This window comes from Chelonus insularis, unplaced genomic scaffold, assembly GCF_013357705.1.
Source record: "Chelonus insularis isolate UGA/USDA-ARS -01 unplaced genomic scaffold, ASM1335770v1 contig_71_pilon, whole genome shotgun sequence".
Classification (NCBI taxonomy): Eukaryota; Metazoa; Arthropoda; class Insecta; order Hymenoptera; family Braconidae; genus Chelonus; species Chelonus insularis.
In genome coordinates this window covers 38,490-110,578 of record NW_023276721.1, presented here as the reverse complement: position 1 = coordinate 110,578, position 72,089 = coordinate 38,490, and the positions used below count along the sequence as shown (strand labels likewise).

Sequence of the window (72,089 nt, the reverse complement as noted above, 5' to 3'; positions counted from 1 at the left end):
CCGCCGGTTACCACAGGGGCCCCCGGCTTCCTCTGACTTGGCTCAGCCTTCGCTCCGGCTGTGCTAGCCCCGGATTTCTCCAGTTCCAGCAACTTAGCCTTCTTCGTTGCCCCGCAAAGTTTTTTCTTATTGGGGCGTAACGGTGGATCAGGTTTATCGAGATTCTTTCCCTGATACTCCTTGCCGGTAGCAGGTCGTTCCTTACAAGGCAGCTCGGTTTGCATCTCGCGTCCTCGCTGGTTCGTCCCGCCTCGGCTTCTCCAAGTCCTATCTCTGCGTTAAAAGAAATAGGACCCCCACTACTCCGAATGTTGCTAAAGTCATTCATTCGAGTCCCACGAGTGATGAGGAAATAAAGGTCCACCTGTGCAGAGCTTCTTGCACAGGTAAGGCTAGCTACAATAGGGGGGTCGCCTGGTACCCCAAGAGCATCGTTTGCGACACAGTGTCCCAGTGCCATTCAGTCTTTAGCAGGATGGCTTACACCTTGACTTGGGGAGTTGGTCCACAGTGCCTCTTAAAGTGTGTACACACCCAAGCTGCACTTGCCAGCGGCTTCCCTCGTGTTCGCACTCGGTACGCCTCGCGGCCCCCGGGGCCTCTACTCGGTACTACCCGGACAATGCTCCTATTCGCCACCTGGAGACGCGCCCGGTAGGTGCTCAACCTATGTTCCACTCACTCGTTTATAGAGATCGCGGAACCCGGGGGTCACTCGTGTTAAACTGCAAAAAAATGTTCGTAAAAACAAATAAAATATCAGTTAAAAAAAAAATAATTTTCAGGGAATAATTGATTTGATATCTACTCCCACCACTTTAATTTGTTTATAACAGCCTGTAATTGTTATACATAATGAAAAAACGTCAATAATTGTTGGATTTCAGTTTTTCCAGTGGAATTTGTTCAATATCGACTAGATGAGGTCTCTGATGACTCTATATATACTCTCGTAAAATTTATTTGTTCATAACAGCCTGTAATTTAATTTTTAAGAAAATCGTCAAATCGACAAATATAGTTAGTATAGAAACATATCTGTGCACTTATTTAAATATATATTTTAAAAATCAACCTCATTTTTGAAAAACCCATAACAACCCCTAAAAGATTAATCAATGTAAAAACGTAAATGCACTCTTCAAACGTCCCTACAAAAATAGTCTTCATTCTTGAGACTTTTCACAGCGACTGAAGAGAAAACATAAAATTTGGATGGATTAAACGAAAAAATGTTCTGCCGATAGAAAATAGTTAATATATGACAGGAACCTGTCAATGGTAATTAGATAAACAAGAAAAGAAATCAAATCCACGAAACGCTAATTTTTTTATTAATTCTATTCACCATACACTTACTTTAAAAAGAATAGAATAAACTGTGTTAAAAACTAGATAGACAGCTTGTAATAATGCAGCAATCAAGTAAATGAAAAAAACTCATATAACTGGAAAAATCTCAAATCCAACGCAAATTGACTGTTTTTAATTATTCATAACAATTGCGGACTGTTATAAACAAATTATAGTGGCGAGAGTGGATATCTCATGAAAAACAGCCCCCCCCCCTTTTGGTTGTTATGTTTAGTGTCATAAAACGTACTATTTTTTTTCAAAAAAAAAAGTAGCCAAAGAAAAATATACTCAAAGTATTGTTGATTCTTAAATTTAACAACTTAGCGTACAATGAATTTAGGACTTTTTGTTGTTCCATCATTATCATTGTTTATGATTGGCACACATTTTCGTATAGCCTAAAAAGAGGGAGCTGTTTTTGATGAGATTTCACGATTTTTTGTGCATATCAACCAAAAGAGATTATTAAAAATGAACAGATTCCTGTGACTTCATTCGTGAAAAAGCCATATCCAAAAACCTGTTGCTGTATGATAAGATAAAAAAAAATATGTATGCGTAAATATTTATAATGACAGAAAATTATTCGAAATCTATTGTAAAACTCAATTTCTGATTCTTTAGAACAAATTATATGTTGCCAACATAAAAAGTCAGTTGAAACTTATTTTACACAGTGAGCAACTTTGTTTCAGTAGAGAAAAAGATTTCCCATTAAATGAACTAGAACACGATGCCTAGATCCCATTTTCAATTGTTTATAATTAATTAGATGAATATTAACAAAAAAAATAGGTTCTCATTTGTTAGACACGGTCAGTAACTTCATTCTAGTAGAAGAAAAAATTTTCTATTGGAAGAGCACAAATATATCAATGACTACCCATTACCTGTTGTTTATGATAAACTCAATTGCTATTAACAGAAAAAGTATGCTTCCAGACATTTTATATAGTTTGTATCTTAATTCTAGGAGAAGAAAAAATTTTCCATTAGAAGAGTTTAAATACATTAAAATGATCCTGTTTTCTATTATTTATATCAGATTCAATTTATATGAACAAAAAAAATATGCTTACATACATTTAACATGGTTTGTAACTTAATTTCAATATAACAATTACAGGCTGTTATAAACTAATTTTTTTACTAGGAAATAACGGGAATTTAACTTAAATTTAACCGAGTTTTAATGATTTTTCAACCTTTGAATTGCAGTTCCTAGAAACTGCGAGGGTAATTAATGACAAAACAGTTATTAAAAAATCTTGGTCATCACAACGTTATGGAATGACCATTCCTGATTTTGGTGCAAAGTAAAAAAATTTACTTGCAGCGTGCAAGTAATTTGAAAAATATTTACCTCATTGATTGCAATTTTATGCTTATGACACCGTGGCTAAGTGAATCATGGTCAATTAAAAGTTTTTAGCTAACTAACGTTGTTGGTAAGATAAATTTTTTGTTAAATACACATCTTCGAAACATGACAATGGTCTTCGTAATGTTGATATTAATTTGAATCAATTAGCTAATTTTATCGCTAATAATTTCACAACACTAATTATTATAGACATTTATCGTGAAACTGTTCATCTGTACAATGATCCAAGAGATTTTATTCATATAATTATGAGCGTTACTATAGAAGGAGATGAAACCGTACAATTGTTAATGACAACAAAATTTTAATAAATGGTATGCAACAAAAATTAAGAACACGACTAATTAAAACAAAGCTATGTAAGATCGTTACATTATTTTTTGTGAAACAGAAAGGCTTTATCTCTTGAGGTATACCATCTAATTGACATTGTCAATGTTTTTGTTTCACAAATAAATTTTTTAACATCAATTTTAACTCAATTATTAATTTAGTTAATTGTTGAGCTATAAAATCATTAAATTCATTGCAATGTAATACCTATTTGAGTACTGACAGCAGATTTCACAGAATTAGTTATTTCCCCTTCTACAATCGTACCAACATATCATTAATAATTTCGTGAATACAAAAATTAGAAATGTAAAATAATAATATTCATATATTGATAAATTTTTTTTTTGTAAGAAACAACATGTAGATGTATACTATTAAATATTTTAAAATTTATCGAATTAGTTGAGTTTCGGGAATAGTATTTTTCGGAGGAAAAATGTTGTCATGAATGTCATGGAATTAGATTGATTTAGCATGATTTTTTTTTACCAACAGGGAGACCGCTGTTGGAAAATGACATAATTTGAAACATAATTGATTTATAATTTTTAACTTCTGCAGATCTTTAATGAAATTTCCAATACAATTTTAAAGAATCAATACATATATTGTATACTATCATTAAGTGATATTCAATGACTTGTTTGAATTCATATTCGTTTTATATTTTTTATGCATAGCAAGTCAACATATGAAATTTATTTTACTGACTGCCACACTTTTATACCAACTATCGCCAATTTATCAACATTTTTATTTTTGGTTCAAATGTAATTTTTAACAGAATTTTTAGCTGAACATTTTATTGAGTTCTTCGAATGCATTTATCATGTATTCATGATTCAACATGATGTTGTATGAAAATTTATTGGATCATATAGTCATTGTATTGAATTAAGGCTCGAATTGAGGCGACTGATTCCCTCTATCCAAAAACATGGGATCGGAATATTTTTAATTTCTTCACCAATTTAGAATTATTTCTATAAATTAAAGTACCAAATTACAGAGGAATTAATGCTGGATTGACGTAAACTAAAATTCTCTGTATATAATGAATATTTTTATAAAAAAAATCAAAAATAAAATTTCTGTGCTCTGCAGTGGTCTGGGTGCGACCCGTAAGGTCCACACGATCAACTTCCTAGTGGAAAAAATGAAAAAACAATTCGAATAGAACCCGTTCCCATTTTTTATAACAAATGGAATTGTTATAAACAAAATGAGTGGGTTTTAATTAATTTGATATGGTTAGTTCCTTCATTTCAGTAAAAGAAAAAATTGTGCGTTAGAAGAATTCGAATATACCTCATAGATCCTTTTATCCATTATTTACAACAAATTTCATTGTTATACACGAAAAAAGTATGTTTTCATTTATCTGATACGGTTGGTAATATTTTTTTAGTAAAAGAAAAGATTATGCGATTGAAGTACTCATATACATAGAAAGGGTCTCTATTTTTATTATTTATAACAATTTAAAACTTTTTATTTAAATATTGCTATGACCAATAATCACTTGTTAGTAACAATGCTCAATTGTTATGGACACAATTACATATTATTGACAATTATTATTGACTATTATATTGTCTTCAATGCTATTTTTACTATTTCAACACAAGTTTAAAATTTTTTTATCGCTGATTCTGTTTTTAAAAAATTTTTTTCTATGAAATATCGTTATCATTTTCCTGTACAATTATTACAAACATTTAATATTCATATTTTCCAAAAGATCTCGTCATTTTGTCTAAAAAATGATATAATTTATAAATTTTAAAATTCAGGTAGTTCACCATTTCTCCAGTTTTTTGATGAAATATTGTCATCATATTTTCATGCAAGTATTCTAATTATTTAATATTCATATTTTTTAAAAGATTTTAAAATTTTGTCTAAAAAATGGTGTAATTTATAAATTGAGAAATTAAGGTCATTTTCCATTTTTGATAGTTTTTTGGTTCTGCAAAAAAAATGGCTAGACCAATTTTGTCAAAAACCTAATCAGTTCTAAGTTGCGCAATTACGTTTTGAATGCAGTTGGTTTCACGTCGATATCATCTTTCGTTCTCGAGATATTTGAGGCGAAAAATTATTCCGAACGCACAAACGCACATACGTACATACACACATAGACGTCTACTGGAAAACGATCGTATCCGACTCTGGGGACCTTAAAACGTGGAGATATGTCGAAATTCGGGATTCGCGAAATCGGACCCATTACTATAACTTCCCACTGGGAAGTTAGAATCAAAAAAATGAAAAAAAAAGAAAATAAATAGGAACAATTAGGTACTCACCGTAGAAGCCGCTGGGTTACTCATAGTGATATAAGGAGCAAACTGTCCCAAAACGGAAGGAAAATAAAAGACAACCAATGTCACGGGAGTAAATGGCAGTGGACGTTTATTAGAAATTTCGGGAAATCACCAAAATTACTTTAAAGTCCAATAACACTTTGTTGCTTAAAATGGTGATCCCTTTTGGTGCTAGTGAAGTGGGGGTGGGTGGATCCTCCTTGAATATATAGCCCGACTGCAAGAGTCCTTTGTCATGGTCCTTGATGATCCGGCGCAAATAAACAAATACATTGATATTTTAACGAATATTAATTTTTAATTCATGAAAAAATTAAACAACTGCAACACAAAAACGCAATAAGCATTGATGAACTCATTTTAATAAATTAGCGGATTTTTTAAAGCGTGTAATTTTGCCCCCTCGTTCCGCTTCACCTTTCCTTCTAATGCGCTGATCCATTCAATTATTTACGTATACTTTGTACAAGGTTCTAACCATTTATTTGCATTATTCATATCAGTTAATATGATTCTTTCTCTTAAAATATTTTCTTTTAGTCATGAGCATGCAGACCTATTCCAAATATTTACCTTTTTGCAATTACTCCATATTTTTATTTTTGTAATTTATACCCGTGCAATTTATTCGTCACTTACACTTTGCAACTATCCTTTTATTTTATTCACATCGATTACTATAATTATTTTCTACTCAGTATTTCAACAACTTTTAGCTATGAAATATACAACGCATTGGTTGCAAAATAACAACTCTTATGTTTATCATAAGTTGGTATAAAGGGAGAAGCAAAAAATTAATTTAATTGACAAATGATAGATTCTTATCGCGATATCTTCGAAACTTATTACAATTATTAGAACGTGTGATGATTACAAGTAATTGAACAAACGTAAAGAAAAAAATTATTATAAAACATATTTTTTTAAATTTTTATAATATTGTGTAATGAATTGGACGTACATCACTGCAAAACAGAAGAGCGGTTCATAAATATAATTTATTCATCACCGGAGTTGATGTACGTTAGGACAATTGATTAAATATAAAAACAAATTATTCAATCAATTTATAAGCTCCGAAACATTACTGAGCAATATTAGCAATTTTTCAACAATTGTTTAAAAATAGAAGGTTTTTTATTCTGTGTTATGTAATTTTGCTCTTTGAAGGTGTCAATATGTAAACCATATGCTTAGCCTTAGAGACTTTAAGTTCCTCTTTTTAGTCCTAGCCTTTCGACCAATAGACAGGGATGAGGGGATCTTCGATAGAGAGAGTAAAAAAGTGTGATTTATATAAAAACAATAACAAAATTTTATTGAATAAAAATTATTGAAAAATTATAATAACAATTTAAACGTTATCAACAGATGATTTCTTTTACCCTCGTCGGGATGAATTACAATTAATTGATTCTTAGTCGATGCTCCAGTCAGCGCAATTATTTACTTTTACTCGAAATTCAATTTAAATATCAATTTGAAAATAATTTGACAATCAAATAAACTTCATATAAAAATTTACAAACTTTGAAATATTATCAGTACAATACTCAAAACAAAACGAGACTTACGATTTCAAGAGATGTTCCACGACGATCTGATCTCGATCTTAATTTTTCGACAACTGACTGATGCATCAAACCTTACGTATTTATTTAGTCGAATGTGACATAATTAGAAGTCCCTTGCTTCAGGCTCGCACAAGTCCCTTCGCATGGTCTTTCCCTTTTTCGAAAGCTAACGCTCTTCTTACGTCCCGTACTCTTTTCTTAAAATTTTATTGCTTTTCGCTACGTGGGTTTTCCAAAAGCAATAAAATATCTAAAAAATGACTTCCTCAACTATTCTTCGAAATCCTTTCTATTTTAACGAAATCTTAGGAAAACTCAAGAAATAACTTGAGTAATAATCGTTAACCTCAATCCTCAAGTTCATTGCTATTCATTTTTAGCTTTTCTTCAAATATATTATAAATCATTATGTGAAATAACTAAAAAACATTCAGACATTACATCTGTTTTTGTTTATATAATTCGATCTATCCAGTTACCTTGAAAAAAATGCAAAGAAAAAAATTGACGTTAAATAAAAAAGATGTACTTATTTTCTATTGACTTCTTTGGTTCTGTTCGGAATCTGGCTCTTTCATTTTACTTCTTTCGTATCGGTTTTTCTTCATCTATACGTTATGTAATTATTTTCGTTCCATATTATTGAGTAATTGTAAAAATATGTACATATACATCTGTTAAAATCATATTAGTAGGACCACTCGAAAACTTTATAACGTGTGCAGTTCAGATCAATGATCTCATGTACGAATTAAACACCCGAAAAAAGACAATTGACTTTTGTTCCAAAGCTTACTTCGCGTTAAATGCTATATACCAAATGGAATGTGTGAATTTTCATAAAAGAGCTATTCATGTAATGATTGTAACAAAAGCTAAATATGTCGATATTAATAAGCTTATGTCTGAAATTAATGCTGTGCGTAGTAATAAGTTCAAATACTATACATGAAGCTTTCTTGGAAATTTTTTTTATATTTATTATGTATTTGTTTTTAGATAATGAAATGCTTCAAATGAGATTTTGGTTTTACATCATCTAATTATTTGATGCCGTATTTAACACATTGTCATACACTGAAAAAAGGAGAACATTATATATGTATTAGTGGAGATTGTCAAAGACATTACAGCATATTACATTCATGTTGAAAACATTTGAATAGTGTTCATCAAGATGTAAGGAACACTTCTGAATGTAGTAAAATTAATATAAATGATGATACATTACAAAATAATGAAAATATTAGTGATACCAATTTACCTTAAATAATGAGTTTCAATAATAATACTAAGAAACAAGCACTTTCAGAATTTTCTATTAAAACATTACAAAATTCTAACGTTGTTAATATAGAGTGTTAAAAATCTGTAATTTTATCTTTTATTGTAACTGTGTACAATGATTCGCTAACATGTCGCAACACTGTTAAGTTAGTTATTTAAGATGTTCCTACATTATTTAATAAATATTTCCTTTAAGCATATCTGAAAAGCTTCGTAGTAATCTTTAATTAGTGGCAAATGATAAAGATAATGTTATTTTCTAGATTAATTTCAACCTAAAAGGTATTAGTAATTCTTTTGATAGTTATTTGACTGACTGTAAAAGATTATAATGTTTGAAATCATACAAATTGTACAGTCTTTCAAGAAGTTATAATATTGTTGAAGCTAAAGCAAAAAAAAATGAAAAATGAAATAGTAAATGCATTAATATATAGATGACACTGCACGATATATATCTTTAAAAAATATTTTTCCGCTTTTATTTTGGAATTACAAAAGAGTTAGATCATATTTATAGTATTTATTATCTAAAAATATGACAGTAAATACTGCTTGTTTCTTAATAATTTTAACTGTTCTCTTTTTATAAAGTATAAAACATTTTAGTCATATAAGAGTATTTGTATAGTACTAACATTTCTCAAAATTAAACACTGAAATGAATATTTTAAATAACATAACACACTGGAATGGGATGCTCAATGGTATTTCGTTTTGAGGGGTTGATTTTATCTGGGAGGAGAAGAATGGAGAGGGATGAGAAGGCAAGAAAAGATGGGAATATCGTCCAATCCTAAACTGTTACCAAGTCAAACTTCATAATTATGTGATGCTCTTTTCTGTCTTGTTTTGGTTTTCTCAGAAAGATATAAAAATGGATGGTCGTATCTGTTACGAAATACATGCAGTAATGATATCAAAAAAATTTTCCGATAGTTTTTAACTACTCAGAGAAAACAGGCTAAACAAATGTACTAAAACATTAAATGCTTCATACATTTCACTAATAAATATGAAACAATGATAAAAATGATTGAAGAATGATAGATTTACAGAAAAATTTTGTAGAATTTAATTTTTGTAGAATGAGTTTATTATTTTTCATAGTAGAATATTATAAAAAGAATATTTCTATCTACAAAAGAAGAAGAATGAGGGAGATAATTGAATTTTATGTTGGCACTTTCATCAATAAAAACTATTGAAATAACGTTTTCTTGTAAGCAAAATTAATTTTTTCTACATTTGATGTATAAATCAATAAAAATCAAAAATTTATTCGATGGCCAAATGATTTCTGATAGATATTTTATTTCGCTTTTTTCCGTGTACGTTTATATTCGCAATGTATTTATTGCATTGATAATATCAACGTGTTGTAGCCACCCTAATATCTATGAATGTCAAAGAAGTATTTCAATGAATAAAAAATATGATCTTCGGCTGTCATAAATTATGTTAGTATCAATCTTGTTCTTTAGAATTGAAAAAATGTTATGAACTGAATTGAATGATTTAATTACTGCGTATATTAATTTGTCAATATAAATTGATCTTGAATTGTCAAGATTTGATAAGAATTGTTTAAAACTTTCAAAAACACTCTGTAAAATTTCTCAATGAGAATGAGGACTATGCCAGGTCTCAAGAATAAGTTAGAAACAATTAGCGAGTACGTTTGTACTGAACAATTTTATTTTAAACAATTACTTAACACTATGTACACATTAATACCACAGAAATAAACGATAGATGGGTGTCTCTACACGTTTAGTACTGTAAGTAGTGATGATTAGGTCAGCTCGCCACAGGTTGTAACGCTGTGGTGGTGATCTGATCTCACACGGTGCTTTTGATGGTTGGAGATTACTGATGGCACTCTACCCTTGATTTGGTTCACAACAATGAGTTGCTGAACTCTCGCTGATCAAAACTGACTAATACAAAACTTCTTGAACAGTGATTAGGTTTCAAAAAAAAACCTCGGAGACCTACGACGTCTGGCAGCGTAGAATATATGATCGTACTGGAATTTTTCTACCAAGAATCCAATACCTCTGTCTGATATGGTCCAAAGTTGATTGAGTTCCACCATGAAGAGTTCCTGATGTGCATCTGCTATGATTAGGGCTGTAAATGGTGAATATCTGGGCAAAATTGCTGGATGAATAGCCTCTCGTTCCAACTGTAAATGTTCTAGTCTTCCTCCAACTCGAATAACACCATGAGTGTCAATGAATGCTGTTAATCGAGAGAAGACGTGTGACGGTAGTAGTTGATTTGCTCGTAGTTGCTAGATCTCTTCCTCAAAGTACACTGCTTGTGTTGATTGAACCCAATAGATGTTCGCTTTCTGTAAGTCTTGTGGATTGACTGGGCACTCTAACGATAACCGTGGGACTCTCTTGATGATCTGATATACTCTGAAACAAATTGCGGTGATTCTGAGTAATGTACTTAAGGATGAGTACCTCTTGATGATCTCCCATTGATTATTCTCGTGTTTTGTCACCACAGAAAATGATTGACCCGGTCTTTCTTCTATTATTTCTTGACCATCAGCTATTTGGTCTTGATCTGGCCACGATTCTTGCTCTGAAGATAATCATTGTGGACCTCTCCACCACAATGATTGCCTCAAGAGTTGGGAGATAGTCAATCCTCTCGATGCACAATCCGCTGGATTGTCCTTGCCCGGTACATGTCTCCACACGCAGTCTGGAGTCAGGTCTTGAATCTGTGACACTCTATTACGGACGAAGTCTTTCTATCTTGACAGATGTGATTTGATCCATGATAGTGTGACTCGTAAATCACGGCACAAGGTAAGTGTAAATCTAAGTTTCTTTGTACATAAAAATACCTCAATAATGTATAATATTAGGAAAAAAAATTATTGCAGGAGGCAACAACGTTGAAAAACTGTTGGAGGTGAAGAAGGATAAAGATAAAAAAAAGCAGATGCAGCAATGTATTAAAACGCAGCTCAACATCCTACACCTCGGTTATTGGTATATCAAACAGAGACGGCTTATCTATATGCACCAGATATGAACATACCAATGCCACAACAATATGGGCCACAATATAGTCTTGGCGTTCTACCTTCGGTATATCCAGCCCCTATGCAGCTATATCTAGTAGCAAGTACTGAATAAATAATTTTATATATCTTTTTTGTTGTTTCGTAATAGATCTAAGAAACACATTGTTTGCAGATATATTATTATGATATTGGCAATCCGGAAAGACGAAGAAGGCGAACATGGCGTCCAAGGCGTTATTATGGCTGTCAATATTGAGTATTGGCTTACATAACGAAAATAATTATCAGTAGACCCTGTAATTGAAATGTATCAGAAACGAATGTCGTGCTATACATGTAATCATTGAAAAAAATAAAGTTTGAAGTGAATTAAATAAAAAAAACATTAAATTTCATTAAGAATATATTTCTTTATCAAAATATAAAAAAAAAATATTATCTTGTAATTATTCAGATGGTATCGATAATGACTATTTTTGTTTATAACAGTCATCACTATTGTTGTAATTATTAAATTTATTCTTAATTTGTTTACAATTGTATTATACTATATATTAATATGTGTACAATAATTACGGATATTACAATGTATTCTTTATTTCTATTCATTAATTGATCCATTCGCTTATTCTTTTCATCAGTTTCGCAAAAACATATTCATCAAATAATAAGTGTAATTGACAAAATTTCTTATCTACATAATATTTTATATATAACATAAGGATTAATTAGATTTCTTCTATAATTACTACTGCATTGTTATAATTTACTCTGTATATAGTGGAACTGTATCCTAAATATGCACACTTAATGGTGCTGAAGCATATTGTAATTTTTTTACTCATGTAAAACGATCGTCATAATTTATGTTAGTACATAAGATAATATTTCAATAGCTAATAATGATTAATTATTTGTATAATAATATTACATTATTCTACAAATTGTAAGACTCATAGTACATTATGGATGGTGCATGTACAGACGTGTTATGTAATTTTGCTCTTTGAAGGTGTCAATATGTAAACCATATGCTTAGCCTTAGAGACTTTAAGTTCCTCTTTTTAGTCCTAGCTTTTCGACCAATAGACAGGGATGAGGGGATCTTCGATAGAGAGAGTAAAAAAGTGTGATTTATATAAAAACAATAACAAAATTTTATTGAATAAAAATTATTGAAAAATTATAATAACAATTTAAACGTTATCAACAGATGATTTCTTTTACCCTCGTCGGGATGAATTACAATTAATTGATTCTTAGTCGATGCTCCAGTCAGCGCAATTATTTACTTTTACTCGAAATTCAATTTGAAAATAATTTGACAATCAAATAAACTTCATACAAAAATTTACAAACTTTGAAATATTATCAGTACAATACTCAAAACAAAACGAGACTTACGATTTCAAGAGATGTTCCACGACGATCTGATCTCGATCTTAATTTTTCGACAACTGACTGATGCATCAAACCTTACGTATTTATTTAGTCGAATGTGACATAATTAGAAGTCCCTTGCTTCAGGCTCGCACAAGTCCCTTCGCATGGTCTTTCCCTTTTTCGAAAGCTAACGCTCTTCTTACGTCACGTACTCTTTTCTTAAAATTTCATTGCTTTTTGTAATATCATCTTTTTCTGACTTTCAAACTATGACAATAAAGTCGAAAAGTAAATTTATCATCAACATCATCACACGAATTATTTATTTAGCTTACTTAAAGGTCATTAAAAATTGTCCATGAGTTTAATGTATATCTAATGTGAACAGATTCCTGAAAATCAAGATTTCCGACACGGACAGTTCCTTTGATGCACATCGTTACTAAATCCTGTATTATCACATTTGCTAAACAAGCTTGATGGTTTCTTACAGTACATAAAAGAGTTAGAAGTCCTCCTAGTTGCTGAAATAGTGGGACCAACATCTCATCGGGTTTAATGTTATTATCATTAGACATTGTAAAAGAGTCTCAAATTAATGTAGAGAGTGATTGTCGTAAATGTTTTGACATCAGCAGGATCTAAACCAAAAACATTAGCAATAGTAGAGTACTCAGAGAATTTTTGCCTGTCTTAATAGATGAACACCTTCTAACTCTTTGTGGTTGATGTTCTTTGTTTTTTCTCTACTATTCTCTTCTTTTCTGTAATTATCTCTTTTTCATTATTCTGTTCAGTTATTTTACTGTCGTCATCTTGTATTTTTGTTATGTTGTGTTTTTGGTTAATCGTATTATTAACAATTAATTTCTTGACATTACCAGATCAATCACAAGATGTAACAGAAATTTTTTGACATAACTGTGATACGTTGATTTTATTATTATCGAAATGTCCATCAATTTTAATGTTTCATTTATTTTTTATTATATTTTAAAGTCCATTTATTGGCAATTGTTGTAAAGGACATCCAATCACACGTGCTACAGAAGTATTACTATATGATGAATTATCATCGTCCGTCAAATCAGTTCCTAAGCCATCAGATGTTCAAGGCCATTTTTCAGTTTTTTATTTTTTCACAAACAATTACTTTCAGCATCAACTGCTTGATTCGGTGGAGCTGGAGTAATATCTAATATAGGTGTTGATGTATCATTATCATTAAGTTGTGAATCTGAGAATATATATTCTTATTGTAGATCATTACTCTTGACTTCGGCATTTTTTTATTCACGGTACAGTGTTAGATGTCGTGATGATTAGCATTGAAGAGCTTTGAGTGATTAGCAAATAGAGTTGTCATCTCTGCAGTACTTACAACTTGATCTAAGAGCTTATACCTTCTTCATCACCATTAACATTTGAAACAGTAATAGTAGAATCATTGACATTAATAGAAATAGATTCTGCATGATATAATCATGTTAATCGATAATAAAGACGTGTACCAAATACCTCTGCACAATACCGGCAACTAGCAGGGAACATAAAACCAAGTAATCCACGAGCAAAGGGCCCAATTCAATAACCATCTGCAAGAAAATCTGAACTACTCATTCTATCATTTTCTTCTTCAATCAAGACAGTAATCTCGCCTAATGTTATTACAAATGATTCGGTTATCTAGATATAAAAATAAATAAATAATTAAATAATAATATCGATACGTCGTGAATTTTGAATATATCATCATAAAATAGAGAGATTCAATAGCTTACTATTTTGTTTTGTTACATGTCAACAAAAGTTTAAAATTATGAATTTTAGTCGATAGAAATCGATCCAATCCAATGTTTAGGAAAATTCTTTATTCGTTTATTGTCAATTTATCATTAATTATTATAAATATCTCAAGAAAATAAATACATATTCAATGTCTTCGTCTACTGAGATCTCCAATCACACCCTTGTCAGGTAATTGAGAGTCTCGATATATTGACGATTGACTAATGGTGTGTTAAGAATCTTTCTGTGTCGGTAAAATGTTATAAATAGCTGTGGTTATTCGAACTGGGTATTTAGCGAGTTATTTAATAGGTAATTACTTTATTTTAAGATTAACAGGTCATACTTGCAACACCGCCCTCGTACTGCTGTTGTGCCAGTGGCCAGAGGATGGAGTGCCGATAAAAGAATTCAAATGTACTCAGTAACTGACAAATATAGGATTTTCCTAATTATTAGGTTGGAGTGGGTGTGTTCGATTGAGGTAGCTTTGTTTATAAACCAAAATAAATTTATTTATAAAATGAGCTAGCTCTATTAGACCTAAATTACAAGTTTCGACTCTCTGAGACCTTCTTCAAGACGCGACAATATAATACGTTTTCTCCAGCTGTCTCAATCTATTGAATTTCATCAAAATTAGCCCGGATCACTGATGCTACCAGATCCGAGTCTGGGTAATTTCTCTGACTTACACCGAGACGTCGAATCAATGATTATCTTCAAAATATGTGCTGAATAATTGATATCTTAGGTACATATACTAATGTAATTCTTCAATAACTAAAAAATAATTTACTTATGGAATTACTAGATGTACTTTCTTTTAGTATCTAGTTTCTATTAGACAACATTCGGCTCTTTCTGGCCAGTCGAAACGAGCTTAAACAGAGTGACGCTTTAACATGAACAATCTGTTTCCAATAAATGTCTATACTCAGTCTTTACGACGGCTCTGACTGAAATCTGGTATCTCTTGATCATACCCCGATTAACAATAAAATGAGCGGCACTCACCGACGCACATAGATAGAAAACTCTCGAGCTTACTCGGCTAGGATGCCCGGTCCCTCGTAGATACGATCCGCCGTCCTCCAGCAACCGGTTGCTCTAATATCGTTAGACTCCTTATCCTGCCGGCTCCCTACAGCGTTAGGGCTCACTCCTGATGCTCTTCTAGTTTCGTATCAATGGTGCTGTCTTTGCAGGAAGTGCTCCACAATGTCGTCGTCTCCCCTATTGCAGTTAGGGCAGGTTGGGACTTTTTCGGTGGCATATCGTGCACAATATGCCATATCCTGTGAATATTGGCGTTATCAGGTTGTTCAGGCGTATCCAATTATTATCAAGTCTATCTGCTATGTTTATGAAGAAGTGGTATGTTTTGCGACCTGTCTCGGACGCATCCCATTCTGCTTGTCATATTTTGAGTGTTTGTAACCTGAGTTGTAACCTGTACCATCGATAATGACAATTAAATCGTCCGCGTATGTTGCAGAGCATCTTCCATGTTCGGATTGATCAAGTGTTTTCAACAGATCATCGAACATAATGTTCCAGCACAGTGGACCAAGCACAGAACCCTAAGGGCGACTGAGCCAGTTTCCCAAGATAGGCTAACTGTACTATCTGTAAAGTAATTTTGCGTCACTTTGAAGATATTTTTAGGGCAGTCTCGTGACTATAGTCCTTCGAGAACCAAAGGCTACTATACATTCTCAAACGCGCCTGAAATGTTGGAGAGAAATGCACTCGCGTTACGTTCTGTGAACTCTTGAACTGCCCTTCGCACTGTCAGTATTGCATCTACCGTTAATCGCCTTTCCATGAATCTATATTGGCGATCTGAGATATTTCTTTGTTTAAAGACGTAGTTCGGATCTTTGTCCGGACTCTTTAGGAGCATACGAATTGTTCCCTCCTTCCAAGCCGAAAAAAAGACGCCTTGGGACAAGCATTCGTCCTGAATCTTTTCCATTTTAAAGAGTTTGGAGGACTTGCTTAAGTTCTTCTTTTTTAAATAGTTCTGCATCATCTGTGCTGGGTAGGTTAAGAGCGTTTATTCACTATTGTCTTCTTTCTCATTTAATCAGAAAGCAAAATACGTAGCGATCAAAGTACGCCATAATATTTGTCGAATTTTTCTGACTTTTCTCCTACTTTTATACTATGTTTTACTATATGACCGTAAAATATGTCATTACCCATTAGAAATGCACAGAACTAACCTGAGACAGGATTTAATGCAGTGTTGGGAAAGATGCGAGCCCAGACCTTAGGCTATGCCAGGCGCCTGCATACTCTGTGGTGCAAAATGCACCCAGAGCTACAACAGCTAACGCAGGCGGCGCTCGCTTCACAGGTGCGGTATACTCAGTCTCGAAAGCGGATAGAAGAAGAGTCAGACTCTGACTCTCCAATATCAGACGCTTCAAAGACTCAGGACAAAGTCCCACTGACACCCGAGACAGCCGCACCAAGGTGGAGCATACTCCCGTTCCGCCCTTCTCTCACTGCAGAATTCCCATCTTCTCCCCCTGAGGGCACCAATCAACAGGACTTCACCAGCAGAGAGGGTGATTTTCTCCGGAAAATTACGCTTGACAAGGTGCATCTCGTATTCAAAGTGTAATGGATCACTTAAATACTCACAGGCTTTATACGCTAAGGATTCGGCGTATCGTGGCAAGTATTAGACGTGAACATCACACTTTAAATACGGCCGTGTTACTGATCCTAAAGGAATGGTACACAGGAAAAATGAGATCGCCAATGGCCATTAAAAAGTCATCAGCATAGCGGTACAAGCGGCGAAGGGACAACAGATTGTTCCAATTTGACCCTTCGCGCTTTCTTATGCCGCAAGCCCCTGTCACTTATGAGCCTCCGAGTCTAGAAAGAGTTGAAACCTACTGGACCGAAATATATGGTCGCGCTAGTGCGCTAGATGTAGACACTCCAGCCCTTCAACTGTTCACAGAATTCTGTGACGAACATCTATCACGAATTCCTGAAGAGTTTCAACGAGTCAGCATGGATGAGATCAGGAATGCTCTAAGGGGCACAAAGAACTGGGCTGCCCCTGGGCCAGATGCAATCCCCACCTTCTGGTGGAAGAAATTGACGTCATCCCACCAGCATCTGACTCGTATCTTCTCAGAATATCTTAGAGGAGATACACATATTCCTAAATGGCTCGTTAAAGGGCGTACTGTGCTGATCCCCAAAAGTGGTGATTTGTCTACCCCCAAAAACTACAGGCCTATTGCATGTCTGCATAATCTCTACAAATTGTTTACGAAGATCTTGAATGAGAGGATTTTGACTGCAATAAAACCTGTATGGAGACAAATAAACGAACAACGTGGCAGCAAGCGTGACTTGACAGGTTGCAAGGAGAACTTGCTAGTAGAGCGATACGTCACAATGGACGCATACTACTACAAACGCAACTTGTCAATGGCCTGGGTGGATTACAGGAAGGCATTTGATACGACATCGCACGAGCTTCTTCTCTACTTGCTCGAATGCCTTTCAGTACCCCCACGAATAGTGAGATGTATCGAACATCTAATGCCGCTCTGGAGGACACGTTTCACCGTAACATCTAGTGAAACGAAAGTGTCTACCAGAGCAGTGCCATTTAGGGGAGGCGTATACCAGGGAGATATCCTGAGTCCTCTTCTATTTTGCATCTTACTGCTGCCATTATCTGTTACTCTACGCCGAACGCCTGGATATGAAGCCGGACGAGTCTCCAACCGCGTATATAAAGTCCCACATCTATTCTATATCGATGACTTGAAAGTGTACGCGGCAAGTCCTGAGAGACTCCAAGCAGCCCTAGAGGTTGTGTCCGAGTATACTAGTGCAATCAGCATGAAGTTTGGGTTAGACAAGTGCGCAGTTGCCGACTTAGTAAAAGGATGATCGCCGAACTAGAGTATCATAAAACATCTGGATGCTGAAGAGTCATACCGATATCTTGGACAGGCACAATCTCCTTTACAGGACGTGTCTGCCATCAAAGATACTCTCCACAGTGAGTACAAGTGGCGACTTAAGAAAATATGGGGCTCTGAATTATCAGTCCCTAATGAAGTCAAAGCCACGAATATGCTCGTTGTCCCAGTCTTGCTATACTCATTCGGAGTTTTTCAATGGCTCCGAAAAGAGCTCGAAGATCTGAACATTATCACGAGGAAAGTGATGACATTATATCGAAGTCATCACCCACGATTTTCTGTCTAACGCCTATACTTTCCCCGTGATCTGGGAGGGCGTGGACTAGTAAGTTTGGAGTGTCTACATAACACGTTAGTGATAGGCCTGGCTTATGACATCTCTGAGAACTCTGATCCTCTTCTCAAGTTTAAATAAAATAGTACTTTTTTGTAAATTGTTCAAATTATTTTTTTAAATGTTTAAATTATTATCAAAATAATACTGCGTTTTCATAATAATTTTATAAATATTATTTATATGGCTGAAACAATCCACTTTAAAAACATTTTTTTGCTTCATATATTCTAAACGAAGTACACTACTTGGAATCGCAGCTCGATCATTTATCATTTCTGGCGAATTAATTGTGGAATGATAGAGTTTTAAGATAAACTTTAACATCGGATTTGTTGATGATTGTGAATAATTTTTGTATGTATTGTTGAGTAAAGCAGCAGTACTCGAAATCTGTAAAATAGAATCAACTTTACATGTATGAACAACAAAAATTGAGTTACTATTCACTATAACAGGATTGCATCGAAATCCATTCTTCAATAATGATACTTTTTCATCGATTAATGAATTTTTATTCATATCTTTGATTTGAGGATAATTTTTAAAGTAAAGACCTTGTTTTTTATCATTTTTCTCATCAAAATTAGTGATGTTATTTGGAAAATTATAATTATTATAAGTCGTATCATTTGTACTATAATTTTTATCAACATTATTATCACTATTATTATTATTGGCATAGCATTCCTTAGAATATCTATAATCATGACTAATGTCATGAATATTTGGTTCATGTTGAATTTCTTCTCCTAATCCTCTCCAATTTTCATAAGAAAATTTATGATAAATTTTATCTGTTACAATCAATGCGTGATTTTTAAAGGTGATATTTGGTTGTGGACAATGATGCCTATTCAATATCGACCATATATTAGGTTTGACGTATGTAATGCAGAATCCTATTGAGGTTTGATTAATGATTTGAAAAATTTCTAAGTCGTATTTCCTTATTGAGAATTATTTATCTCCTATTGGATGTTAAAGATGGCGAACCTATTGGATAATACACAATCCTATTGAGGTTTGATTAATCATTTGAAAAATTCCTAAGTCACATTATTCTATCCAATTACTTAGTTTCTTATTTAAATATCTTTTGATATTTCTCATAGTAACTCTCCGTTTTCTATAGACCTGTGAACTACCTTTTAGAATCATCATAATTCTATTCAGTTGTGTGAATAGGAAAGTTCGGAATCCTATAGGTTTTACGATCACCATTTTTATACCTATTCATATTTGTCTCATCCTATTAGACTTTTTGCGGATGGCGAAAATTTCTTAACTTTTCCCATTTAAATATGATGTTCCCTATCTAAATTCTGAAAAGCCTATAGGATTTAATCGTTGTCAATAGGAATGTTTAAGCAGGGTATTTTTTTACGCTCTCCACCATTCAATGGTCTTTTAATACTTATTTGTTCTTTTTTTTTTTGAGTTTCTAGTTTTAATTTCAACAATAATAGTATCGTTGTCACCAGTTTCTTCTTCGATAACACCTTTTAAAGTATTTTTACATTTTTCTAAGTCTCTACAATAACCTGTTATTGTTAAATAATAAGGTGTTTTCATCGAGTAACTGATGTATGCATAATTAAATACGAAAGCACATGGTAAAGAATATTGAGAGTAGAAAGCATTTGCTATAAGATTACTCGGAACTTTCTTTTTTGACCTGTTTGGATTATTTTTGTCAGGTTATACGACTCAATTCTTCTGCTGATAATGACACTTTAAAAGTATTATAATTGGAAGATTCACTACTGTCTGAAAATGATTCATCAGAAGTCGTGTGATTAAACGAACTTATATCATCATATTCTTTATCAATAATGGTTTGCCTATTTAGTGATCATTCGATAAATATGTTTTTATTTTGACGAGCTATGGTTACGATATTACGTCTATTTTCCCGGACATTGGTATAAACTGCAGATGGTTTCCAAAGATTCTTCAACTCTTTACTTATTTCAACCCATACTGAGGAACTATATCCTGGAAACTGATCAGTTGTAAAGTGTTTAATGAAGTTGTCAATTACATTTACAGCATTGTCTACGGATACTGATGCTGGACGAGGCATTGTTAGAATAAAACTTGTAATTTCGAGTCTTTATAATACGAAAACAACTTTGAACTACAGTTTGAAGAAAGAAGCAAAAAAAAAAAAGCAAACGCAAAGAAATATTAACTTCAGTATAAACAGTTGTTTTCAGGTTGACCATATGATAATGTACATACATTCTTGGAGCTAGAGTTGAACCAGAAGTAGTTGTTATTGAAGATCTTAATAGACATTTAATAATTATTGATTATTAACTATTAAAATTAATGATAAATAGATAATAAATGAATAAAGAACTTCCCTAGATATTGGATTGGTTCAATTTTCCCGCCATTCAGACGACCAACTAGCCCGAGCATACACACTACAATGACGGATGTAAGGTCCAACTATTCTCCTTTTTTTAATTATAAACAACTAATCAACAAACGTAATTGCAATGTAACATGTGTTCAACAAACAATTTTCTATCGATTAGATAAAAAAAATAAGAAAATAATAAAGTAAGAATTTTTTTCGCAAACTTCACTGATTTTAAATTCTTAATAACAAAAAAAAAAAAATAATCAATAAATAACACAATTAGATCAAGAACAATTAACAAATCGTCGGATTCATATTTATCTGGTTGCAATTGCAAACGTTGCATTAAATCATCAATTCTTTTTCATGCTCATCCAAATTTTTTCGCGAAAACTACAATATCATCTAAATAAACAAACATCGATATACCTTGCAACCCAATTAAAACCGTATCCATCAATCTTTGGAAGTTGCTGGTGAGTTTTTTAACCCGAACGGCATACTTCAAACTTCCAATGTCCTTGTTGAGTTGAAAACGCTGTCTTATGACTATCCTCTGGATTTATCTTAATCCGATGATATTCAGAAGCCAAATCAAACACAGAGAAATACATTAAACCTCCTAATTGATCAAGAATATCAGTAATATTTGGTAATGGATAAGCGTCAGTACTAGTTCTTTTATTTAATTTTCTGTAATCTATAACGACTCGCCATCTTTTATTACCTTGCGAATGTGGTTTCCTAGGCACGATCCAAACGGGACTATTATAAGGAGACTCAGAAGGCTCAATAATGCCTGTGTCGAGTTCCTCTTTAAATTGCTTTTCAATTTCTGTCTTTAAAAACTGAGGCGTACGATATTGTTTCACTGTTATAGGAATATCTGAAGTAGTAGGTATTTTATTATTGTGTACATCTGTTGACCCTAGTGGTTCACCTGGAATATGAAACCGATCTGCATATTTTTTCAAAATTTTTCGACATGTTTTCTTTCTTCTTCTCCTGAATGGCTTAATGGCAATAACTTTATAATTTTCTTAAATCTTTTATCGCTTTCAAAATTTTCAACAATTGACAAAATTTTTTCCGTATTGAAATCTTTAAAATTTAGTTTATTAAAATCTGATTGAGGTTCAATTTTACAATCTCTATTCAAACATTCTTCTTGATCAATTTTCAGATCATGTATATTCTCTACTGACTGTATAAATAAAGTAGGAATTTTCAATCCCACTTCATTCTCAGTCGTATCAAAAACCTGCATATAAGCACGATCATCAACATGTACTAAACAGTCTCCTAAAAATACGCCTTCACACGCTTTTAATTTTTGGACATAACCTTCGACAATATTTTTATTTTTAACTTTTACGAAAAAGGTCGACTCACTACGAGGGGGAATATACATTACTCCATTCTCGATTCTATGAGCTTTTTTGAATGGGTGTTTAACATTGTCTATTTTCATTACTTTATTTTTATCATCAATTTTTACCCCATGAGTTGCAAAAAATCAAGATCCTACAAGATCTGCATGCGGAATACCTGCATTTTACACAACTTTTACACTCCCGAGTGTCTTTATTGGTACATTTGCAATACCGTGCAATTTAACAATTTTACTTTCATTAATTGTCATGAGATCATTCACATAGCTAAATTTGTTAAAATCTATCATCATAATTACATCTTCATTTTTATTTGTTTTGCCTACAATAATATACGGTAGATCGTCTAAATTTTCTAATTTCACGCTCATAATTAGTACTCGTTTTCGGTTTCCTCTTCGAAAGTCAATGTCACTGGACGCTTTTGAAGTGCCTTTGACCCCGCGCCCATCTGGCGAGACACATTCGAGTTCTCCTCGATTACTTTCGTTCGAATTATCAATTTATCGACACGTTTTAGCAATATAACCATCTTTTCCTCAAATTTGACATATTACGTTTGATGGAACTCTATTTGGATTTTTAAAACAATTTTTAGCAGTATGTCCAGTTTTATTACAAAGCTGACAATTGGCTTGTGAATTATTATTTTTTTTTCTCGACAATGTTTCTCTATATGACCACGTTTATTACACGAATGACAAATAACCTTTCGTTTTTCTAGACTATTATTATATAAACTTTTATCTTTATCGTTATTTAGTTTATTAATTACAAATTTAATGTGTTAATTTTTATCTTCATTTTTATTTTCTTTAATTTTTGTACTATTTGGGTCTTTACGAATTTCTTTTCGCACCATTGATCGTCTTTCTATTTCTATTGCCTTTTCTAATGCCTCAGTAACGTTGTCACATCGAGACATTCGTTGATCTATTTCATTTCTTGAATTTTGAACAAAACATTGAGCTACGGCTTTATCAGTATTATCTTTATCGATTTGAATTTCATTCGCAGTGGTAGTCGGATTATTTAATTTAGAACATTCTACTATTTGTTTTGCTTTTTTTCGTAATCTATCAACAAAGATTATTACTAGTTTATCATCTTTCTGAAACATTCTTCCTAGTTCACCATGCAACTAAAAAGGTGTTTTAGAAGGAATATAAACTTTTTCAAGGTCTCTTATAAGTTTATTTACAGTGTTATATGCTATTTTATTTAATGCATCTTTAACTAAAGGAGATAATTTACTACCAAAAATTAATTTAGTGAGATTTGATTCTACTTGCTCTAGCATCATACATTTTGCTTCCTCACAACAATTTGGAAAATCAATTAATTCTTCTGGTTTGGCCGTAAATATAGGAATGCATATTAACGCATCTTTGAAAGATATATTTTGATTGTCGGACATTTTCCGTTGTTCCGTCACATTTATATCTAAATTTACCGTCTCTACGTGAGCTTGAGTTTGATTTATCGTTTTGTCACTATTATCACTTTTGTCAGATGTAACGAGTTTACTCGATTCTGATATATTTATTGAATCACCGATACCCGAATCAGCAAACTTGAAACTTTCGGTCTCGTGGGCGGAGCTAAACCTTCAGGATATGTTGGTTCATCGGTACTTCTTGACGAATAACCTTTTTCATTATTATCAGATGATCCAGAAGTATCAGACATTTAAACTATTTCTCCATAGAGGATCATTACAATCCCGGATGAGCCCCCAAAAATTGTTATGTATTTTTGCTCTTTAAAGGTGTCAATATGTAATCCATATGCTTAACTTTAGAGACTTTGAGTTCCTCTTTTTAGTCCTAGCTTGGGCCCCCGGGGTTGCATAGATGTCTCTGCTCTTAAGATATGTCGCACAACAACGGGGGTAGATTAGACTACAATCCGTCGTACCCCACTTTCGTACTGCCCTATATGGCAGTCTGAATGGGGGTACGTCGAACACGCCGAGCGCGAGACGCGTTAGCGACCGCCGACCAAAGCGGAGAAAGTTGGTACTACGGGAGGCCAAATTCCAAGCCCTGTGCCTGAGGCTGCAAAGTCAAAATATGACATGTAGGACTAAGTACAACTGGCCAATTGAGGTCGGACTCGTAGTGGTATGTCGAAAGGCCTCGGGCTTGTTGCGTGTATCCCTGTGCCTATTTCAAGGTGCAGGTATACGCGTCCCGGAAAATGCCATCGCGAAGAGAGTAGTTATAATTTCCCAGAGTTATGTTCTAGTAGGCGAGGTACTCAATTTCCGTCCTTCGGACGGGGGAAGCAAGGCTTTTAGTTCTAGCCTTTCGACCAATAGACAGGGATGAGAGGATCTTCGATAGAGACAGTGGAAATGTGTGATTTATATAAAACCAATAACAAAATTTATTGAAAGAAAATTATTAACAATTATAAGAACAATTTAAACGTTACCAACAGATGATTCCTTTTATTCTGGTCGAGGTGATTTATAATTAATTGGTTCTTAAGTCCACTTTAGTTGAACAGAAATTGTTTTACAAGGGTGAAATTGATAGGTAGCAGAAAGTTGAAGCGTTTTTCAGCAGGTTGGCGCGTAGCAAGCTGAGATGCTGCCTGAAGATACTCGGCTAGGCTCCCTGGTTGGTTGAATTACAGCCGCTTGTGTTCTCTCGCCGTGTAGCACCTCTCTCTCTCTCTTTCTCGTAGACTTTGATTTCGCTCGTTCGCTCACCTTATATAATGCTCAAGGATCTCTCTTTACTAAATCTTTCCCGACGAATTGAAACATTCTTTTTATTATTTTAAAAGGAAAAAAAATTTCTTCGGTCGATTCGAGTTAAAAAAAAACGTAAATTTACATGAGCATATAGAAGAATTATTTTCTTCAAGAAGAAAATCCTAAAAGAATTGTTTCTCTTGAATAATTATAAATTAAAGGAAAATTTTAGAGTTACTGAGAATAAATTCCCCTCCAAAAATCAAATATGAGTTTAAAATATGAAGTAGACTGGAGCTCAAAAAATTGTACCAAGCCCGACAAAAATTCAGCAGAGACTAAAGTTCTTTGGGAAAATCTGGACTATTTATCCACGGTTCCGAGCCCTCTGAAAAGCTGGAGGTGGTAGTTTTAATGTCCTTTCTGCCAATCCGGTGAATTTGAATATCCAAATTTTCTTTGCCCAGGCTATCTACGTGCGGGTTTCTTAAACTGCCTTTACGCATGCTTTCTCTTCCTTCTTTTACCTGTCTGTCCACCTTGCGTGCTTGGGTTTTCCCTCGGTGCCTTTAGGTCTGACATCACTTATTGATTTTTCTTTACCTGACTTTTCTCAGCATACTGTCTTTTTCCAAAAGCAATGAAATATCTAAAAGATTATTTCCTCAACTATTTTTCGAAACTCTTTCTATTCTAACGAAATTTTAGGAAAACTCAAAGAAAAATAACTTGAGTAATAATCGTTAACCTCAATCCTTAAGTTTTATTGCTGTTCATTTTTAGCTCCTCTCAAAATATATTTGAAATAATTATGTAAAATAATTACAATGCATTCAGACATTACAGGTGAAATGAAAATTTTTGCTCACTTAACATAAATGGCAAGTTCGACCATGGTTCATTAAGTAATCGGTCGATTAACTAGTGTTATCAATTTTTAAAAAATTAAACAAGTAATGAGGGAAATTTACTGTTACACCATCTATTCAGCAACACTGAACTATCACTCGCGCGGGAATACCGATATAATAGCTCTTCGCTAAACATATTGCACATTCAATACACTTCAATCTTAAATCAATACGGGTTTTCATCTTGTTAACAAATTATTGGCAGAATTCTACATTTATTAAATGTAAGTGATATTATTTTTTTTACTCCTTTTAAATTATTTTTTTATAAACTAACAATACAAAAATTACTGATTTTTCATTAATGTAACGTACAATTACTAATCAGGATTTGAAATTTTGGTCAGAAATTTTCACTTATTCATTTGATTTTATTCATAGAGCTTTTAATTGTAAAAAATTAACAATGGCGGATTTGATACAAAAGAAAGAACGAGGCCCAAATTGTACAGTAGAAGAAAAATTAAAATAAATTGCACTGGTGGAAAATCGTAAAAACGTGATAACAACTAAAAGAACTGATGCTGTTCCAGCATCAGTTCTTTTGATAAAATTTGATAATTAATGTAATGTTATAATTGTTGTAGGTGGTGGTTCAGTCAATGTTTCATGTAAACTCAATCTGGTTGATGAAGCTTGTCTCAAAATGATTCGAAATTCTATTGATGGGTTGGAGAATCCAGACGATTCTAATGCTGGACAAATAGAAGAAGATGCTGACCCTAATCAGCAAGATGTTTCTCAGATACGTATATTATGTTATTAAGGAAGCAATAATTATTTTATATTCAACATATTTCACAGTACTTAGTATCGAATAAAAATATCGATAAATGGAACACGTGGTCCTCAAAGAAATTGAAAAAAACACTGAGTCAAACGTTGAATGATGTTGTTGCCGGTACTTCAAAAAAAGTAAGGTGAATGCCAAGTACGTCAAAAATAGGAAATTTCAAGTCAAGTACTTTAAAAGACGTAAAATTGAATACATCAGTCGATCAAAAAAACAATCTTCTACTTTCGAAGATGGAATTGGTCAATTTAATGAAAAAAACTATTGAAAAACGAAATACTATACAAATGGAAATATATAAGACAGAGTTGCAGAAGAAAGAACTTGAATTAGAAATATTAAAAAGAAAGCATTTGAAAAAGAGTCTTCACCACCGATTTCTGGTCAAATAAGATCACTAGAGTTTTCTAAGAATTCGGCTGCTGACGATGATATTTTTAAACAAATTTTTCAAGTAAAATTCTAATGAGTTAATTAATTTTAAGTTAAGTCAATATTATTAATTTGATAAATATCAAAGTAAATAATAATAATGTACTTTTTCATGATTGAATTTTTTTTAAACAAAATGTTTATTCAGAAAACTAATACGGTTTTAACATAATTTGAAAATCTCTCATGTATATTTTCTCAATAAACTTAGATGATTCATTTCATCCTATTCATAAAGCAAAAATAGAATTATAATTATACAAGATAGATTTATAACTACTTTTAATCATTTCGAAAATATCTTCTACAATGCCAAGTTCATAGATAAAGTATAACAAAGATTGTATTAGAAGAGCCAAAAATTCAAGATGCAATTGACACAATAGGACATCTAAACATACTTGATTATTTCAATGTTGAAATTGTAAATAATGTTGTGGATAGATCTATTCAAACTTCATTTTTTTCTAAGAGTACTGTGACGTTTGTGTGTTTTTATCAATTTTGAGAAGTAATTACCAATTATTTCTCCACATTGAATCGTTTTATTAATTATTCTGTTATTATTAAAATATTTTCTGTGTTTGATGATTTTGTAATATTCTTTAAATTGAAAAAAACAAATTTCTCTTAACCTATTAATTATTTACATAGCGTGAAATTCGAAATATCATCAATAATTTATGATCATGTTAATTTTAATTTAATGAAGTATTCTATAAAAATTACGAAAGAAGCAATGAAACAATTAATGTTACTTTGAACAGTTTGACCAATAAGTAATAAATCATCTGTATCTCACATACATGCAATAGAACTTAAAATTTTGTAGCAATGAAAATAAATTGATAATCAATGCCTATTGTAACACCTTTTAAATTACTCTAAGGAAATTGTACCATTTCAGCACATATTAGTAGAAACAATTAGGAAGATAATTACGCCCGGTGACGTCGGTGCGTAGCAAGTAAAATACCTTCATGCTAAGGTGTCACCAATATGGAAGGGATTGTGTGCTTTCTGAAGTATTAGTTCTTACCAATAAAATTGAATAACTTAAAAATCACAAAGCTAATTGGTTGTGACTTTTTCTACTCTCGGAAAAGTCAACGCCTTTTTCAAATAATATTTATACCATTGTAAAAACTCAATATTCAGTTGCGAAGTCTTGTTTGGACCAAACGATCGTGAATCAGTGTTCAAATTGTGGTTCCTGTCTTAAATCAATTGTCTATTGGGTTCCTCATCTCAAATTGTACATTCTGTGGATTTACTTGCTGTTAATTCAAGGTATTATAATTTTATTCAAAAATGTTTATTCTGTTTTATTGAAACAACTTTTTAATATACGACTTAAAAAAGTCACTTTGAAATTAAATCACTGGTATAATCAATTTTTACAATCCCTGTACTCCTTCCCCGTCTATTGGCTGCAAAACTAGGGCAAAAACGAAGAATTCTATGTTCGTGTCTTTTATTTCAATCAATATAATTAATCAATTGTACGTTAAGACATAACAGTACTAAAATAAAAGAGAAGATAAATTTTATTACTGCAATATCTATATCTGACGAAAAGCTTACTTCGTAGGAACTATTAAAAGAATCTGTTTTCATTGATACCCTTCTTGACTTAAGTTTTGATGATACGCTTTAATTATCTATTAAATTCATTTCATTTGACTATTACTGGTCAAAATCGACAGAAAAAGTATTCTATTCGGATTATAAAAAGGCAATCATGCACATCATTTTGAAAAAACATTGGTTGTTCTACATCACATGGTGCAAAAATTTTTATCCTTAGTTTCATAGTTCATGTGTATTGGATGAAGATATTTACTTATTCTATTCATTAAAAGAAACAATCGAAAACAATAAAGAAACGAAAACATAATGCCATGCGATGAATCCACAATATTTTTTTCGTATATATTGATACTTTCTTTATAATGACAATTTTACGTCTTTAGGAAATCTTTCAAAAATTTATCTTCATAAAAACGTTCATACTTAAAAAAAAATGTGTTTGAATTCAAAAAAAAAAAAATAATTATTATAAAATTATAAGATTTAATTAATTGTTAAAATTTGCTACTGCAAGAATTCTTTGAAAATGTTTATATGCTTATAAAATAATAAGGATGTAAATGATTAATTAATGAAATTGATGCAAAGTATTAAATTCATTTATAAATATGCATGTTTTGATAGCAAACTAACATACGGATTTTTTGTATTAAAATACGTGATAAAAAGAAATTTTCTAATTTTCTATGTAATTCTGGATTATATTCATTATACACGATCGATAATCAATTATTTCGCCGCTAGAGATTGTTAGTAGATCTATTTAAGAATCTTATTCTACTCAATAATTTTATTATTTGTTGCACAATATGAAAACATTAAAAAAATTTTAAAAAAACTGTAAAAAAAATTGTTTTTAACGCTTATTTATTCATATTTATTGAAAAATACAAAGAAATCCTTTTATTTTTATCGCTACAAATGATTAATAATGTAAAATTATCAAGATATCCTATGAAATACGTGTTTCGAAATTTGAAACTTTGAACCTCGATATCTCGAAAACGAAGCAAGATATCGAAAAATTTTACTTTTCATTTTCGACTTTTTTTTGGTCGATCTATCTAAAGACACCCTCAAATGGCGGCGCCACGGAAACCAAAATTTCGCCAATTTTAGGATACCAAAATTAATTTCAAACATCAATTTCAATTTTTTTCATAATTATTTCTCTAACCAATGACGAAAAAATAATAAAAAAATCAAACAGTGTAAAAAAACTTATCTTTCAAATTATGTATAGCTACATTAGTTAAAAGATTATTTTTTAAACAATTCGTAATGATAAACATCAAAAAACAATCAAAACAATCCACGGTGAGTTCCGGCGCTTCGCTGGCAAGCTCTATTTCCACTCTCCGTACCCAAGCCGACAGCTTATAATTAATAAATATAGAATTACAAATGAATGTATGCTAGCTCTATGGTCAGAACACCAGACTTTCATTCTACCGATAAGGGTTCTATCTCAGCTACGGCAAATTTTTTTGTTTATAGAAATTCTTCTCCAGATTGAAAGAATGATAGTACAGAATACTTCTAAGTATGTAATGCGAGCATTTCGATGATCAATTCACAATAATTTTTGTATGTAGAAAAGTTTTTTTTCATTATACGTTTAATTTTTTCTTGGTATTTCGTAGTAATGGTACTATTCCACCCATAATACTGTAAGTAAGAACAAAAAACAACTTTGGAAAATTAATAAATAAAGAAAAAAGTTTATTTAAGATTAACAGCAATTAACAAGAAAGAAAGAATCTGTGCGGTCAACTCAAGTCTCAGTCAAAAACTGGAGATGAACAAACTCTCCCCTCGTTGCTATAAACAATCTAATCGTCAAGCAATCGTCGTTAACTAACAAACTGTCGTTAGTCTAATAGTCAGTAGATGGTGACATACAAATATTTTACAATACAATTATAAGTTGCATTACGATTCTTCGGAACAAGCAATTTTTATATGACTGGGTGATTTTACGGGAATCAGTGTACCTAGTGTTTGCCGTATTGTTCATCGGACGTCCAAGGCAATTGCAAGTTTACGTGGGCGTTATATAGTTTTTTCAACATCTCCAGCAGCTGTAAGACTAATCCAAAAAGGAAGTTTTCACCGAGCTGGAATCATACACGTAATTAGAGCTATAGATTGTATGCATGTCGAGTTAAATCATTTAGTAATACTTTTTTGGTTTTTGCCATGTTGGATACAAAGAAAATATATCTATCTATATTTTTTTGTCAAGTATAAGTGGAGACGATGCAGAATCATATACACTGTTTAAACATTCCTATTGAGAAAGACTAAATCCTATAGGCTTTTTTAAAATTTGAATAGGAAAAGCTAAGAAATTTTCGCCATCCGAAAAAAGTCTAATAGGGTTACTATGGGGAATAACGAAAGATATTGGAATGACAAACTAAATAATTGAATAGGATAATGTGACTTTGAAATGTTTCAAATTATTATTCAAACCTCAATAGGATGTTGGAGAAATCAAACCTATAAAAAAATGTAGAATCTTATCAAGGTTCGATGGATAATAAAAAAAAAATAGGTCTGAGCACAATTTGTCTGCGCTAACACGATGTACTTCCCACTAGTAATTGTATATAACAAATTTGAATAGTTATAAAGAATGCACAATTTTTAAGAGTCACATATCATCATTGATCATTGAACCTATGCAAGATATGCATTATCTGATCGATAAATACAATTTCCAATTGTTCATAACAAATTTGAATTGTTGTAAACAATTCATAATTGTTAAGAGTCATATTTTTCCATAAATAATATTATTTTGACAACGACATCCAAATTCATGTGATATACGCATGAGTTAATTCATTAATGCGATTTTCAATTGTTTATTACGAATTTGAATAGTTATGAACAATGCGTGATTGTTAAAGGTGATATTTGGTTGTAAACAATAATGTCTAGTCAATATCGACTTAATATTTGAATTAAATTGTTATTGTTTGGCATTAAAGTGTTTTTGATAGCTAATTTCTTTATCTATTCATTAGTTTTATTGTCATAAAAAAAAAACAGCTTGACCAAATCCGTTTAAATTCCTTTTAGATTTTCTTTAAAATAATATCTTTCGAATATATTTTAGTTAGGGTTGATCTCTCGATCCGTTCTTAAGATATCAGAAACTGAAAAAATGCTGACATCCATACAAACGTACATACATACGTACGTACGTAGAAGTCAAACGTATGCGACGCAATTTTCCTATTGAACTCCCTTCTCCCAATAGGATTTTTTAAGCAGGGTACGAAAGCATTACATTATTCAGGTCTCAATGTCTACATTTTGTTCGCAGTATCCTTCTATTCGATTCTGTATCGTCAATAGTTTTTTGTTTAACCGTTGAAATATCTCTCAAACAGTTACCCGAACAGGGTGTTGAGCAACGCTGGTAACGGTTACTCTGCTGAGCTGGCACCTCGTTATAAAGGGCCTGCCAGAGTAAAAGAGGTACTTTCGCCTTCAGTAGTAACTCTCAATGACGACAAAGGTAAGTTTCTAGAGGAGTACTACGTCACTGATTTACAAAAATCATCATTGAAAACTGGGGAGGACGCTTTGTTGAAACTGGCTGAAGAATATCGCCAGATGAGAGATCGCAAAACGGTAAAAACGAAACCCTGCGAGATACAAACAGTGCTCACCATGTTACGTCCAAAAGTGATTAATAGTTGCGTTAATTGCTGCTCAGAAGATCACATTTGGAAAAGGTGTCCTAAACCTATAAGATCTGATTTCTGCAGAGAATGCTTGGCTGACAATACCACTATCGACAAGTGTCCTTAGAGAAGTTATCATGATCGATCACGCAGGGATCGCTGTTCTGGATGCGGGGGCCCGCTCGAGTTACTCAATCCTTGGTGTGAATTATGCATCGCACGTCTTCCACAGCACGAACCACATGCTCGTCTGAAGAGACGAGTTCCAAGGGAAAAGAAAGAAAGGGCCAAGAAAACAGAGGACAACCCGAGATACTTGCGCCTGGAGTCAGGCGAGATGATCGAATTACCTCAACAATCAACCAGTAGGCACTAATACAAGAGCAATTCCTTCTTTCTTAATTTAAAAAAAAAAAATATAATAAAACAAAACTTTTCCGATTTAGCCTCACAACTTAGCCTTTATGTTGCGAGTACCATGGATTCGCTGCTGACATTTCAAAACATGTTTACTTGTTATTTTATAATTTACAACATTAATCGTGGCAACTTTCCTAGTCAAAATTTTTTTTTTCCTTTGTTCTTACTATAAAACTAATTATGTGTGTTACCTTCAGAACTTGTATTATTGTCGAAATTGATTCAAAATAAAATAAATAACTGGCACATTCCTCTAATAAATAATTATATACAAACACGAGTTGACGTTCTGTCGATCGTTAAAATTGGGCAAGCTATAATAATCGAATCTAAGTAATCGATAGTCTCATACGATACTCTCTCACATCACGAAAAAAAATCATTACAATAATTAAATTTATACGAAATTTTTTATTGAACTGGGAGGCGCCATGTATAATAATGGTTGACTTGAAATAAGGTAAGTTATTGTAACATACATTATTATGACAATCAATGATCATGTGTACGCCAACACCCATAGGGGTCACTTCATCAACGATGCTGAAGGGAGCTATAACGATTCGAGCTATCGGACCAGGCTAAGCATCGATCTAGAAGGGGGTAGCTGAGACGAGGATTGTAGCGATCTCGCGCTCAGCCTGTCAATGCTCGCAATTGGCAATCGATTAACATCGGGTGCCGTCGGGTGACGGCGTGAATTAAGCCATCCCTCAAAACAGATGACCCGATTAGGGACCATGCAGTGGCCCCACTGCCCTAAATTATTGATTAGTAGGGATACACGGAGATCGTGCAGCAGCAAGAGAACAAGCTGCGGCATACTCGAGAAGTAACCATAAAAGTAAGAGTATCTTATCGCAATTAAGTTATCGAAGTCGGTAAAATCCCTACAAGAAGACGAGTTCAGTTGTGAATTAAAACATCGTCAAGAAATCTCGGGCGAGAGCAAGACAGATGTCTGGAGGAACCAGAAAGACCGGCAGGAGCTATCGTCGTCCATTCGGAGAATTCGACGAGGGAGATACGACGTAACAAGCGTAGGCCTGCTCTACATCTTATTAATTCTTGCATGAATTTTGTGTCATTTCGACTATCTTCTTATCTTCTAGTAGTTAACTTTATATCTTACTTTGTTCTCGAGTAACTAACGCCTTAAACTCACAACTCAACAAGAGACTCGAAGGTTCGAGAAACCGTTGCTGGCTAAGGTCACGCATTGTTATCGTGTGTACAGCAGACTCAATAATTGTATAATATAACGCTCAATTTAATTGTTACTGTTAAATTATAATAAATCAATTAATCTTGTAATCGTATATGGTGTAGCGTTGGAACGTTCCGCGTATGATTCATTAGTAACCTGCAATAGAGTCGCGACAGCTTGCGAACTTAAATTTAATTATTGTAATTATTATTATAAATAAACTAGAGGTTCTGCTTGCAAGCCAGTTAATTACTTGACTTATTTCACGTACCATTAACCAGTGGAAGTCTGGTATAAAACTTCCTGGTGTATTACGGGCATTAAAAATTATAATTTAATAGTTTAATTCGTGAGTGGGCAAATTCTGGGCTGTAAGACATCAGGTACAAGTAGCAACAGCTAGACTGGTGGACTCATTGTCTCACTACGGTTGAGAAAAGAACTACTAATTATAAAGCGACTTCAGTTGTGACAAATCGTAATAATTATTAACGATTTATTCATAAATTCAATAATGGTTGGAACTGCTAGTGTTTGTGTCTATTGAGAATGCAAAAATTGAAAAAAAAAATCCAGAGCTGACGTTTCATCGGATTCTTATAAAGAATTCAGTAATGTAAGTAGTATTTCTTTTTAAATAACAATTTTAATTTTAGTAGTTGTCAAAAGCGTAATATTTATTGTATTTGAATAAATATAACGGACATAGATAATAAGAAAAATTTTCAAGTGCTTCAATGAGACATTAAACACCACATATATGTACAAGAAAAAAATTTTTTTATTAACTTAGTGTTGCGAGAGGTTAATCGCAACCTGTCAGTTGGACTCACTCTTGTCCCAGCTCGTGCTCAGTCGAGCTCACCGGATCCGCTCGCCCTATCCTAGCTCTTGTTTTAGCGCTCGACAAATCGCTCGTTCCTATTTTGCAAATCTTAATCATTTTAAGCTCTTGATAAATTCTATTCAGTTTCAATAAAGTTCAGTTAAGCTCGTAAATTGTTAATAAGTAATTGTTAACGTAATAAATTTATTTTTATAATAAAACTGATAAGCTCAAAAAAAGTTTCTATTGTGTGTGCGCACCTCTCCTGACCACATCCTACGGTGTAGCTTGATCGCTATCGATCTTTCAGCTCTAAATAAATGAACTCAATCAATAATTTTTGGTTCTCAAAATACACTTAGCTTCAACAATAATTTCTTCCTCAGTTTGATCATCCCTTATCTTTTAATTTATTCTGTATGGATTAAATCAAACCCAAAATAAGTCAATTCCCGGAAAAAATAAAGTAGATCTACGTGAATTTATGGAGATCTGGGAAGAACTTTTTTTCGGCACGATTCAATCTACTTTAATCTGTATATATCTACTTCAATCTCCGTAGATCTCCGTAACTAAATTGAAGTTTTCCATTTGTAAAATCAATTGAGATCTTGTTAAACGTACAGCTATCTAGTTAGATATTCGTAGATCTTCGACGTAGACGAATAATTTCTCAGTAAAATTTCTGTTAATCTGTATAGATGTAAAACTATTCATGAAGATAAACGTAGATCTGGAGTGATCTTCAAGTACTACAACCTTTTTTTGACAAGGATCGAAGAGATCCTGGTTGTTCTGCAGAGACATAAAAATATTTACATATCATAAAATTATAAATTCCAAAATTTTTCGGAATTTTTGTAATAATGTATAATTGACATGAAAAAAATAATATTAAATTATCAATTTTTTTAAATGGAAATAATTATTCAAACAATTTCTGTAGTATGGGTGACAGTAGATGAGCAGGGCCGGTTCTGGATCACTGCAATACCGGCAAAGTCAAAAAAGTGAGTTCTGATCCGCACTAATTACCGACCGCGATAACTTTGACGATAAGTTACCGACCGTGATAAGTTATCGACACTGATAAATTATCGGCAGCGATTGATTGTGATTTTTTTTACCGACCTCGATAAATTATCTTCAATGATAATACCGATTTTTTACCAACCGCGATTAAATTTTCACTATCAGCAAAAATAACTGATTTTCAAAGTTTTGTCAATGTATTAGTATTCTCTCAAATTTGCGCTACCGACTATCAGGTTTTTCTGGAAATAAATGAATGAAAACAGTAATCTTTTTCTGTACACAATTTATGTATAGCAAAAAAAAATTTGATTAATACATGAATAATATAATCATAATTATATAATATATATATTTTTTACAATATTTCATGTTAGTTTTCTCATTTGCGCACTTAGAGGTTTATACTCTATTATCCAATCATGTAAGATCAAACAATAGGCTGATGTGTTAGCAGGAAAAGCTTTTGATGATTTAAATTCCAGTCGAACATCAACTAGTCCTGATTTTAAGGATTCATTTTGTTTAGAACAATCAATTACAACGAGTGGTGCTATATCTATAAATTTTTTTTTCGTGAGTAGAGGTTCTGCTTCTTTATCATAATATGATGTTTGGGAATCTCTATACATATCATATAATAAGGTAAATTTATTGTGACTTATGTCAAGATTTATGTTGCCATATGGATAGCATTGGGAATTGAAGAAAAGTTTTACATCCCTTAAATCACAATGATCGAAATGACTTGCATCTTTTGTAGCATCATTGTGCAGTTTGAAATCCTAATATAACATAGCGGAGCTTTTCCAATTGAGTTGATGTTTTTACGACCCATTCGTGTTTGGTTGTGTTCGGCAGCATAGGATATTCACATAATTCCCATGATCTGAAACTCACTGGAATCGGTGGGTCTTTTGCAATGTAACCTAACAATTCTACTTTTTTTCTGTCTGCAACAGTGACATAAGGAATGATCCATTCAATTTTTATAAGCGTGATCGTCTCTTCAGATTCCGCTGTAACTTGTACAATTGCATTAAGATCGGTATTTGAACGAGTAAGTATTAATTCATGTTTGGCATTGACAATTATGCGATGATAATCTTCAGCAAATCCCAATAGCATATGTAACAGTATTAAAACATCAAAGTATCCATTATCATTAAATAATCTTTCATTATCAGTTACCCAACCTGCATTATCTAAATAATTTTTTTGACCTGGATGAAGAGATAGATATCCCTTCATGAGACTTGTAAGACCAACATTTTTATTTCGATCAATCTCAACACCATTCAACTCATATCGTATTTCTTCAAATAAATAGCATACGGCCATATTAACGAATCTTGATGTTGCTGCTACTGCATTTCCGTTAGATTTTGTAAATTTCCCCATAATATGAAGGGAACTTTTGCTTGGCAACAGACATAAATCTTGATGTTGAACTGAGATATGTATCTCATCATTATTATTATATGTTGTAGATGCATATGATTCATGAGCATGCACCTCAATGTGTGCAATAGACTCATCAAATATGACACCTTTGCTTATTGCTAATTTTTCTTCTTCCATGGTAAAAGACATGCAAGACAACACACTTTCACTTTAATTTTGTTGCACTTTTGCGTATTTTTAGTCCCAGACTTTGTAGGAATAATCGATTTTGATAAGTTAATCGTTTGAATTTTCTTCGATGACTGATGGGATTCAGGCATGATATGTTAGTTTTATAGCTTCCCGCTACTATAGGTTTATAAACAATCCCCATCACGTGACTGATTTCAAATGTAAACGTATTGTTACAGTTTCACCACGTAAATTAACCAATTGACCGTCTTGATCAACAATGCGCAGTTGGAAGTTATGTATTGTCTGTACGGTGATTGGAAGATAAATGACGTTTGATGGAACTTCATTGATCTTATATCTTGGTGGAACTGATAGGAAAAATTCGTGAATCGTATGTACCAACTGATTATTCATGTATGCTCCTGTAGTGATATTACATTCAATCCTTAATGCATTAATTTTCAAGATAGATACTGGTAAATCTGATGTGTAAGTCAATTTTGGAAAAATAACTCGTGGACTAAAGCCCAACAAACTACCAATAGAATCATGCAGTTTGAAATTCATTGTTGCATTTTCACTGTAAACTTCACTGTGTAGTTCATTATTATTGGGCTTAATAGAAATTGATAATTGAGTATCAGCTTTCTTCAAATAATTTTCAATGTCTTTAGTTTCATAGCTTCCTGTGGGTATTTTAATACTTTTATCTTCACCATTGAGTGTATAATAAAATTTATTATTGCCATTATCAATATTTGGAATGGAATTGAAGGTTAACAATTCCACAAGTCCTAGGGTATATTTTTTTAGATGCTGATAATTCAATTGGCGGAAAATAAAACGCTTCTAGAATGGACGTTTGTCCAGACAATGTTAACGTGAGTGAATCATCCATGACTGATGCTTATTGGAAAGTGCATATTACTTTTATACTTTTCTACGTAAAAATTTTGAATACAAGTGTCCCACAATTATCTGTACTGTTATCTTGATGTTTTCCATAATTGTACAGTATTTATCAACATTGAGATATTTCATAAGCTTATGTGGTGGCTGCAAATTGCCAAAACTGTCATAATATATAACTTTATAACCACGTTTTTTATATGCTACCCAATGAGTTCCAGGTCCAGTTTTATCATCGAGATTAATGATTGCTGATTCATTTTTCCACGGTGTAAATTTTGGAAGATCATTTCGCAAAAAAACACCACGAAAAAAGGGTATTTTCATGATTTTTTGCATATTTTTGAAGTTCAATATCAGTCAGTGCACGATGGGGTAAAGTTGAAAGTTTTTTTTTACCGGTTTCAAATCCAATCCTAATCCTCTCTTGTGCGGTTTTAGACGTAGACCTTTACGCAAAGCTATTGCTTCTATTTTCTCGTTATGTCGTTTAGCTTCTTCTAATTGACGTTTGGCGTCTCTAGCATCATTAATTGCTTTTGCAATGCGAGCAGCGCCACCTGCTACAGCACCAACTGCACTTAAACTGCAAATAGAGGTATAAGAGGTAAAATACCTCCCACTTTTGGCGGCATTGGTATAATATGTGGAACTTTGATTTTTTTCTTTCCACCAGCATCGCGAACAGTCTTTCGTGCAGCAGCTAATGCAGATTTAATAGGATCTAAACTGGAATTTAACATAAGCTTTGCTGAATTAACAACTTTTCGCAAATGTTTAACTCCCCTGTCCTTTTTTGTTTTTTTCTTTCAAACCCATTCCCAATTTGATTTAACTTTCATGACGTTGGAAATTCCTAAAGCAGCAATTCGTTCAGCAATATCTGCGTCTCTCGCAAAAACACGTTTCATAGATTTTTCAGCAAGTATTCTATCAGCTGCGTTTCTAGCTTCAATGTTATCTCGATTTTGAGAATATGCAATATCGTGTTCTTTACAAGCAGCGTCCAATGGATTGATTCCTGGATCTCCACGTGCTAATCTCTTTCAATTTAGTTCCTGGACCACAATAATGATATCCTGGTATATGAAGTTCAAATGGCAATTTGTTTATAAGTGTGGTTAACAATACCAGCACCTCGTTTTTTGATACGTCTTTGCACTATCATTGTTCAAGAACGACTAACTCGAAACCTATAAAAGATGTTAATTTATAGCTAGAATGTCATTCTACATCAAGATGAAGTTCAATCAACAAGACATTAAGTTGCCTGTAATTAACTTTGACCTATCACGAGACACAAATATCAAACGTCACGGACAAGTTTTACCAAATAGTGTCCGTGGTGTTATTTGTGGTCCATCAAATTGTGGAAAGACAAATACTCTTTTAGCACTTATTGTACATCCAAATGGCCTACGATTTGAAAATATTTATTTGTATTCAAAATCATTAACCAACCTAAATATCAGTTTTTAAAAAAAATAATTGAACCAATTAAAGGTATTAATTTCATGCTTCTAATGAGCATGAGGAAGTGGTAAAACCGGATGAAGCAAAACCCAACTCAATTATGATTTTCGATGACGAAGCATGCGAAAAACAAGATAATATGCGAACCTATTTTTGTATGGGACGACATAGAGATGTTGACTGCTTCTATCTTTGTCAAACTTATGCACGAATTCCTAAACATTTGGTGCGTGACAATACAAAACTTTCTTGTACTTTTCAGGCAAGATGACATGAATCTAAAACACATTTACGATGATCATGTAAATACTGACATGACTTATTCTCATTTTCAAGATATATGTTCAATGAACTGGAATAATGATAAATATGGCTTCTTGGTAATTGATAAAGACAGTGATCTTAATAATGGGCGATATAGAAGAGGATTTGATTGTTTCATAAGTATAAATTCACCGTAAGTACATTAAACTGTACATTCTTTAGGTGATTGTCAAAGTGTCAACGTGAAAACTACGAAGCTGAAACAAGAAAAAGAAATATTGCATCAAATAGCGAAAGCTAGTGATGCAATACGCCAAAAGCATAAGTTGATTAAACTTGGAAGAGATATGACTCAACAAACCATGAGTGAAATATTTAAACCTATGGTGACTCCTTTTAAACAATTAGCTGATAAAACACTTATTAAAGAGGAACCTCAAGAAATAAAAATAAAAAAAGAAGAACCTAAAGAAGAGCCTAAAGAAGAAGTTAAAAGCAAACAAGAAAGCCTTACACCTGATTATGAAATAACTGATGATGATTCTTATACAACAGCAACAATTACCTATCAAAGTACTCCTATTAAAGACATACCTGTAGTAAGGTATTTGAAGACGTTTGATTCTAAGCTCTTGTCCAAAGAATTAGATACAAAGTATGGCATACGAAAGTTAAAAGGTAATCGACTGATGATGGGTGATTCTGAAGTCAGGTTCGACAATAATTTTATTTATATTGGTGATAAAAAATACAATACTACTTCTGGTCTATTGGAATTATTATTTATGAATTCATCTGATCAATCAAAAGTAACAAAAGATGATGAAAACACTTATGGCAGAATTATCAGTATGACAAACGCCTATCGAAAGCATTATCTTCCTGACAGAAGTATCAGAGTAGATAAGAATTTAAAAAAATTCACCGACATAATCAGTAAATATATACCAAAAAGTGGAGAAAGTTTACCACAATATATGATTAAACATAAACAAAATCATCCTACCGATTATATTTATTGGGATGATCCCAATGAACTTGTAGATTGACTTCGTTTACTTATTGCATCTCAAACTGCTGGAAATTTCAGTCATACTAACGAAGTTTTATCAATTTTAGAGGAATTGCGTGAAGCTGAAATCATTTATTAATCTGATGTATTCTACACAGCTACTCATTCTTTGAAGAACTTTTGAAGTGAGAGGTTTAAAAATGAGTGTTGACATTTTTGGACGACAATTAGCGAAAGATTTGTGAAAAGTGCTGTTCGTGGGCCTCGTGGTAAAGGATTCAAATTAACTGTGGATCAACAGTTTGACATGGATAATAAGAGATTGTGTAATCTCGCTGAACCAGTAGATTTGAATGATGCAACATCATGAGGAGTAATTGAAAAAAAGAATACATTTTTAAAAAAATTCATTGAAATAGAATTACGTCTGTTACGCGAAACTGTAGCAAATTTAAGAAGAAACGTTGAAGAAAATAGAGAAAGAATCAAAGTTAATGTTCAAGTAGAGCAACATATTGAATCATCACAAGAACATCGTAAACGTCTGAAAGAAGAATTGAATGAAACAATTGAACTGCATGAGTCAGATCGATTACATTTACTGAAAAAAGCAAATCGTAAACAAGCTGAAAGTATTAAACAATTGGAAGAAAATATTCGGAAATATCTTGATCAGCAGCATCATGAACAAGGAGAAAAAAATAATAACTGAAGAGCTGCATAGACCGGTCAGAAGAAATTATCAACGACATGTTGATATACGTGGGCTTGATGAAACTTGGCAAGCTGATCTAGTTGACATGACAGCTTATAAATCTTATAATAAAGGTCATCAGTATTTATTGACTATTATTGATATTTTTTCAAAATACGCTTGGGCTGTGCCCACAAAATCTAAAAATGGTAAAGACGTAGCCCATGCAATGAAATCGATTTTATCACAAAAAGAGTGCCAAAATTTTTGCATGTTGATAGAGGAAACGAATTTTACAATAAAGAATTTGAAGCACTTATGAAACAATATAATATCAAAATGTATTCTACATTTAGTAATCTTAAGGCATCTATATGTGAACGATTTAATCGCACGTTAAAAAGTCACATGTGGAAACGATTTACGTTGCGAGGTAATTACAAGTGGATAGACATCTTACAAAAATCGATGACATCATATAACAATAGCAAACATCGAACTATCTAAAAAAACCGATCGATGTTACTTCAGCCAATGAGAAACAATTACGTCATACTATCTTCAATAATAATAAACTTGAAGTTCAACAAAAAATAAAAAAGACTAAATTTAAAGTTGGGGACAAAGTACGCATAAGTAAATATAAGCATGTCTTTGAGAAGGGATACACCCCTAATTGGACAACTGAAATCTTTAATGTAAGTCAAGTATTGAATACTGATCCAGTAACCTACAAGCCCGTCGACTATCAAGATCAACCGATTGAAGGAGGTTTTTATCAAGAAGAATTGACTAAGGTTCAATACCCTGATATTTATTTGGTAGAAAAAGTTCTGAAAAAACGTGGTAATCAAGCTTTTGTCAAGTGGTTAGGATTCGATAAAACACACAATAGCTGGATTAACATAAAAGATTTATAATGTCTCTAACTGATGAGTTAGAAACAATGACTGCCAAAATGTCTTTAGCTGAAGAGCTAGAAACAATGGCTGACAAAATGTATAGTGATGCTCAAAAATTACCACGTTATACAAAAAATAAAGCTGCTAATATTAAATGGATATCTTTAACTCATAAAGAACAACAACAAATGAAAAGAGAAAAAAAAAAATAATTAAACGTCTTGATAAAATTAATAAACGAATGTTAAAAGAAATTGAAAAAAATAAGACCAATAAGAATGAAGATGATTTTGTCATATTATTTGTAGAAGATGAGTTCAATACAAACTAATGTAAATAATTTATAATATTTTTTTTTTATTGAATAAATTTTTTTCTTACAAATTATTTTTTTTTTTTTTTAACATAAACCTCATATTTAAAATAATTTATTTACACTATTTAATATGAATTATAACCCCAAGGAAGTTTATCAGTTGTTTGTGCTAAAAGAACTCTTTTATTGTCTTCCCAACTTAATGTTAATTTTTGTCTACTAATTGTATGTACTTCATGTTTCTTGCTGACTATATGATATTCCGTTTTACATAATTTTTCATGATTAAGTAAGCATTCTTTGTAATCATCAAATGTTATAGATTTTATTGTTGCAGTTTTGACACCCTTTGCTTTACTATATTTGTCTTTTTTATTTTGAACTTTAAATGTGTACATTTTTGCTTTTAGACCAATGAATTCCGTCATTATTTCACCTTTATTTTCATCTTTTATAAGGCCTACAATTTTTTTATTAACTAATGGAATATTAAAACGGTTATTTGGTGGATAGTCTGAGGTGTCAAATTTATGTATATTATCTTTGATGCAATCATAAATATCATCAATGAGAAATTGATAAATTAAACTATCTGTATCTGTGTATAATAATTTTACCTGATTGTCTGTAAATTGTCTTTTAATTGAATTGCAATGGAAGTCATAAATAAACATTTTTAAAAGATCTAAAACTACAAATCCTACGTATATCGGCTTATTGAAATATATATTTTTTCGCTCCATTTCTATTATTACCATGTCATTGTCAAAAATTATACTATTGTGGAATTTTGGAGAGGCAATGAGATTTTTTGCACCATACCGACCTTCCCACTGTGTAACTAACTTTACATCTTTATGCTTCCGAACGTTTCCCATTGTTTTTCCGTAAACTGCATTATTCATTAATTTATAGAAATTTTTTTCAAAATCATTTTTAGATTTTTTTCGTAAATCTGTATTCAGATCTACATACTTCTTCATCCATGGTGATTGATTAAATTTAAGGATCCTATGGATTTTGGTTACAATCATTCCTAAATCGAGACATTGTTTTAAATTTCTGTAGTGAATCACATATTCAAGTTTAGGTAATAATGTCGTCATAAGTTTGCTGCTATTGCTGTTTGGAGGTTTACGGTTTTAGGACACAATGGCAAATCTTTATGATGCTCGTGTAAGATTTTTGGATACTCTAAATAAACCTCGAAAATGTAACCAACTGGAGAATCATTGGAGATATTTTTAATTATTTCACAGATATTAGAAATATTGATGTCATCTTTCACCCATTCAGATGATCCAGTTGGTAGGTACTCACTCATTGCTGCTCCATACAAATTATTTACATCAAAATACATGAGATATGATATATATTCATTGGGGTTATAATCATTACACATATGTGGGTTATTTGCTTTTGCATATCTATTTGAACACTGTGCCACTCCTCCTTTAATACCTTTTTCTATGAAATTAAGCATTTCCACATTGTCCAAGAGTTCGAGTTCAATTTCTGTATATTTCATCAAAAGCTAATCCAGATGCAGTGTAGTAATGTAACGGATCAAGCTCATAAGTCGAGATACAACTTTGTCTAAAATTTTGAAAAATGTCTGCTAACAAAAGAACGTCTGTTTTTAAATATAAATCTGAATATACACCGAGGGTGTTTAGTTGAAATTGATCCCAAACGTGGCGTGCATGTTGGTAATCGTCATCGGAAATGGCCGAATCGTTGAGTTTCGAATAGAATTTTGTTTTGTCAGGTAGTTGTCGTTCGTCAAGTTTTTCCCAACTGTCAATACATCCATATGGGAAAACACCCTTTCGAGTTACTGACTGAAATTTATCTGGCTCGGGATAGAAACTTTTGGTAATTGATTTTGCGTTATTATCCAAAAATGATGCAAGTTTCTCAATACTATTGCTCATGAATCGGAAAGAATCGATAAATCGTAATTTAACAAATATTTCTTTTTTTCTTTTTTCGTGGAAAATTTTCTGATCAACTGTTTTTGTAAATGCTATGTATTTTTCTTTATTGACAGGTAATAATTCCATATACCCTTTAAATGATGCAGCTAATAATTTAATAAGAAAATGTGAGTCATATCCTGAGAGGTTATGAAAAATGACTGGAATTATGCATGAATTTTGATAATTTAAATTACAATTAACATGAGCAGCGCCTCGATGATTGCCTGTAAAGTGACAGTGATCATGTACTTTCGTTTCATCATGTAAAAATGATTTATTACAAATGTGACAGATTTTTGCATTATGAAAATCGTTTAACTGTTGGGATGTTAATGGTTTCATTGGTACTACGTTTTCTAGGTAAGTTTTGACAGTTTCAGCTATTTTTTTCAACTCAGTCATGAACCAGTTTATACAATTAACGTCACGTTTAAGATTAAATCGACATTTTGAATTGTCATATGTACAGTGCATATAATAGGCTACACTACATGGGTTATGCTTTTGATTACCTTTATTATCAGGTTCAAGAATACTCTCAAGATCGGCATAGATAGCAAATGGCACAGGCTCTTTAAAATGAAAATTTTTAAATTTTACTTTAACACCTTTTTCCGGAAGTGAAATTCGCGTATTGTTCATATTGATACAATCTTTTTGATGATTTTTCTATCTTAAAGTGATTTAAACATCTATCACATAAGAATAGTTTGTGTGCATTTTTAGAAATTTGATTTCCAACTAATCTTGAAAGATCCTTTATCAGACAAAAATGAATGACTGGATTAATATCATTATTTTCATCACTTACTTCTACTCTACTTTGTACCATTAACAGGTGAATACATGGCTCATCTACTTTGTAATATTTACTTAAATATAACGGAATAATTTCACAATTATTATCTAAACCATACGTACAGTCATCTAAACCATACACATTTATTGCTAAATCGTTGAGTTTTTTAAATTTTGGAACATCATGTAAGGTTGTGGGACAGTTGATACCCTCACATCTTAACACACTTTTGTAATCAGGATATGAACTTGTTCTTATTGAATTTACAAAAACAGGATAAAGAGCTGCAGTAACAGCCCAAAAGAAACAACATTGATCGTTGTTTTTAATAATTAGTACTGCTTTTTTTTGTTGTATAAATTTTGGTAGAGGTATAAATGTAGATTGTCCAGCTAATAGGGGTTGATAACGATTAATATTGACTTGCAGATATTCAATTTCTACAAGTGACCAACCAGAATCTCGTTCTTGAAAATCCTCGACTTTTGTTAGTAGTTTGTCAACAACATTTTCCAGAAAATGTTTTTTTATGTCTGTTGACGGCAAAGTTGCTTCATTTTTAACATTAAAGTACTTAATTTTTACAACTGTTCCATCATTTGTTTGATTACTGAATTTACAAGCAAGGACAAAGTTTACTTTTAAATTTCCCTCACTCGTTACTATATCTGTCAACTTTTCGGTAATCAGCTTTTCACCGTCCAATAAGAAGTCTCGTAAATTTAAATGTTGCAAGTTAATAACAACACCAGTGCGAATTCGATTTTGGAAAATATTTTCTAAATCTTTCCATCGAATCAATTGTTCTATTGATTGAAGGCTTCCTCTAACGATTGAATGATTTATAAACTTTTCATGTAATGTTGCGAGTGCTGCAATTATCGATTGAATTCGTTGTTTTTCACCAACCGATAAACCACTCGATTGCAAATGTCTGTTTAATGTAGTAATATTCTCACTACTAATTCGCACCCACTTATAAATGATTTCACTAGATTCATGATTCAAAGATGGTAGAAGAGTATAAGCCTCCTCCATCATTTTAATTAAATCAGAATAATCGTTTAATGCACTCATTTCTTCCGACTATACTAGACAAACTTCAGAATTACAATGATGAAAAAGCGTGGTTGAAAAGATTTATATAGAATTTTGGATGACCTTGTAATGTGGTGCCATAATCCGAAAAAATTTCTTGAAAGTTCGAGAATATCAATTACCAAATTTAACCGTCATTAAATAACGATTTTCTTAAAATGTAGAGAGGGGAAATATTTAAATCGAAAGAACAATAATTTCAAATTTTTTTCTTTTTATTTATTGTATTCATTATTTTTGTAACATGAAAAATTTTTTTTTAGATTACATTGATTATCGTAAGATTTACATTTCATCAATTGTATCCATTATATTTTTTTTGTTTGACATGTAAAATTTTAGATTACATTTCATCATCAGCTATGAATAAATACAATTCATCCCCTCCAAAACAAAGATTCCAGAATGTTTCAATTTTTGATGCAATCATAAATTAAAACATGCATAAAAAAAAAACGTTTGCATAATGTTTCATCATCATCCCCCGCTGAAAACTTCCAGAACATATCAAGGCTGCGAATCATCCGTGAGATCATTTAAATTTTTGCTTGATTTTTCAAGAAAAAATCTTGAGGGGTTGGCATGATGTTTCATCATCGTTCTTGCTGAAAATTTCAGACTATCGAAAATTACATGTAATGAAAAAAAAATATAATTTTATAGACAATCGTTGTAGTGATCAAACAATAAAATTAGATGTTATAATTTTAAAATGGGGATAAACATATAAATAGATGATTTACCAAAAAACTTTTCAGTTGGGTTTTACATTTTGGCATGTATACAAATTTTTGAGCGCATCATGGAAATGATATTGGATATTCAAGGTTTCAAGCAGCCAAATAATCAGTTTTTAGTGAAAGAATTGGCGACTTTTACAATCCATGATAATAGTGATGGTATGGAAGACATTTCAGTGATAATTTTTAAACCGCCATATCAGTGGGAATATTTACCTGAAAAATATGAATGCATAAATTCGTGGTTGATACGTAATTATCATGGCATTCCATGGAAATCTGGAACAATACCATATGATAAACTTCCATACATTCTTCGTGTACTTGTTAAAGATCGAGACCGTATTTACGTGAAAGGAGATGAAAAGAAAAAATGGTTAGAAAGTTTAATTGACAACTCAAAAGTTGTAATTAATTTAGATGAGCTTGGATGTCCTTCGCTACATGCTCTGGATATAAATCATCTAAGAGATTGTAGGGTGCATAATGGAGAAAATAAAAAATGTGCAGAAAAGAATGTAAAAATTCTAAAAGCATGGTATATGGTGAATTTTCATGAAAAAACTCCATTTGAGAAGTCATTCAAATTGTATTGTTTATTAAAAAATATAACAAAAATGTAAAGTGAAGATATTGCTTGTCTTCCAAAGTATTTTTTCTTGAAGATTGTTCCAGAATACATCGACGATATTTGGGATAAATTACCGGAACATTTACAACTCGATAGAGATATCTTATTGCATCGTAAATGTTACAAACATTACATGTCATTAGATCACATAAGAACATTGAGAATTAATTGTATTGATTGTGAAAAAGAAGAATTCATTTATTCAAATACATAAAATGAAAATGTATAATTTTTATTTCTTAAATAAAAATTCTTTCTCAAGATAAAAATCTTTTTATTATTGTTAAAGAAGTCTATATAGATTTAAATCAATATCGTTCAATGATTTTTTCACCATTGGCCTTTTTGAAAAATATAAACATTTAGCCATGGTGTATGATGCATAGGACAAAATATTTAGTTCATTTTCGACAGTCAAACTGATCAAACCATACTAAGTAAGTAGTGACTTTTGCTTCATTCAAGTATAAAAAGTGTGTTTTTTTTTTTTAATTTTTATGCATCAATATAATTATTTATTGAGTGTAATTGTGAATTTTATGAATTGTTAAATGATAATTTATTTAAGTGGGAGAATTTTCCTTTTTTTAAGTTTGAAAACAATCTATCATAATCGTTATTACTTTTTAGATAAAGATGTGCACTTTCATTTTTCCGGAAGCCTGGTTCGATCTACCGATCACCCTCCTAGAAATTATTATTCTAATAACTCTTGAAAATCATTGGGAAGAGACGGGAGGGATAGAAGGCGCTACCCTTACACTTTGTGGCGTAACGGCTACCTGCCCAACGTTCCCCGGTAACGTCATACGGTTCCGGATAGAAGGAGACATCTCCGTCGTGCCACGACTTCTAAGCCAGGAAATTATCACTGTCGAAGACAGTGATAGTGAGGTAGAATTTCTACCTCCTTCACCTCCAACAATTGATGACGATGATAATTATGATGATGATGATGCCACTGACTATGATGATGGTTATGATACTGTAAGTCTTGTTTTATGATTAGTTTTTCTAGTTTTACTTATATGAAAAAGTTATTAAAGGAAATAATTTTAAGTACGACAGGTACATTAATGCTACTTGGGAACCATCATTCAAGGGATCATTATTTTTTTATAAAAAAGAAAAAATATATTATAATTTTTTTTTTTAATAAAAAAAAAATTGACTTGAAAGAGAAATTGTTTTACTCTAAAACCTTTTCCCAATCATCTAACATCCTTGAGACACATCACCGCCATTTTTTTTTCTACGGTTTTTTTTTTGCTGATAATTATAATATTATCGCTGAAGATAATGTATCACCAATCAGGATCGGTCAAAAAAAAATCGCTGCCGATAATTTATCAATGTCGATAACTTATCACGGTCGGTAACTTATCGTCAAAGTTATCGCGGTCGGTAATTAGTGCGGATCAGAACCCACTTTTTTTACTTGGCCGGTATTGCAGAGTGATCCAGAACCGGCCCTGCTTGTCTACTAGTATCGATAGTATTAAGCTGAAATTTAAAAAAATACGGTCTACTCGACAATTACAACGCTCGGTCCTTCAAATGAACTATGGTGGAATATACAGAAAAAAAGTAGCTCAAAATTGCAAATATACGTTGGGAAATTTTAAAATTGCGATCGATGCTGGGATGATGGTTCATGATTCCGATTCAAAAAAATTGGTATTATTAGCTAAAAAAAAATTTACAAACTGATTATCGCCGTCCTTAAGCATCTTCAACGTGAAAACTATGATTTGAAAGAGCTCCTCGTATTGTTCATCGTAAAATTAACAAATTCATATCATCAAAAACAATTGAAGATCGTAAAATGTTAAAACAAACATCAGAAGTGTTCATGAATGATGTAAAATCAAAAATTCAAGGATATGATTTAGACAACATATATAATTTTGATCACAGTGGCTTTCAATTAGAACTACATTCAGAAAGGACTCTAGCTCCAGAAGGAGAAAGAAAAATAGAGTGTACAGTTCAATCGGTTTCTTCGACATCTCACAGTTATACTATATAACCGAAGATATCAGCTGATAGAAAACTCCTTACTTCTCTTTTCCTTGTGCTAAAAGAATCAATAGGAAAATTTGGTCCATGGGTAGAAGCATCACTTTTTAGACCAGATCATGTACACCTGGAAATATCAAAATTTGGAAAACTTACTTCAGGTACAAAATTCAATTCAAATATTATATTATATTACATATTCTGGAAGTTTATATACTCATTTTTTTAAAACGCTTAATAATCTAGTTGAAGGATGTATTTTTTCCGAATGTTGGAAACAAGTTTACTTTTGATTGATTCCTGGAGTTGTCATTGTTATGAAGCTGTCACGTCTGTCAAACCACCGGATAAAGACATTGAGATAATGATTATTTCTTAAGGGGCTACTGGCCAAATCCAACTATTGGATGTTTTTGGGTTTAGAATATGATAGAACTTTGTAAGACATTTTTCAGATAGTGCCCTATTACGAGGAGATGATTTAAATTTATACTTGAGAAATAATATTATTAAATTACAATCACTGACTCATAATGAACTCTCCTCACTGCGATTCATTCATCTTTTTTATTTTTATGGTTTAAAAGTAGTAGCTATACACTTACTAAACCAGATTAATTTAAAAATCTAGTCGATTTTGCATTTGAAAATAACTGTAAGTCTTATTGTGTAATTCCGGGATGTAAAAATATTGCAATTATCCGTTGTGTATGGTGTAAATTATTAAAACCGTGATTCACAATAACAATATCACATTTATTATTACTAGTTACACTAATATAGGGTAATAAACACATAGGTCAAACTTTGTTTTTTACATGATTTATTTTGTGAATCAACAATGTGTGGTGTCATGCCGGTGAATGTAGGCTAAGCGCGCCAACATTGGACAAACTGATAATGCATGAAATAGTATTTTATGTGCATCACCGTGGTAAATTCGGCATCTTGTTTCCTCGAGTTGCTCGTGCATAACATCATGCCGATAGGCAAGGATGGAAAATACACCATCTTAGCAGGCCATAATGAATCTCTCGGTCTCAGAGAACAAGCCAGCTGACTTGAGATATTGAAAAGTCAGTTGGTGTGATAAGTCCTGTGTTTCAAGATGATGATGAAACACGCCATGTAAGGACTTTGCCACATGCTGCTCTATGTACCTATGTTCAAAGCTTTTCACGAACTTGAGAAGCGGATCAGAGCTCTCATAGATGTCATAAGCTAGGCCAATCACTAACCTGTCATGTAAACACTCCAAACTTAGTGATCCACGCCCTCCTAGATCACGGGGAAGGTATAGGCGTTGGACAGACGATTGCCGGTGATGACTTCGATGTAATGTTATCACTTTCCTCGTGATATTGTCCAGATCTTTAAGCTCTTTTCGGAACTATTTAAGAACTTCGAATGAGTGTAAGAAGACTGGGACAGCGAGCATATTTGTCCCTGCGACTTTGTTAGGACCTGATCATTCAGAGCCCCATAGTTTTTTAAGTCTCCTTATCATTGTTATGATTATAATAATTATTATTATCAATCAAATTGATATGCATTGAAACAATTGCTCCAAAAACATAGTATCAATGCAAACGCTTTAAGGATTAATGAGTGCTATTTATTGATACGTAAACAAGTTAGTATTATCATTATAGATAAATAAATTTCGAGTGATAATTTGGTTGGGTGAGGTTAAACATGGAAAAACTTAATTGCTTCCGTTTCGGAGGCAACTACGTCGCCAAATGAGTTCAGAGTGTCAGATTAATGAGTTGATACGGAGGCAACAAAGGCTGTTGAGAAAATCTCAACTTGTGAATTAACCTAACCGTTTAAGGATCGGGATGATTGTGCCAGAACAGAGCAAACGGAAATCAGGTCTTATAAAAAATATAATATCTTTATTTTCAGCACTAACAGGTACACAATATACACTGAATGACCTTTGATGTCTGAATACAAGAATTGAATGGCTTTAACAATAACACTAGTTTACAAAATTTTACTTTTTATTTATACCCCGAACCGAATGTATTTCAATATGTTAATCTACCTTCCCTAAACCTAAAAGTGTTAGCAGAAATATTTCATCACGTCGGAATTTTTTTCTGCAGTCTAATGTTTTTTTTAACTACCCGACGTGGTGGTGATATTTTATTGTATATTTGTTCGCTTCAAACGATAGTTACTTTGCTTTGCATTGATTTAAAATAGCAAGCAGAAAGTGAACAAAGTTCTGACCGTTTTTGTTATGTTTGTGGACAGTTTATATTTTCAAAAAAGAGAAGACCTATTGTAGATTCTTTAAAAACTGCATATCTACATTATTTTGGATTTCCTGTTGCAAATCAAGATAAAAAGTGGGTGCCTCACGTGTTTTGCGAAAGCTGTAGAATCTTCTTACTTCAGTGGTCATCAGGAGGAAAAGTTTACCTTCCATTTGGTTCGCCAATGCTATAGAGAGAACCTAGTAATCATGGAAATGATTGTTACTTTTGTGTTACGAAGACATTGGGATACAAAAAAAAAAATAAGGCAAGTATTATGTATGCCGATGTTCCGTCTGTTACTAAGCCGATTTTACATTCAAAAGATCTACCCCATCCGGTAGTTCGAGTGCAAATATATTAGATGACAATAACAGTGATGTTGAATTCAAGTCGATTTCTAGTGATTCTGACGAATTTTTACCTTAAGAAAACACTCCACATTTAATTAATCAGGCTAAATTAAATGATCTTATACAAGATTTACAGTTATCAAGATCCAAAGCAGAGCTTCTTGTCTCCCGCTTACAACAATGGAACTTGTTACTACCAGACACAAAAGTTACGTTTTTCAGAAACAGAAGCAAAGTTTACTCAGAATTTTTCAAGAGAGAAGGTGAATATTGTTATTGCACAGATATTCCGGGACTTTCTGAAGCAATGAATCAAAACTATGATAAAACAGAATGGCGCCTATTCATAGATTATTCGAAATATAGTCTCAAAGCTGTTTTATTACATAACGGAAATAAGAAACCTTCCATACCAATAGGACACGCAGTGAATTGTAAAGAGAGCTATGAAACGATGCGTACTTTGAGTGATTTAATAGAGTATAAAGAACATCAATGAAAAGTGTGCGGCGACCTCAAAGTCATCGGTATGTTAGTGGGATTGCAGGGTGGTTACACGAAGGACTGTTGTTTCCTTTGTTTGTGGGACAGTAGAGCGAAACAACATCATTATGTAAGGAAAGAATGGCCTGTTCGAAATGAGTATATTCCGGGCAAAATGAACATTAAACACGAGCTGTCGGTCGATCCAAATAACGTCACTCTGCCCCCTTTACACATCAAACTGGGGCTCATGAAAAACTTTGTAAAAGCGCTTGACAAAAACAGTGATGCTTTTCGGTATTTGCAAAAAATATTTCCAAACATTACAGAGGGAAAACTGAAGGAGGGTATATTTATTGGTCTACAAATCCGTAAAATTATGAAAGATTCTCAGTTTGAAAACCTTTTATCGGTTGAAGGAAAGTCTGCTTGGAACTCATTTAAAATGCTTGTAGAAAATTTTTTGGGAAATAAAAAAAGTGAAAATTATAAAGAAATTGTTGACAATTTATTGAGAAACTTTCATGATATGGAAGTGAACATGTCATTAAAGATTCACTTTCTACACTCTCATCTGAATTTTTTTCCTGAAAACTTAGGAAGTATGAGTGACGAACAGGGTGAACGTTTCCACCAAGATTTAAGGACTTTTAAAAAACGACATCAAGGATTTTGGGATGAAAATATGTTAGGGGATTACTGTTTGTCTATCATAAGAGAAACTGATTCAAATAATTATAAAAAGAAAGCGAAAATAAGTCATTTTTAATTCATTTTTGTATTAATCCTAAAATTTTTGTATTTCCCTTCAAGAAAATGAATATTTTTTAAACCAGACGTGACATAATTCTTTTATTATTTCTTCTGGATAGTTCTACCTGAACACAAAATAAAATAACAACTTTCAGCTGGGGTAAGAAAACTAGTGTTATCAAAACCAAATACAATCTCCACATCAGCTAACGTTTGGACAGTTTTATTAATTATTAAATAACAAAAGATATCAAACATTTAAGGAATATGCTTTAGACGGCGATAACCGATTTAGTATTCATGCGCATAATTGTGCAAATAATGTATTGATTATTTACGCACCTGATTCAGTATCATTATTCGAATTTCATAATCTTCGAGTGAGTTCTACAAAACCAATACTATCTCAGCTGGGAAATATCCAATTAATGAGTAATATAACAGCTTAATGATTGAAATATTCATATTGATTTTTATTTAAAATGATGTATAATATCAACGTGGTCAAAAAGCAATGTAGTAGGTATATTCGATAGCTTTTGTCAGTAAGCACATCACATGAACTTTTTCAAGTAAGTTTTTTTTTCTTACTTATTTGTAACAAATATGGACTTCGTAGATTTTATATTAAAAGACTCTTCATAGAGATGGAACTCTGAGATTAGACCGTCAGAATTTTTTTTTAAAATGCATGCACATTATGCTTGTACCTGGTTAAAAAGCTAATGAGCTTTGCGACAGTTGGTTAACAAATCGAGTCAACAATTACGTACAGAGTTGGATGGTTGTGTTGCATATTTTCATTAAATTTAAATCCAACGAATTAGTTTAAATAATATTCAACTATACAAACAGCGTTTTGGATTAAATAGGGCATCAGTTATTTCCGGAAAAATTTATGGAATGTCTTAAATTTGCAGCAGCAAGTAAGTTTCTTTTCGTAACGTTTTTATGATTGATTAAGTTTATTTTTCAGGAATTTTTTGTTTTTCAATGAATTTTATTGAAGACGACTCAAAAACATTAACCTAAATATGAAGTTATATAAAATCTGTTATGTACTGGCCTTGAGGATTCACATCAATTTTTTACGTTAAAAACTTCCTTCAGGTAAAATTATTCATTTACTGAACTAATCCAGAAAAGAAATTCTTCTACAAAAAAAACTCTTGACTTGATTACCAATAATTTCACAAGTCAAATTATTAGTAGAAAGAAAATTGATGCAGAATGTTGAGCAATGAATAAGTCGGGAACAAGTGACGATGGATGTAATCTTAGACCGATTCTCAGTTATAATTTAACGTTATTATAATGATAACGTATATGATATAGAAGTATTAAGTAACGATTAACTCTCACAGGTTAATGGTAAGTTAAGAATTTGAAAAATTCATTAAAAAAAAGTATGAAATTATTTCATTATTTTTAGATGGGAATGTTAATACTATGATATCGAAAATGGTGGGAAAAAATAATTTTGACTTCGAAATTCCAGAACACACCCAAAAAAAAAAGTACTCATATATATAAATTCGCCTATATGCCTCTGTTGCCTCCGTATCAACATATTGAAACGACGCTCTGAACTCATTTGGCGACGTAGTTGCCTCCGAAATGGAGGCAAATAGGTTTTTCCATCTAACCTCACCTAACCAAATTTTTGAAACTTGGTACACTGTACTTGCAGGGTGATTTTTTTTTCTCAAACGATTTCGCCACGGGCACACAATCGAACGTTTATGGTACCTACTTTTTTTTCGAAAAAAGTAGATTCATTTTTTGGAAAAAAATGAAATAATTTTACTCCAAAACGCGGAGACGATAAAGATATATAGGCGGATTCATATATATATACATATATTGAGATTATAACTGGAAAGGCGGACTTCTATAAGACGACTTTTTTCTATGATGTCTATACCTGCGAATGCGGATCCTTCCATAGTTCATGAGACAGATGTTCAGTTGTTGTGTGGAGACTGATTTTATTTTCATGGGACTACTTTCTATTGACTGAATTTTTTAGTTGGTTATAATATGTCAACAACGACGGACGTTAAATTTTAATAATTATGGCTGATTGGTGTTTTATTTGTGAAAGTTCTCTAACTGGAGGTTATTGTGTTAATGTAGTGCGTGGCTTAAAAACTTTAAAAACTCCAATTATCAAAAGGAATGATGGTCTCATAGACTTCTTAAATACTTTGTCAATGTGCATGTAGAGTGTCGGAAAGTATAAATCAGTAGAAAATCTATATCAGCTACAAAACGACGACTAGAAGAAATGGCTCCGGAAAGAGCTTAAAGATCTGGACATTATCACGAAAAAAGTGATGACATTATATCGAAGTCATTACCCGCGATCTTCTGTTCAACGCCTATACTTTCCCCGTGATCTGAGAGGGCGTGGACTACTAATTTCGGAGTGTCTACATGACAGGTTAGTCGTAGGCCTGGCTTATGACATCTATGAGAGCTCTGATCCTCTTCTCAAGTTCGTGAACAGCTTTGAACTATTGGGAAGGGATGCGTTCCTATATAGCGCAGCATATCAGGCAGCGCAGAACCTCGGCTCAGTTTTCGACCCTAGCAGCCCAGACGGTCTAAGGCTTTTGCAATTGACCAGATGGCAGCGAAAGGTCGATATAAAAAACAATCGAGCCATTAAAACTGCTCGACAAACATTTGGCAAAGTCCTTACATGGTGTGTTTTATCCTCATCTTCAAACACGAGACATGTCACACCAGCTGACTTTCCAATACCTTAAGTCAGCTGGCTTGTTCTCTGAGACCGGAGGATTCATTATGGCCTGCCAAGATGGTGTATTTTCCACCCTCGCCTATCGGCGTGATGTTATGCACGAGCAACTCGAGGACACAAGATGTCGAGTTTGTCACGGTGATGTAGATGAGACGCTATTTCATGTTTTATCGGCTTGTCCGATATTAGCGCGCTCAGCCTACATTCCCCGGCATAACGCCGCCCTAAGAGTGCTGTATTACCACCTTCGGCACTCTTACGGAATAGACGAGACACCAGTGCTGCCCTATGTGCCCGGTGAAATTGAGTCAGTCGTTGAGAACGGGAGAGCAAAGATTCTTTGGAATTACCCGCTCTGTACGCCTCAACGCATTGAACACAATAAGCCGGATATTACTCTTTTCGACCATACCACCAAGCACGTATCTTACATTGAGTTCTCAGCCCCGGCTGAGACAAATATACGTGCGAAAGAAGAGAGTAAACAGGAACGCTACAGAGAGCTCATGGAGGTCATGAGAAATGTCTATCACGAATACACAGCGCACGTGATAGTCCTGGTGATTGGCGCCCTCGGAGGGATGAGGGACCGCTTTCTGACAGAGCTTCGAACAATACCAGGCTGCCGTAGTCAGGCTGAGATTCTCACGGCTCGTATGCAGAAAGCGGTCATCCTTGGTTCTCTCCGAATCCTGAGACGACTGTAACAAATAACTGAACGGCTGCAGCCCCGGCTCACCCTCAAACCTGAGGGAGTCGGATGCCTACAGGATAATCCCGTCTGGTCAGGCCCCAGGTGGGTCGGAGCCCTGAGATCCCTGGCCAGACACCTCTGACGAACCGAAAAGAGATGATAATAATAATAATAATAATAATTTGGAAATTCATAATTTAGAAAATAATTCTAATAATTGGGTTGAATCGGTCTCAACTTCTTCGGTTAATATTAGTTCTTTAGCTTTAGCAAAACCCGGAAAATTTGATGGTTCTCAGACGTGAGAATCTTATTTCCGTCAATTGGAGACTATCGCTCGTCTGCATAAGTGGACAAATGAAGTTAAAGCATCGATTTTAGTGTCCTGTTCGAAGGACAATGCTCAAGTCATTTTAGAAAGTTTGAGTTTAGAAGACTTAGGGAATTTTGATAAATTGAAGAAAATTAAAGAAGATCGCTTTGGTGAAGCTCAATTTTCTCAAGCTTATTTTAGTCGTTTTCAGGCTAGAAAACACTCTGAAAATGAAAATTTAACTGATTTTTCAAATGATTTGGATAGGCTTGTCAAATTTGCGTATCCTTCGGTCTCTTCCGAAGAGAGAGATAGAATTGCTGGTTTACAATTTATTTTCGGATTAAAAAAATTAAAGTTACAATTTTCTCTTCGTTCAGAGAGAATTGAGCCTCTTCAATTAGCAACTCAGAGAGCTTTAGAGCTTGAGTCGATTGAAGATTTGACCTTTGGAGGTCAGAATAAAAATAAATTTAATAATAAGAATAATAATGATTTGAGTAAAAATAATTATAATTTCAATAAAAATAATAATTTTAGAAATAATTTTAAAAAGGATGATCAAAATAATTCGTTGAAAGGAAATTTTAGGTCAAATTCCCAAAATCAAAATTCTTCGCAAAATTCAATGTTGGATTTGTGGTGAAAAAGGACATTCTAAGAAGAATTGTCAAGTACTTCAAGCTGTTCAAACTAGTTTATCAAGTATTCATAATTTTAATGAGTCTACTAGTGAAAGTTCATCCAAAAAAAAATTTCGTCAAAACTAAAAATTAATTCAATTGATTTTTCTTATTCTTCTGGTTCTAAACCGAAACTTTTACTTAGAGGGAAAGTTAATGGCAAAAAATGTATTATGACAGTTGATACTGCTGCTGATATTACGGTTGTTAATTCTTCTTTGTGTGAAGGGATGGTAACTGTTTCGAATAGTTCTTCTATTTCTTATTCTATTTTTACAGTTTCAGGTGATAAATTTGATTTTGATTTTATCGAGACTGTAGAAATAAAGATTTCCACTATTAAGGTTAATATAGAGGTTGTTGTTGCTCAAATTAAAGAAGAATGTATTCTAGGATTAGATTTCTTAATCAAGTCTGGTTTATTTACTGATTTCAAAGATCGTCTTGATAAATACTCTCAGAAAGTAATAAAGTTATTTCAATTAATGAAATTAGTTCTTCTTTGAATAAACTTCCAGAATTTGTTTTAGATTTGTTTGAAAGATCTTTAAAATTTTTGGATGTCAATGATAAATTTCGTTTTGAAGAACTTTTATTGAAGAATTTGGATATTTGTGCGAAAAATTCTTTTGATTTAGGAAAGTGCAAAATTTTACAACATAAAATTAATGTTGGAAATGCACTTCCTATTAAACAGGCTCCTCGTCGTATTCCTTTACATTATAGGGATAAAGTTGATTCAGTTATGGAGGAAATGAAACAACAGAATGCAATAGAACCTTGTAATGGTCCTTGGGCTTCTCCTGTTGTTCTTGTTCCAAAAAAAGGTGATGAAATCAGATTTTGTGTTGACTATCGTAAATTAAACGATGTCACAGTTAAGGATTCAACACCAATTCCTCATCAAGAAGACATATTGAATATGGTTCTTGGTGCTCAATGGTTTTCTACCGTTGATTTGAAAAGTGGATATTGGCAAGTTGAAGTTGCTCTGGAAGATAGACCTAAAACTGCTTTTTGTATTTGGAATGAGGTTTGGCAATTTAAGGTTCTTCCTTTTGGCTTATGTAATGCTCCTACTACCTTCGTTAAACTTATGAACATAGTTTCAGAAGGTCTTCTCGGCAAAGTTCGTTTAGTTTATTAGGATGATATTATTATGTTCGGTAAAAGTCTAAATGAACATTCTCTTCATCTTAAAAATGTTTTTGAAAGACTTTTACAAGCTTCTCTTAAGATAAATCCTAAGAAATGTATATTTTTCCAAAAAAAAGTTATTTTCCTTGGACATGTAGTTTCTGGTGAAGGACTGAAAAGTTCTCCAGATAAAATTTCTGCTATTATTAATTCGCCTGTTCCTAAGAATGAATCTGAACTTAGAAGTTTTCTAGGTCTTTGTTCTTATTACAGGAAATTCGTCAAAGATTTTGCTACAATTGCAAAACCTCTATATCTTATTAGTCAGGAAAAGAAAGAGTTTATTCGGGATGATTTAGCTTTTCAAACGTTTCAAAAATTGGAACAAATTTTGACTTCTACTCCAATTCTGCGTTATCCTGATCCAAATTATTCTTTTATTCTTGATACTGATGCTTCAAATGTTGGCATTGGTGCTGTCCTATCTCAAAAGATTCCAGTTAATAGTAATGGTGAGACTGTTTATGAAGAAAAAGTTATTGCTTACTTCAGTAAGACTTTAAATAATCGAGAACGTAATTATTGTGTTACTAAGAAAGAATTATTAGCTGTTGTTATTTCTGTTGAACATTTTCGTCATTTTCTTCTTGGCAAGAGGTTCACTATTAGAACTGACCATGCCTCTCTCACTTGGTTACTTTCTTTCAAAAATCCTCAAGATCAAATGGCTCGTTGGTTTGAAATCTTATTTTAATATAATTTCGAAGTTCAATATAGACCTGGTCATAAACATGGCAATGCTGATGGTCTTTCTCGGCATCCATGTGATTGTAAAAAATGTCTGAAAATAGATTCTGATGAAAAATGTGATAGTAGGCATATTTTCCGTGTCTTTTGTGAAATTAATAATGATTCTGATTGGATCAAATTCCAAAATAATGATAACATTTTGAGTTTAATTATTAAATTCAAAAAGGAAAATAAAGTTCCCGAGTTTAATGATGTTTCACATTTGGATTCTACTTTTAAAATTTATTTACTTTATTGGAATTTTTTAGAATTGAAAAATGGTGTTTTAGTTAAACGTCGGGAAGCTCCAAATCTTTCTCATATTATTTTTTAGGTTGTCATTCCTCGAACTAAAGTGAATGAAATAATTCATGAGGTTCATAATTCTCCTTCTGGTGGTCGTTTTGGTATTAATACAACGATTTCAAAAATTCATCGACGATTTTTCTGGGCAACTCTTAAGCAAGATGTTGGAATTTGGTGTAAAAAATGCAAAGTTCTTTTCACTAAAAAAGGTTCTCATAAAAAATCTTGCGGTCAACTTTATAATGTTAGTTCTCCTTTTGGAAGGGTTGCTATTGATATTCTTGGTCCCATCACTAAAACCTCTTCTGGAAATAAATTTTTACCTGTTGTTACAGATTATTTTACTAGATGGCCCGAGACGATTCCACTGCCTAATTATCAGGCTTCTACTATTGCTGAGGCTTTAGTAACTCAAATATTTTGTAGATATGGTGTTCCTATTAAAATTCATTCTGATCAGGGTCGAGAATTCGAATCTGAAATCTTCAAGGAGGTCGTGAGTCTTTTTGGTATTAAGAAGACAAGAACCACACCTCTTCATCCTCAACTAAATGGTTTAGTTGAAAGAATGCATAGGACTATTCTACAATATTTGTCCGAATTTATTAGTAAGAATCAAACAGATTGGGATAAGTGGATTTCTTTATTTTTATTGGCCTATCGTTCTTCAAGACATGAAACTACTGAATATTCTCCAGCTTTGTTGATGTTAGGTCGTGAATTAAGGTTACCTATTGATCTTCTTAGAGCAATTAATCTTTCAGATAATTCTTTTGAGGATAAATCTATGACTGATTTTGTTTTTAATCTTCGTGAACAATTAAAGATTGTTCATGATAATGTACGTGATAAGTTGCAAATTAAATCAGAAAAACATAAGTATATGTATGATTCGAAATCTAATATTCTTTCTTTTGATGTCGGTCAGAAGGTTTGGTTATTTTTCCCTAAAAGAGTTAAAGGAAAGTGTCCAAAACTTCAATGTGAGTGGGAAGGTCCTTATATTATCAAAAACAAACTTAATGATGTTGTTTTTCGAATTCATAAAATTCCGAATGGTCGTTTGAAAGTTGTTCATGTGAATAGACTCGCTCCTTTTGAAGATGATTAGTTATTTTGACTCTTTCTGGATTCCTAATTTCTGTTGAATTCAGGGTTTTTGTAACTTCCAGTCTGAGAATGTTGGCTGTCATTGATCATTTGATTGTTGATTTAAATTCACAATGTCTGTCCTGGAGCGTTCTCGTTCAGTTACTTTAGGATATACACGGTTGGAGTCATTGTACCGGAATCCTTTTCTTCATTCATTGGCCAAAGTGGAGCAAAGTGAGGTACTAGATGTCCATGGTATCCTATTATTCTTGTTCGGATAGTATGCGTACCTGTGAGCCCAATTTTCAATGATTTAGTTTGCACAGTGAGCAGAAGCTATTGAACTTATTTTTAAAAATTCCTTGCACAAGGTGGAATTAAATTGATTGTCTTAATGATATTGAATCATTTATTTGAGAGTCGGATTTTATTTAAAAAAAGATGCGAAGTCGGAATTTATTTGGAGAATTGACTCCATGAAATGTGACCATTCAACCTAATTATTAATTAAACATTGAATTTATGATTGAAAATAAAATTTTTAAAGAACTTTGATTCTGTGAGGAACTTTTATTTTGTTTAGTTCCATGACCTTCCAGTTCTTGGCATTTCCTACTCTTTGGGTTCTTTTGGTTCTTCCCAGTGGTTCCTCCTGATGAAAAAGAAGGATGAAAAGGAAGTTGAAGATAGAAATTTTAATTTTTAATTTGACTAATGAACGATTAGTTTTTAAAAAATCTTTTATTGTATAGAATCACATTTTTTAGTTTAGTTTAGATCATTTTGGTCTGTTTGGAGGTTATTACCCGCCGCAGGATTTTTCCCTCCTAATTATTTGTTTTATTTATTTTTTAAAGCAGACAGAGTTGGGAAGCAGCAATATTGGAATCTAGGCTGAATAATTATTTTTTTGATTTCCATAATTTCGGAATAGAAATTAAATTTTAGATTTTTCATGTTTTTTATTTCAGCCTAATCCAATATTTTTACCCACCTAATAGGAATTGCTAGGTGGCAATTTTTAGAGGATCGGGAGAAGTGTAAAATATTTGTATGTCACCATCTAATGAGTATTAGACTAACGACAGTTTGTTAGTTAACGACGATTGCTTGACGATTAGATTGTTTATAGCAACGAGGGGAGAGTTTGTTTATCTTCAGTTTTTGTCTGAGACTTGAGTTGACCGCACGGATTCTTTCTTTTAATTAATTGCTGTCAATCATTAATGAACATTTTTATTTATTTACTAATTTTCCGAAGTTGTTATTGAGTCTTATTTTACAATATTATAAATCATAATCAACCCCTGGAATATGTTTATTGGGATAATCCCAATGAACTTGTTGATCGATTGCGTCTATGTAGTCTATTTGTTTCATCCCATGCTGCTGGTTATTTAAGCCATAACAAAAATATAATATAAATTGTTGAAATTAGATATTAATATTTATGAACATTTATTGATATTTTTTTGAAATATGCTTGGGCTTTGCCAATTAAGACTGGAAATTGTAGAGACGTCACTGCTGCAATGATAACAATTTTAAAAGTAGAAAAAGAACCAAAAAATTCACATGAGGATGGAGGACAAGAGTTTTATAATAAAGATTTTGAAGAACTGATAAAGAAAAATAAAATCACAAGTATTCGACATTTAGCAATCTGAAAGCACTAAATTGTGAGCGATTCAACCGAACGTAAAAAAAAGGGAAAAGTTTTAATTCACATGAAAATTACAAGTGAACAGACATTTTACAAAAATTATTATTATCTTACAATAATACTCAATATCGTATAGAATGTAACTTATGATCATTTTCAATAAAATATAATAATTATGAATTTGTATTGCATTCTTGATAATCCCATGACGAATCATACAATTAGAATCATATAATGGTTTTGGTACAACATGTTTAATAGTATTTTTCACATGTCCTGATAATTTTTTCAATTCTAGAATAAATCAATCTATGCAATCATGATCACGTTTTAAAGAAAATCTAGATAGCAACTCATCAAATGTAGAATGAACATGAAATGCAACACTACATAGGATATGTTTCTGCTTATCATCGTCTGGTTAGAGAATGCATTCAAAATCAGTATAAATAACAAATAGAACTTGTTTCACATTTTTATGATTTTTAACTTCAACTTACCCATCACTTTCAGAAATAGTGTTTGCTGTTTTATTTATTTTTATATAGTCTTTTCGATTATAATTCAATGGTTTTTAATCTCAAAATGGCATAAACATTAATCACATGAAAATTTTTACCTTTAGAAATTTATGAACTAACCAATTCTGAAAGATTTTTCATCATACAAATATGAAAGATAGGTTTTAAATTATTACCATCATGTATGTCAACATTACTCTCTACAATTAATAAATGTATACGTTTTTTATTCAAAAAGTTACTTAAATATAACGGTGCTTTTTGATCTTTATCATTCTATCCATATACATTAATCGGAATATTGTTATTTCATTTAAATTTCGGAATGTCATGTAAAGCTGTTAGACAATTTTTAACTTTGTACACGGAGAAAAAATTCCGTTAATTTTTATTTAAAAATCCATACAAAACTTACCGTGCTGCTCAAGAATGTGAGTTCAAACTAACTGAAAAGTAAAAAGTGATGATCAACATACAAAAATTATAAGTTACATAAGAAAATGTATCATTCAGTTTTTTGAAAAATACTTAGGCAGCAGCCGAAAATTTAGTGTTCCACAGCACCTGAAAATTTAGTAACGTTAGCTGTGATAACTACGTTACCGACAAACAATTTTATTTAAGTTTAGTGATAAGTTTTTTGGTTATATAAACAAATAAATAAAGAAATTAGGTTCATTGATAATTAACTTTCTTAACTAATTAATTCGTCGGAATGAACATGGTATGTTTTACAATATTGATCCCTCCCCCCTATCCCTACGATCGGGATCTTACGCAGGAAACCTGTGTCGTCGAAACAACCACCCGGCTCTCCGAAGTGATCTTTCTCCTGCTCACGGTGGCCCGAGAAAAATCATATAAATGACTTTTGTCTCGGCTGGGACTCGAACCCGCGGACGCATCGTGTGTCAAGCTGACGCCTACTCATGAGTCCACAGCGTCAGTCTGTTTAAGCTTATCATAAATTGTAATGATATAACGTGTTGCCGCCAATATTAAATCGTAACGAAAAATATGAATGTCATGTTTGTTTATAGTATGGAAAAAGTAATTATAGCACTGAAGGTGTTCACACAATCAAAAACAAAAGCCGTGAGATGTACGCATGCGCACAAACCAATTGTTAACTTATTATGATGTTAGTATGCACGCGTACGTCTTAAATTGTACATTTTACGGCTTATGTTTTTGATTGTGTGAACGGTCTTACAATACAAAGAAAGATTGTGTTGGACCGATAATTCGAAGATTCCCGACCCAGCACGGAAACTCTCGAGAATAGAAAAATTTATAGGAGAGCACCCGAATTTTTCCTACCACACGGTTCATAATAAATTATATACAGATTCTCATTTTTTTTCTAGTCACTTACTAATTTTCGTTTAAAGTTTGAATAAAAATTAATTTTTATCGAATAGTACCGTGCTGCATAAGAATTTTTACTTTTACTCTTCTTAATAAATATTGAATCTATAATGAAAATTTTGGAAGGATTACTAATTTTTCTTTGAAGGTATTAATAGTGAATTTATGTATAAAAAGTGAGTAATTATAAATGTCCTAACAAATGAAATTAAATAAAATTTCTCTGAGAAAAACATTTCAGGAAGTTATCACATTAAGATACAAAAATAGCAGCATTTTGTTTGTACTATGTCCACAAAATCTCTTTCTATAATAATAAAGATGATGCAGATCAATTTGAGATTGATAATTTATTATTGAAAATTGCCACAGAAGCAAAAGAGATAAGAATATTAATTGTATATAAATGTGACAACTTTGAAGAATCCAAGTTATGAAAATTAAATATTGGAAATTACATTAATCTGGAGTTTATAGGATGTCCTAAGTTTGAAAGACTCAAACAATTTATACGGCAAGAAGATAACAAAATTCACCATCATTCGGAAACTTGATAATGTGAACGTCATTTGGAGTTAAAAGATTCAGGAAAAATAGCTCATCGTCCCAAGCCGCAAGTTTGGGGGCCAGGCTTATTCATTCCCTGACAAAATATCCTCGGCAAAATATTCCCGACAAGATGTCTCCGCTTAAAATATCCTTAGGATATATTATTTCTGCGATAAAATATCATTGTAATGTAATCAAATTGGGTTTGTATCATACCCAATTTCGTGCTTTAAGGACTGAAACAATTTTTTATGAATCATCAAAAATGTAAGATTTGCTCTGTTTGAATTATTAGAATATCCTATGATTTAAGGGCTAAAGTAAGGTATGAACATGTATGCCAATAATATAATGCAAAATTTAAGGCATGCAAATCACCCTATTAAATTATTCCAAGGCACTTTATTCAAAATCACAGAAAGACACTTAAATTCTCTTTGTACAATTCAGATATTTTGAGCGTAAAAAAGAAGGCAATGTAGAGAACGCATGTGAAAAGGAGTGAAAACGATGGCATCATTGTCATTATTCGTAACGAATCTTTGTACCTTTCCAATTATAATAAAAAATTTTAAAATAGGCCTGAGCACACTTTGTCTGTGCTAACATGACGAACTTACCATCATTAATTGTTTATAACAAATTTAAATTGTTATAAACAATGCGTAATTGTAGAAAGTTATATCTCGTTATAAATAGTATTATTCCGTTAATAGAATCCAAATCGGTGTGAGACATGCGTTAGTTAATTCATTAATACGATTTTTAATTGTTTATAACAAATTCATATTGTTATAATAAGTAGCTGTTACAATAAGTAGTTAGTAAAACTCATATTTAGTTGTAAACCATAATGTCTAGTCAATATCAATTTAATTTTTGAATGAGATTGTTATTATTTCGCTTTAAAGTATTTCAAGTAGTTAATCTTTTCGTTTATTTATTATTAGTTTTTTTGTTAAAAAAAACGACTTGACTAAATTAGTTTAAATTTATTCTATAGTTAACCTACTGCGGCGCATGTATTAAATCTGAACCTTTGAAAACGAAAAGGTACTATGGTAAATTGAAAGCTTAGTCATTTTATGCAATAAATACATAATATCAGGCTTTGAAATTATCACATGATCTAAAACCAATCACTCAAATTATCGCTATAGTTTCTAATATGTCAGCCAATATAGTTTCCAAGATGGCTTTTTTCAATTTAATATGGCCGATCATTCTTTTTTTTATATGCAGATATATAACATAGAATAGTCATTTACTTTTTGAAATTTTTTACGAAAAAAAATTTTGCATTATATTATTGGCATACATGTTCATACCTTACTTTAGCCCTAAAATCATAGGATATTCTAATAATTCAAACAGAGCAAGAATACATATATATATATATATATATATATATATATTCATTTAAATGTAAAAAAATGATCATTTTTCATAACATTAGCATTTGCTAAGACCATTAATAGAGCTCTAGGTCAACCCTTTCAGAAAATCGGTATTGAACTTACAAGAAATGGTTTTTCTTATGATTAATTGTACGTTGCATTAACAAGAGTTTGTTCATAGAAAATATTAAAAGTTTATGTAGAAAATCAAAGAAATCAGAAAGTTATATAAATAGTTAAATACTTATATAATTTCTGAGAATTTTTTTTTTTATATCTTTTACGTAATATTTTATTAAAATTTTTAATTAAATTATTCAAAAAGTCTAAATCATAATTTTTTACACAAGATGGTGTCACAATGCATTCATGATATTTACTGACATGAACGAAAGAGCGCGCTTCGCGCGCACGTTAGACTCTAGTGTAATATATAGATTCGAACTTAACGCGGTTGCTCATAAGAATGTAGCAGCGTCATTAACTACTGCGCTATTGTACTAGCATTTTATTATTGTTTTATACATATAGCTAACAGAATACTATAGTCCGTGCTTCATTGATCGCAACCGAATAGCCATTATGATTTATTGTAATAATAGTAAAATTAAGGAATGTATTATGGAATTTTGATATTAATTTTTGTTTATGTAGAAATGTAAGTAAAAATGCCGTTGCATTTTATAAGGTCACAAAAGAATAAAAAACTATTGGTACACAATGGTATGGTTTATAGTGAAAAATGAAATAATAGTAATGATATAAGTTGGCGACGTGCAACAGTACCGAATTGTAACTTGATTATTCACACTGACTCTGAACAAAGAACAGATAAATCAATTAATTTTTATAATGTAATTCATTAATGTACATTGAAGGCATTCTTATGGTGAGTAATTTTATTTTATTTCGTTTGTTTAGTTCACATAGTTGGTCAAATACTCATCTATGAGCACCCGGGTGATGTAGCTGATGTGAAATCTCGGATTATCAGAGCGAAAGTAATGAAGAAAGCTTTAGTAACAAAAGAGAAACAAACAGCAATTGTTTCAATTGTATTGAAAGGTGTAAAATCACCTGTTACAGCTCTAGTACCTAAGCCCGGATCGCCTTCTCGTGCAATCCAACGAATTCGTGTTTGACACGACCATGATTACGGTTTAACCTCAAAAACGAGAGGTGATCTTCAAGTGCCAGACTCGCTAAAATTTACTCATAATAATGAATTATTTTTGCTTTACGATAGTGGTGGCGATAAAAAGAATGAACAGTGGCTTGGCAATGGCAGTTTCAAAGTTGTTCTTGATATTTTCACTCAGCTATATACGTTACATGGTCTGAACAACGGAAAATCTGTGCCTTTAATTTATATGTTGGCGCCAAATAGAAAAAAAGCAACTTCTCTGTCATTTTTGAAAATAATAAAAAGTTTCATACAGTAATACCTCGACTTACGTGATCTAGAATCAAATACTAATTATTTCCTAAATTATTGTTTTATTTAGTCTCCAGTCCCAATTAAACACACTTTGTATGTCTTTATATGCAAAATTGTACCACGACTTACGCGGATAGCGCTCAGTCTTACCTATCGTGTAAGTCCGGGGTATTACTGTACCTAATTTCTCACCCAAGGTCCGTAGATAGAGGGGATGGTGACCAAGTAAGGTCTTCGCACGGGCGGCCATTTTGGGGTTTTGGGTGTTTGGTGGGAGAAAATGGAATGGAGAAGGACAGTAAAATTTCAAGCGTGGCGTCTTTTGTTAGTTTGAAAGCAAAAAAGTTAATAAAGTGTGGGATAAATTGCATTATATATCTATAATAATTATTCAAAATGGTTTTGTGCCATGCACTAAACTGTCAGAGCAGTTCGAAAAACAAAATTAGATTGTTTCGATTTCCACGTGATGAAAATCGACAATTTTCATGGCTCCAAAACTGTGGAAAAGATAATTTTAAAGAATCTTCAAAATTGTGTGAGGTACGAATTTGTTTATATATTTTGATATTTAATTTTATATCCACATTAAATTGGTATACTAACTTTTAGTAATTCATAATAACATTTTTTTAGTTCCATTTTGATGAAACACAATATGAACAAAATCGTGCTGATGGATGGAGAAAGTTGAAGCCAAATGCTGTACCAACTATTTTCCTTCATAACTCACAAAAAACATCTAGTGAAATTGGTCCTGTACCTGGAGATGGTTTACTTTCTTCTAAAGTTGGTTCTGTACCTGGAGATGGTTTATCTTCTACCGAAGCTTGTCCTGCTTCAGAAAACCAACTACCAATAGGTAATTCCATATTAATTATTCAATTATAATACTATAGTAGCTGAAGAAGTGAACTATAAATTTACAAAGTAGTTTTTTGAGATAATTTTAACCATTCTGTTGAATTTGATTCAATGTTGAAAAGGAAAATCGATGTCTTAGAAAGATATTAGAAAGCCAACGTCTACATATTGAATCTCTACATCGAAAGAACAAAACTCTTCAGAAGAAAGTTACTGATGGAAAACAGCAGTGCAATCAACTTCGTAAAAAATTGAAACGTAGTAATACAAAATATAAAACAATGATGAATAAAATTACCAAAATACCAATCATCAAATATTTTGCAAAAGAGTTAAGTAACAAGAGAGGAAAGTGGTGTCCAGACAGTTTGAAGTTTGCTACACAAATTCGATATGCAGGTATACAATATAAACTTAAAATAATATTGTAATATAGAATATTATATCATATATTTTATAACATCTCTTTCATATTTTTTCTAGTTGGATGGAAAGCATATCTTTATTTAAGGAAAGATCTAGGGATTCCACTGCCATCCTGTTCAACTATTTGTAGAAATACAAATCAACTCGATTTCAAGCCAAGAATTTTGCATGATATGGTATCCCTAATGGAATCAAAAAAAAAGTCACAAATCAAGTTCTGAAGCAGACTGTGTGGCGCTAATTGATGAAATGGATATCCAGCCTTCTGTGGAATACGATATTAGTACAGGTATTATTATTATGTTTAATATTATCTAATTTACTTTAATGTTATTTATTTGAAATATTTATATACAATAGTTGACATGAATTGCTGTACAGTTAATTATGGTGATTACATCGAGAACTTCAATTCCTGAAGAATTTTCTGGTTTTGATTGTCTACATATTGATCATCAGAAAACTTATGGATATAGACATGACCTCCATACTTTTATATATTTATATGTGAAATCGACTATTTCATAATTTGAAAAATTCTGTCAAATCATCACATTATGAAGGCAGATGAAAGTATGTAACATAATAATAACTAACGTATTATGTTTTGGTAATGGATTTACTATATAATATATAGTTTTGGATATATTTGAGTTGTTAATAACTTGTATATAACGAGCTACTTTATGAATTGGAAATAATTCATTTGATTTTGTATATATGATACTATTCTTGCAATAAATCCTGTCTTAAAAGAATGATGTTAATTTATAATTTTCTCCTACGTTCTTTTTAGGATCATTCATTGGATTTGAGACTTGCAAGGAAAAGCAAGTTATGAGCACATGTATCGTAGTCGTGATGCTAAGAGGTTTGATCAGCAATTGGAAACAAATTATTGGCTGGCATTTAACAACTAAATCAGCTGATGATGATGCCACGACTGACTTGATAAAGGAATTGATAAATAAGATAGAAGCTGTAGGATACAGGATTCATGGTCTAGTTTCTGACATGGGACCAAAAAATCAAGCCATTTGGAGAAGACTCGGAATACGAGTCAACAGGAACAACGATACACCATACATTACTCTTTCAGTGCGAAGGAATTATAATTTATACATATTCCCGGATTGTCCTCATTTATTGAAGAATTTGAGAATGGCATTTATCAACAATGAATATTTTACGTTAGCTTGATGTATTGTTGAAGCTAATCATTTGCCATGCAATGAAATCCGTTTTCGCTATTTAAAGCAATTGTATGATGTGCAATCACGATGTAAAGATTTAAAGCTTGCTCCACACATCACGAGCGACATTATAAACCCAACAGGGTTCAACAAGATGAATGTTGCAGCAGCATATCTTTAGCTTAAAAACCGCAGCAGCATTGGAAACTTTAATCACTTTAGGCATAATGGAGAAAGAAGCATCAACAACCGTTTAGTGGAAATGATTAAAGTTTGGGTTCCTTTCGAAAAATATGGCATCACAAGATGTAGTGCAATTGAAACAGGTGGATCTTGCTATTTCGTGGAAAATAAATCGATATATTTATATCCGACAAATTATATTTGTTAAGGAACAATCAAAAAGACAGAAGGAATCAAGATTTAAAAGTTTTGGATCAAAAGGTGCTCAAAGGCAATCCATCATT

General features: G+C 32.3%; 1 protein-coding gene across 1 annotated transcript; it reads right to left on the bottom strand.

Annotated features, from left to right (window-relative positions):
- Positions 1–46,543: 46,543 nt before the first annotated feature.
- On the bottom strand, positions 46,544–47,161 carry LOC118071091 (uncharacterized; the record flags this gene model as incomplete). Its single annotated transcript, XM_035090048.1, has 1 exon — positions 46,544–47,161. A coding segment is annotated over exon 1 (618 nt), but the record flags the coding sequence as incomplete, so codon positions are not given.
- Between the last annotated feature and the right edge of the window lie 24,928 nt (positions 47,162–72,089).